Genomic DNA, 72,089 nt, shown 5'->3' with positions numbered 1-72,089 from the left:
GAGAAATTAATAGTGGCCCAGACTTAGCTGCTCAGAAGGGGATTCAGAATCAGTTGTATTCGGGGAAGATTGGTGGAATGCAGGGTGTTGGTTTCCAGAATGGAGGACAGATGGTCCAAGGTGGAATGGGTGCTTCTCAAGGTAAAGGTTGAGGTGTTCCGAATGACCCAAACTTAGGAATAGACATTGCAACTTTGAGGAAACTTTGAGGAAATTGACTACTTGTCACTATTGTAATGGGCTCAGGCATTGAAAGAGGGAGTGCAGACAGAATCCTAACAGAGTAAGTGGTAATGGACAATTGCAAAGCGTAAATCAAAAACAAATGCAAAATGTTCCAGTTTAGGTTCCAGTCCAATAAATATAGATTTCAACTCAGTTACAAGTCCCTATCATGCAAGTCTCACAAACTCCAATGACTTTACGCAATATAGGTAAATCCCAATTGAATATGATTCAAGTATCCAATGCAAATTTTAATATATTTCAAAATCAGAACCCGTTTCAACAGCCCCCCGTGCTGGAGAATGAGAACTTTGAGTCTGACAATTCCCAATGACGGTGCCTGAGACTGCATACTTGGTGCAGTCTTAGAGGTAGATCAAAGTGGACAATTTCTAGAAGGAGAGGTAAATGGCCACAAAGGTGTTACCTGTTACACTGTTAGAATAGCAGACGTCCCAGTCATTTATTTATTTATTGACATTTGTAGAGCGCGGCAAATACCCGTGGGCGTCTCGGCGCTAATTAAGGGATGGATCAGCAACTGGGGTAAAGAAGATATACAAGGCTATTGGTCAAATACCCCTCACAGGAAAGAAGATCCAAGTTGTAGGAGTCACAGATAAGTAAATACCTAACCGTGTTTCAAAGAAAGTACTTGTAAAAATAGGTTAATTTGAGGAAGATCTCTGATTGGTGTCCAAGTCCTGTAAACCTGTTAGAATAGGATCTTTTATGCAAGGTAAATTGCACCATTTACTGCACGCAGAAGGCTTTTGAATTCCAAACACATGATAAATATGTCGAATTTTAAATGGCCCAACAAGGAGCAGCTGTACGATCGTATCCTGAAAGAATGGTAGAGGATTTGCCTCCTGACTTGAGAGATACTGTAAAATCAGAAGTTTGGGATGTTTAATAATATAATGTGTAGAACAGATCTAAATCACAATAAAGCAGAACGCAGTCTGTCCGAGAACAAACCTCCATATAATCTTATGCTTGAAATTGTGGCTGGAATTCCTCCAGTGATGTAAAACATGATAAAATGAGGGATTTTAAAATAAATTGTTGAAAGTCCTTGCAATTTTACAATTATGGGTTTACAGAAGTCAAAAGGCAAATATCGAGTTGTACAGGACCTTCAAAAAAATAATGTAATTGCAGGTTTATGTTGTCCCGTGGACCCAAATCCAGCAACAAAACTATTTCAGATACTCTGGAATGTGGAGTGGCTCACTGCTGTGGATCTCTGACAGGACTTTTTGGCTATCTCATTGCACGAGCACAGTCAATTCTTGTTTTCAGTTGTATTCAGAGATAGAGTTTGGGCATGGTGTCACGTTCCACAAGGGCATTCAGAGAGCCCTTCAATCTTTAACCAAATCTTGAAAAAAAACTTGAGACTTTATAAATGCCTTGTAATTCAGTTCTTCTACAGTACATTAATGACTTCATTTTGGAAACAAGTACAAAAAAAGCTGTTAAACAAGACTTGATTGATCTTTTGAATAATTTGGCTAAGAACTGACACAAGTGGATGTTTTATGTACTAGGGTGCACTTTCCCTATTTGCTCCCGGAGCACCTTAAAACAGGCACGCCATGTGCAAACAGAGAAAGTACGCACTATTACATAGAATGCGCTGCCCTCAGGGGCAGCCGTAAACCTGTGCTGCCAATGGGGCAGCACATTCAAGTGAAATACGGAGCAGCTTTGAAGCAACTGCTCAGTGTTTCACTGTGCAAGCGGAAACCCACCAGCATTTTAAAGGGGATTAGAGATCCCCTTGCAGGTGGGTGCTGTCAGTGGCTGCACCCACCTGCAAGGGGATGTCTGGGGGTCCATAGGATCCCCTTTCCTCCCTGCAGAGGGCTGCTCTCAGGGGCGCACTGTCAGTGTGTCTTTGTAATACAATGTGGGTGTAGAGGCAAAGGTATTCCCTCATTTGAATGAGTCACTTCCGTATGCAAATGAGGGAATGCCTCCTGTAAATAGCATTGGTGCTTTATGTGTGCCATCGCTATCGGTAGTACAGAAGGGGCTGCACAAGCGTCTGTGGTCCCTTCTGTAATACCAAAGTGCCTTGGGCGCGGAAAGTGGGCACAAACGCCTGTTGCGCCCGAGGGGCACTCTCTGTAATATGGCCCAAGTGTCCCCAAGAAAGAGGTCCTTTATTTGGGATATCTGATTGAAAAAGGAATGAGAAAGGTGTCAAGAGAGAATCGCGACTATACAAACAATGAACCCACCCAGAATGCATAGAGAAGTCAGAATGTTCCTGGGAATGGTGGGCTACTGCAGACAGTGATTTCACAGCTTTTCCTTCATAACCAAGCTTTTTCTCAGACTGACATGCAAGAATGTGCCTGATTCCCTTTGATTGGGACAACAATTTCTTGAAAGCATTCCTAGAGCTGACAGAAAGTCTATGTTGTGACCCAGCACTGAGAATGCCTGATTACAGTAACATGTTCACATTGTTTTACATTGAGCGGGAGGGCTGCGCTTTCTCAATGCCTACTCAATTTCATGAAGACTCTCAAAGACCTTTGGCTTATTTTCTAACCCCTTTTCATCCTATTGCCACAGGACTGCCCAACTGCCTTTAATCAGTTGTGACAGTTGGTGTCAGTACTGAGAGAGGTTAGAGCATAGTGATGGGTCATCCTCTTACAGGGATGGTCTCTCATTTGGTGGAGATTTTGCTTGCTAATACTAAAACCCAATATTTGATGAATAACAGACTTGAAAAGTATGGACAGTTGATTCTGCTGCAGATAACATAATTCTAAAAAGATGTCAGACTCTCAAACCAGCTATATTGTCACCATTACCTGAAAATGAAGTAGATGGAAATGAGGTTGAACATAGCTGCTTTGATGCTACAGATTTATGCACCAAGCCAGGACCAGACTTTAAAGATGAACCTCTCAATGAGCCTGAATATGTAATTTTTGTGGATGGCTCAAGTTTAAGAAACAACGAGGGGACTTTGATAGCAGCTTATGCTGTCTGTAAAAGTCTGTAAATTGGAAGCCTCCTGGCTTTGAGGTGTTACCCTTGCACAAGTGGCAGAATTGATCACCCCTACACAAGCTTGCAATCTTTTAGCCAAATTGCAAGTTACTATATTTACAGATGATCAGTATGGCTTTGGTAGGGTACTTGACGTTGTGGTCAATGAGGGGAATCATTACATCATCTGGATCACTGATGCGACACAGACAATATGTGATGAAACTGTTGGAGGGTTTACAATTGCCATAAGAAATTGCTGTAGTTAAATGTGCAGCCCACACAAGGGGCAATGACTATTTCACAGTTGGAAATAAATATTCCAAAGAAGTTTCTGGGTATTGTGTGATTGTGGCATCCACACTTAACAGAACATACACAAATGAATCTGATAAGTACACACCTTTTCAATGCTGTTGTCAGTAGTAGATATGTGGGAGAAAAATTCAAAGATTGCAAGAGGATGTTTCAGAGGCAGAGCAGCAAGGATCAATCAGAGCTAGGATGTGTTAAAAATGCAAATGACATTTGGATTTCAGCAGATGGAAGGCAAGTGTTGCCAGATAGCCCTTTGTTTCCCATGACATGACATTTCCATGGTCCTGCATACATTGGGAGGGATGCAATGGTTTGATCAAAATGCATGTCTGTAACAAGTTGAGATATATCCTGGTTACAATGTCCATTTTCTCTGGATGGGTGGAAGTCTACCCATCATAAATAAAGGAAAGTCTCACTGTAGCCAAATTTCTGTTACTAGAACAGTTCAGATTTCCAATTTCTCTGGAGTCAGACTGAGGGACTCATTTTAACAATGAGAAGGCTGTGCGTGGCACTTCAAGTGGAATAGAGCTTGCACTGTAGCTTTCATCCAGAAGCTACAGGGATAGTTGAACAGCTAAATGAGAAGTTGAAATCATGTTTTGCCAAAGCCTGTGCATCTACCTCATTTAAATGGGCAGATGCTTAACTATTGGTATTGGTGGGTCTTTGAAGCACTCCTGACAGGAGGGCTGGATTATCACCTCATGAGCTACTCATGGAACATACTATGTGACTGCTTGCTGTGTCTGTGAATGCACTTGTTAGCATCACAGATTATATCATACTCGACTACGGCACTGGGTTGTCTGATTGGCTGATGTGGTGCACTCTGTTTCTCACCAGGTTGGAGCTGTCACTGCCATTCCAAACCAGGAGAAGTGCCACAATCTTAACCCTGGTGATTGGGTTTTGATAAAACAGCACAATCAAAAATACTGCATGGAGCCGAGGTGGAAAGGTCCCTACCAAGTGACCTTGATCGCCAAAACTGCTCTTAAAATGTGCTGGGATACCTAAATGTGTGCTTGATAGTTTCTGGTGTGAACGTGGGCTTCTATGGGAATTCACAAGGGCATATTATCAAGCCCCTTATTGCCACTTTAGCGACAGTTTACTGCAGCTAAAGTGATAATATGGCCCATCCATCAGCTAAGGATATGGAAGTTGCAATGTATTTCTCTAGGTTCCCTATAGTTATAGACACTGTTAAAGCATATGAATAAAACTTGATATGTCTACTGCGACCATTAGAAAATAAATTAATTTTAGCATTTGAAGAAAGAAGAGCTCACATGTTTCACAAGGCAGACAAGGAGGAGGATGTTTTAAAGTTTGTTTGGAAGAAGGAGGAAGATGAATTCAAGAAGAAAACGATATATCCAAAAATAAAACTAGATAGATGACAAGAAGGGAAACCATGTGTTTACAAAAGGAGAAATCAGTTTATAAAGAGACACATTGGGATAAGTAGCTGTGAACACACATTTGAAGTTCTTGGTGGGCATGTTCAAAAATTAATGGGAATGGAAGCAGTTATTCCTGGAATAAACTTTGTTTGTAGACAGGATGCATATTTATAGTTACCTGCTGGCTGGGAGGGTGTTTGCTATTTAGCTTTATTGTTTCCCAAGATGTATCATGTAACCAGCAAAGATGTTTTAACAATGACTCTATATCAAAGACACACACATTGCACAATTGATGGGACAACATTTCCTGGGAGTTATTCTTAGTGCAATCATTCCACCAGTGGGGGTAGTTTTAAATGATGATAACATTAGAAAGCTGACTACTAGCATATCTGATGCTTTGTTAGCAGTTAACATGGCATTAGTACCCATTAGATCAATGGTTTTGCAAGATCAGTTTGGTTTAGATATATGCATATGGCCTGCTGTATTATTACATTAATAACTGTTGTTCTTACCAACATTATATTATTCCTTATTTTGAAATATTGATTACTGGATTATATGTATTTATGATGCTGATGTTTAAAAGTTGAATAAATAATGGAATCTTAAGAACATAATAAATGAAATCCTTTAACTTACACAAAATCTATTTATAGACTGTACTAAAGTCTTAGCAATCTTATTGCCTATATGGTTTGGTGTAGATTATTGCTCCTCTTAACTTCCCCTTGTAGACAAACAAAGTTTAATACAACCAATGGCGGGGATTATTTAATGATTATATCCGAAGTTTAAGTTATATAATACTTCGCTCTATCAATACCTATTGCTGAAATATAAACAAACATGTCTTTTCAATGATAGTTATACAGTGGTATCACACACCACACATTATAACTTTCCTATATTCCAACACACTGTACAATACACCAAACCATAACACTATAGCACAACACGCCTTATATCACTACTATATGACACCAAATATTACATTCTACATAGCCAAGTACAATGGAATGCTTCAGGACCGACCACGACAGCAGCGACAAAACAACACCTAACAACATATCATGCTTCATACTACACCGCCCCTCAACTATGGATTTTATAGCAACTCACCAAAAATACCAAAAATATCACATCACTCAGTGAGCAATTGACACCCCAAATCATCATGGGGTGTACAGCACTACACTTCAGCGCATTATATATATGCAACTCGTTATCTCACTAGAAACCATATATCATCATACTGCCCGAACCAAACAACAATCTTCTCCAACAATATAAAAAAAAAACGCACCACTCACACCACGTCTCACTATGTAAAATGATGCCAAAAATGGTGTGCAAAACATGCTTCTCATGCAACTGAAAACACAAAACATCATCAACTCGTCTCTCTTTCTCTCTCTGGCTCTCTCTCTCTCTGTCTCACACACACATACACACATGCACAACCACACACACACATGCACAACCACACACAACGAACACACACACACGCGTATACACAAGTTGGGGCCAGAGACTGAATATCTATGTCATTAAACTCAGGGACCTAGAGATGCATGCTAGAGGATGGGTACAATAATAACATTCCCGGCCTAAGTGGAATACAATAGAAACAGAATATGTGATAGAGGGGGCCTAAGTCACGCCACTGCCTAAGATGGCTGCTCTCCTCTGAGCTCTGCAGCAACGAGAGAGAATACACGGCTGCTGCTGCGGACACCCCCACTGTGGCGATGAAAGGAAGATAGGGTTGGGGATACCACACACCCTAGCAACTACCGCCCTGCTTTGATGGTTTTTGCACTGCTTCTCCCTGCAATGGTGGCTCCTCTGACACTCCCCTGTGGTCACTCTTCTACGGCAGCGATCCTGATGACCCGGGCACAGCGCAACTCTCTTTGGTCATCTCCACAGCCCGACTTACCGCAGAGAATTGCTCTGATGTGAAAGCCATGCCACAGACATTGCTTCCTCACACCAGCAGCCTGTTACATTGCTGATCGAGCCAGTCATAGCACATAAACACCCAAACCCTACTGCACCCTGCAGGCTTCCTCCCCTCAACATCAGGAGATCAGGTTCGCTGAGCCCCTGCTTTGGTGAGTCCACAGGCCTCTGAGGAGAGCACAGTTCTGGCCATGGTCCCCCTCCTCTCGCCAGGTTCCCCCAGGACCACTGCCAGGATACCGATGGCTAGAGAGAGAGTCTGTGCCATAGAATGCTTATTTCCTCTTTGAGGACAGCTGCGCCCTCCAATCAGTGGAGCCTGTGCCAGGTGGGGAACATAGTCCTAGGCATTTGAGCCTCATTTCGCTTGGCCTGCGGCTCACACCACAGGTGCCAGACTCTTCCTTTTACCCCTGAAGAACCTTATCTCCTATGGTGGGTGTTCCTGTACAACTGCGGAATTGATGTTTTAGTAAACCCACTTCTGGCTGGCCTGCTGATGACTTTTAAACTACCCTCACACTGGAGGTCAACTGTAAGGATCCCCGGGCCCTAGGATCATGTCCAGCCTCTCATAACGGACGCTCTGCCTAGTGGAGGAATGCTCCTGGCCTGTTGACTCCCAGCTCTGGTTGGATTGTTCTTTGCCCCTCCGAGTCCCAACTATGGCGACTGGAAAGCACCCTCAACAGCTTCTTTTCACTGATGTAGTGGATAGTGGCAGGCATCCTACCACCCCTGCCCCAACAGGAACCTTTGCCACACCTGACACACATTTGGAAGTCATTCTTAGGGACGTTACTTCCATTGTAACCCATCTTTTCATTGTGGATTAGAAGATTACAGACTTTACCCAGGATATTTGTGAAAAGTATCAAAACGGACATGGGGCTCTCTCATTCTTGAGTGGACTTCCTGGATCGCCGTCTTACAGCTCTAAAGACAAGCTGACAGACCTGAAGAAGACCCAGCAGGATGTTTGGAGCATCAAACAAAAAAAACTAATTGATGTAGAGGACTGCTCTTGTTGTTATATTTTGGTAGATTTTATGGAATCCCCTAGCAACTGGAACTTTCTGACATGTGTGTATTCTCACTTGGTCTTATTCTTAAAATGAAGAGTTTGTCCTTCTCTTCTCCCCTCAAAATTCAGAGAGGTCACCTGATCCGGGCTCGCCACTTGACTGAGGCTGGGAACACCAAACCCCGCCCCATTACCATCACCTGCCTTCTAAGGCATGCGCATACTTGACAGAGTTTACAGGAGGCCCGCAAGCACAGCCCTTACAACCTGGATGGCCACCGAATCTACATCACTAAAGACGTTTCCCTGGTCATTAATGCCAAACAATGAGAATTCCTAGCCCTGTGCCCCAAGTTGTGGAAATGGAATACTAAGTTCCGATTACTAGAACCCACCATCATGTGAATCAATATGGATGGGCATTCCAAAGGCTTTATTGGCCCACAGGATCTAGCCCAATTCTTAAATTTCCTGAGTGACTCCAGCATGTATACTTCCTGTTCTCAAAATATGCATGCAGAGGCAGCAGTTACCCCACACCATGACCCAGGGGAGGCCGGAGGACCGGGCTTTTTGGAAACCGCAGGACAGGGGAAAACTAATTAAAATGTCATGCACTCTGGACAGCCAACTGAGGAGGTTAACTTTAGTTTTGTCCCTGCCTCCTTAAGGCTACTGTAATATCAGGCATCCTCTTGTCTGTCATGCTCCCTTGGGATCCCATTCACTTTTTATGTCCTGTACTATACTATATCCTGTCCAACGACAGCTCATTGTGGCCCTCCCTCCCCTCATGGCTAGCTAGACAACAAGCCCTGATGTCCCCAAGCTCTTCCATTCCTCAACTGTTGTGGATTCAAAGTTATGTGCCAGTATGTATTGTTCTTCCTTAAATGAGCCACCCGTGCTCCAGAACCCTGTACAGACTTCCCTCCATCCTAGCTGACAGGTCTGAGTGGCTGTTCCCATTACCCCTCTGGCATGAAATGAAATGAAATTTAATTTATAAAGCGCATGGCTGGCCGAAAGCGTCACCGCGCTAACAGAAAAGAACAAAGAGCAAACTGAAAAGGGTACCGTTACTTAGGGGTCACTGGGAAAAAGAAATGTTTTGAGCGACTTCCGGAATTTGAAGTGGCAGGGTTCCATTCGAATCCCGCCTGGGAGGGCATTCCAAAGCTTTGCCGCATTTACTGAGAAACGACGTCCCCCAGTGCGCACCTTCCTCACTCTGGAAGCCTTGGCCAGATTTCCAAGGTCAGACTGCAGAGCCCGAGAGGACTTATAAGGGCAGATCAAACTCCTGAGAATAGGGGATCCTCTACCCTGAAGAACCTTATGGGTAATACATAACGATTTGAATATAATTCTTTCGCGTATTGGCAGCCAGTGAAGTGCTTTCAAGACCGGTCTGGACGAAGATCTTCTAGAGGCGCCAGTGAGCAGCCTAGCTGCTGAGTTCTGAACCCGTTGGAGGGTATTGATGGTTGCTTCAGGAGCTGCTAAGAACAGGGCATTGCTACAATCCAGTCTAGATAGTATTAGCCCCTGGATTAGCAATTTCCTGGAATGAGGAGGCAGGAGAGGAAGAACTTTCCGCACCGACCGGAGCAGGCCAAAACATATGCCTGCAGTTTTCTGTGCTTGAGTCCTAAAGGTCAGGTCGGGCTCAAACCACACCCCTAAGCTTTTAATTTTATCTTTAGGCGCAGGTAACTCACCTAAACAGGGGGGCCAGATGGATTTGGGGAGAGATGTAAAACAGTGGCCCAGGAGCATAATCTCTGTTTTTGCTCCATTCAGTTTGAGCCACGAACTGGTCATCCAGGAATATATTCCGGCAAGGCAGGCAGAAAGATTGTCCCAACAGCCCTCTTGTTGGGTTATCGAGACGACTAGTTGGGTGTCGTCCGCGTAGGTGACTATTTTAATCCCAAAAGGAGCAACCACCTCCTCCAGTGGGGCCATATATACGTTGAAAAGAGTAGGGCTCAGAGAAGAGCCCCGAGGAACTCCACACTGGAGGGGGTAGATTTGGAGAGTGCACTGCGTTCCCAGATCTGAAAAGTTCGATTATTCAGAAAAGATGTAAGCCATTGCAAGGCCATGCCTGTTATGCCCAGTCTCGAAAGACGGTGTATTAAGATTTTGTGGTCCACCGTATCAAACGCTGCACTTAGATCAGGAGGATCACGACAGCAGATCCTCCTGCATTCCAACCCTAGTGAGTTACGTAGACCGACTACATGAGATCATTCCTCTGCAGTTCTTGTTCTGTATTTTCTCCTATGCTACTTGCCTTTCCCATCCTGTCTCCAATTTGCCCTGGACCCACACTTTATTATCAGTGATCCTACTATGTCATGCTGGTACTCGCCACTATCTCTCAATGGCATCTGACTCCCCGGAAAGCCTGGACTCATTGAAGGCAGTTTAGGAATCAGGACAAACCTTGTCCTCACCGTCAACCACAAAGCAACCTAACATGAGAGCCCAACACATCACTCTATGCCTATGACTCTAATTTCCTTTGGAACTCCCACAGTGCATGCTGCCCTCCACATTCTTTCCTATCACCTTAGCCATCCCCCCTCCCACCTCCAGATGCTGGCTTATACATCTGTCATATGGGTGACAGTGCACATTTCCCGTGACCACTGACCACTCAATTCCCACAAGTTCTCTATTTCTCTACCCATGTGCCTCTCTTCATGGTCTCACAATCCCTCACTCTTTTTGCATTAACGGACTGACCAACTATATAAAATACAAACAAGTACTGCCCTATCTGTCCTTGCAGCAGGTGGGCATTGCACTCATACAAGAAACACACCTCTCTCCTACAGAGACCGATAAACTTAGAAAAGACTGGGTGGCTAAGATAATCTATAGTTGAAAATCCCCAGATGTCCCTCCCATTGCATCATCTTCTTTATTGCCTCCAATCTACAGGAAAAATGGACAGGCTATCCTAATGAATAAAGCCCTACCCTGTACGGTCCTGAAAACCTGGACCAACAATGATGGCCGCTTTGCCCTGTGAAACTCAAGATAGGCTCTAAAACACTTAAGATTGGGTCACTATATGTCCCTGAGGGCCCTAAATCCACATTTGTCTCCATAGGCCGTTGATCGGCATGGTAACCCTTTACATTCTGCTGGGTGGGGATTGGAACCTGACACCAGGTCCAATATTTGATAGGACCGGTCCCACAGATAAAATTAATGAGGCAGACTGAGCCCTTCTTCGTGACCTGTGAAGATGACCATGACCTCTATGAAATCCGGCACCTGCTGCATTCAACAGATAGGGAGTACTCCCCTTCTCCAGCATCGCTCACAATCTCCAATAGACTACTTCCTTGTTTCCCACAAGACCATACCAATCGCACAAAATTTTGTGGCATTAGGGGGCTCCATATTGGACCATGCTCTGTACGGTTACAGGTGGACTTTAACATTCAGATTCCATTTGTTATACCCTGCCACTTTAATGTGGCACGTTACTTGTCTCCCGAAGAGAAAAAGCTATTGCAAGACCATATGGACTCCTATCTGTTCGACAACTAGGGGCTGTCCCCTCCCTCAGGCTTTATGGAGTACAGCCAAAGCTACCATTTGATGAGAGATGTGGCGTTAGACAATAAACAACGGGCTTAGTGCCAATTTACCCTAGAGAAAGATATTAAAACCTGCTCTAAATAATACACATTGAAACACTCAGCGGCAACCAGAGGCACTCTAGAGAAGGCCAAAATGGAGCGTAACTCACTCTACATAACTACGGCTGAATATGCCCTTTAGAAACTGAAAGCCTGACTCTACGAGCATGGTGAGAAGGCAGGTTGACTTCTAACAGTACAACCTGGCAAAGAGAAGCTGCGTTGACTATACCGGCCATTAAAGACAGCACTGGTCATATTGTCTGTGATATTGCTGACACTTTTGGTACTTTCCATACCCAGTTATATTGTTCTGAGCTCCAGGATGGTGCAGACTGGACAACAATGTTCCTAGACAGTTTATACCTCCACAGCCTTAATTAAAATGGTATTGGACTCCTCAAAGGAAGGATCACCAAAGAGGAGGTACCCCAGGCTATAACAAATCTACCTGATAAAAAGGCTCCTGGAGACAATGGTTTCCCAGTGGAATTCTACTGCTGGATCAAAGACAATGCAATAGACCTTCTCCATTCCGCTTTCCAGGACATGGAGCAGACCATCTCTCTCCCGATCAGGCAAATATTGTGGTCATTATGGCCCTTTCCAAATTGGGAAAATACCCTCTACTCTGCAGTATTTCCCTCCTCATCTCACTTCTGAATACTGACACATACATTCTGGAAAGCATCCAGGTGACCCGATTCAAACAAGTCATTCCAAGTTTGATCCATGACTCCCAAGAGGATTTTGTCCTGGGACGAACCTCATTCAACCATCTTTGCACCTTCACCCAACTACTCTGGCTCTCTAAAAACTCACCGGAAGCCATGATTGCCCTCTCACTGGGCCCTGAGAAGGGGTTTGGCTGGATTGAATGGGATTACATATTCAAAGGGCCCCTCCACTTGGGCCTTGTGGACAACTTTATTTTAAAAATGTGTTGGCTTTACACTAATCCAATGGCCCAGGTCTGTGGAGGCTTTCTGTTGTCTGCCTTTTCAGTTAGGAGGGGGAACAGTCAGGGTTGCCCCCTCTCTTCATTGCTGTTTCTACTGGCCGTGGAGCCATTGACAGCCGCCATCTGTCAATCAACCCAGATAAATGGTATATCCACTGCTGCAGGCACTACAAAAATACTCCTGTATGTGGAATATATCTTTCTTATGCTCTCAGACCGAAACAGATATTGACCAGCTCTAATGCTCCTTATTGCATCCTCCTCACTATTTTCAGACTTCAGGATCAACCGGGACATAGGTGAAGTCTTACCCATGTCTCATACACCACGAAAGCGGCTATAATGGTATTCCCATTTCAATGGAAACAGCGCTGGCGCAAGTACTTTGGTATCCTTATAATTACTGGCCTGGACAAAATAGTCTCCAAAAAGCTGGATCCGCTTATTGCTAAAATCAATATAGAATACCAGGAAGGGACATCTCCCTGTGGGGTAGAACATACGCTGTTAAAATGGTACTAGCCCTTGCTTTACTTACAAACTGGGAATGTTGCCCCTCCTTGTCCGTACTGCCATTCTAAGGGTGATAGATAAAGGCATCAAATCTTTCATATGGGGTGACTTGAGGCCCTGCTTGTCTTTCTCCAGACTATTTGCACAGAGGAGGTGTGTTGGGTTGGAGTGCCCAGTATAGAACATTACTATTAGGCCCTACATTTGGCACAAATAGTGCACATAGATTCACAGTCTCTGGACACTCCCTGTTGGGTCTGACTGGAATGTGCTATGAACCACAGCAACCCAGGTCTGGGTATCTTCTACTGGCATAAAACACCCACATCGCTGACCCCTAATCACATTGCGCAAACGATGATATGGATTTAGGACCATACCCACAAAATAATGCACAGCTCTACCTGATTACATCTCATGGCTGCCCCTCTGGAATAATGTGGATATCCAGGTGGATGGCCAAATGTTCTTGTGGAAAGCATGGGAAATTGCAGGATTCCTAACATTACAAAATATTATCCAAGAGGGTGAGCTGAAATCCTTTCATTCCTTACAGATGGAAATCTACTTGCAAACACAGCAGGCCTGGTGCTACACCCAATTACAACATTGTCTGAATTATACCCTAGAACCCCAACTATGGCATATGTCTGCTTCTCCCATACATTACTATGTGATCACCTGAGAAATATGCAGGGGGGGTGATTTTGGGACTCTATAGCTTGACATTCCAAAACTTCCACTCCCAACCTCTACTAGCACACCTCCACTTATACTGGCAAGACAATTTACACATACAATTCGTGGAAGACAACTGGAAGGAAGTGGTAGCAGACCGGGGCAAGTGTACACAGGAGGCATGAATGAAATTCTATCTTTTCAAAACAATACACAAATCGAACTGGACTTCCCAGAAATTGGAAGCCACTGGGCCTCCTCCACTCTACAATCTGCTGGAGATGCGAACAACCAGACTGTGACCGTACCCATATCCTATGTGATGGCCCAACCATCTCCTGCCTCTGGGATTTCATGGGTGACATGCTTCACCTGATATTTGATATTCCCTCCCCACTACCACCAACCCTGATTAAGCCACATGATATTACTGACCTCTCAATACATACCAGCTGACTATTATTGGTGGCCTAGACTATGGCAAAGCTCTGCATACTTTGCAAATGGTGTGCCATCCACTTACCCACACACAATGAAGGTTAACTGGGATTTATAAGGTAGCATGTTATGAGAGGATTATATACCGGCTCCTGGACAAGGAAGATATGTTTGATAAGAATTGGTCCCCCTTCCTAAACCTAGGGGGTATAACACAGAGATATTACTGTATATCACCATGACCATGTGACAATGAGCAGCTCCTATCCTGCCGCCTTCTAGTCTGTAAACATAGGATTGCTTGCAACAGGCTCCAGAACTCACTCACCTACCCCCAGCTTCCATCCTATTGGGGCTACTTTTCCCACCCCCTATCATTCCCCCCCTATTTGGACCTTGGACAAGTGGTGCAACTGCAGACCCCCTATTGTCAGTCTCACTTTTACCATACACACCGCTATAACTTGCCACTTGCAAGTATCACATTTACAAACACCAGGGGCCTCATTTATTTATGCGGCGCAAAACATTCCTCCAGTTGCGCACTATTTACAAAGTGAAGCATCTAAGCAGATGCGTCACTTTGTAAACCCCTGCGCTACATTATACCTGCATCAGGTACAATGTATACAGGGGGGGCGTTCCTCCGCAAAAAGCCTTGTAGAAGTGACTCAGTGAGATTTCACTGCGTCACTTCTAGGACGCCATTGCGTCAAAATCTTATGCCTACCTCACAGCAAGCGTAGGATTGACGCAGACCCTTTCACATGGGGCTTGCCTCATGTAAAAGGATGCATTGCTGGAGTTGCGTCATTTTTGTGACATACTCCAGCAATGCGTCACTTTTGCGCCACACAGATACGTCAGAAATACTGACGTATCTGTAACTCCTTGGGACATGATGCGTCATACAGTAAATATGAAGCATCAGGTATGTCGCAAGGAGTGCGCACTGAGAAGTGACGCATCGCTGCTTTCAGGCAGCGATGAGTCATTTCTCATAAATGAGGACCCAGGCATCTTGCTCCCAGTGGACTGTAGAAAAGATGTCATATTTATAACAGAAAAATACAGCAATTTGTTTAAATGGGAGGAACTCAAAGTAAAGAAACATGCTTCATGAAGCATTAAGACATACTTGGCTTAATTGAAAGTGGGCAAAAACAGTAAGACTTAATGTTGCATAGAAATATTTTTCCATTTAAAAAAGATGACTGTATTTTTCAGTCATAAATATGGCACAGTGTCTATGGTCACTTAGAGCAAGAGGCCTGCTATTTATGAAAGCAACACTTTGAAATGGAAGAAAATTAAAATGAAGAGTTAACTTAATCATTAAGGAAACTTTTCATTTTAATGTGCTACCACTTAAAAGCATTCGGAAACGTCATTATGTTCTCCAATATTGATTTGTCACAGACCTATTTAAGAGCAAAATACCTCAGTGCTTCACTTCTTCACCTCCGTGCCCCAGCCTGAGTCCTACATCTGACTGACCACTGCTCATTATCAGGCACTGCTATCTGCAGTCTGATGTTAATAATGTAAAATAAACAGAGCCTTTCCTTAACTCTGAAACGAAAATGCAACCCTGCGCCTTTAAAAAAATGAACTTAAGGCTGTGAGCTTCTCTGAAGGTGGCAGCAAGCTATTGGTAGCTCATGATCAACTGGTTGGAGATAACTGTTCTAGGCACTGGAAAAAGGACAGAGATGGTACCTTTTGGGAAGAATGAGAACTATAAATTTCAGGTTTATTATTCATCAGTGGCAATATCTAGTGGGAAGGCAAGAGCTGGGATTGTAATATGATACTTAGGAGCAAAAGCACAACAAGCTAAAACTCATTGGAAAAAGGAAGGCATGAGCAGATCAGTCACATATAAAATGAACAGATTGTCGAAAAGGCCACGTCCCTCTTCACTATATGGCATGAAGAAAGACACAGAAAGGCCTGTGCAGCCCATTGACTGAGCAATGACAACTCAATATGAACCCATAACATACATTATATGAAATGACTCTCCATCCTTATCAAGTTGTAAGAGGTTTTCCATAATCCAAAGTGACAAACAAATTCAATTAGTTGAATTGAGTTAGGTGGAGATCCCTAAGATCCAATGCCCCACTTAAGGAACAGCACTTCAGGTAAATGTATGACCTTCCAAACCACCTCAGCAATATTATTTGAACCGGGGATGGCCAAATGACAATCACACATTGAGATTCTGTGTTGGAGAACTTTAAAATCACCCATGTAAGTCTGTTGCAAAGCGCCATGGAACAGTTCAAATCTGAACCATCGGAAAATATGTAACATAGCTGTAGCAGTAATGCTGTTATTTAGGTATGAGCCCATGATCATACTTACTTTTCATGCCTTCATATATCTCTGCAATTGCAATAAATATTTGATGTTGTTGATAGTAGTAATGGTCACTAAGGTGATTCGTCAACAATAAATATTCATTCCATTGAACCATTGTGGGGTGAATTCAAGTGCAAGACTGACTGAGAGCATCATAGCTCTGTGAAACACTCTTCTTTCATCCATTGTGCGGAAAATAATAGATGAGAAATATCAACTGACTGTAGAGTGGCATGTGTTACTATTACTGTCACAACAAGTTATTTTCTCAGAGGAAGACCTTTGTATAGATGCCTTTCCTAATGCCACAATTTAAAGTAGAGTAAATTGTTTCTCAAAAAGCACTGAAATCAGACCACATCAATCTCCACAGCCCGATCCCATTGAACATCCAAGTACTCCTCTTGGAGTCTCAACCTAAGGTATGTCTGAGCTACCTGAATGGTGCAGCATGCCACAAGTCCTACAAGTGTTGATATTTCTGAGCAGTATATGAGCTTCAAGTTTACAGGCATCTTTCATAGATTCAGCATATGGTATGCCATCAGTTGCATAGAGACGCTTTCTCAATATTGAAGAGAATTCTCAGCAACAGATGGCCTGAGCTTAATTTATGAACAACCCAAAGGTACTGATAGAAGATAATAACTTGTGAAAAATAAGAATTGTGTGTTTCACTTTATAACCTGCTGGATTATCTCCCTTCAGGAAGATGTGATAAACCAGTCATAATGCATGGCCAATATTTAACTTTGTCACTGAGCAGGTGTGAAACTGATTATGTGCGACACTCAAAGACATATGAAGACGGTATAAGCCTGAAGCTATCCTTGCCAGTCTTATCAGACTCATGAGGTTGAAACGAAGGATACATAGTGGAGAAACTGAAGCATAATGGTGGCCATATTGTGAAACAATGTGAACTTCTCACTGAAGTCTCTAGTGAGTCACCAACTTTATGCCTGAGGGAATAATTCATGTGATTTTAGTGGAGTGATTAGACTGCTCCACCTTCCTGTTCTGTTGCTTGTTATACCATCACTTTCCTACCAAAGCAGCATCCGAGTGCACTGTATTGAATAACCTAGCAGCCTGATGCTTCAATCAGTTATCTATGGTGTCTTCTTTAAAATGAATAACGAGATCAACTGATCCGCACGTATCAGGGACTGTTAAACATGGTGCCCTGAAACAATGTATGTGCCCATATTGTGCTAAACAGAACTCGTAAATAAACGAATTAATACCTGTAATGATTAATTCAATAACTAATAAAGGAAAGGAAATTGGGAACCAAAGTAGGTTTAACAAATTCTTACATGGATTTTGTAAGCATGGTAGGCTTAGGGTATAGGGTCAGTTCCTTTAATGAAGTTCTTGAATTTCTCCCACTTCTTTTCCTTGGTGCCTCACCATCATATGAATTCCATGCAATAAAAGTGTTGGGAATGGTGTCTACATTTTGTTCTTGAGGTTTTAGAAAGATTTGGGTAGTAAAGCTTTGGGTAGTAAAGCTTTGGGTGTGTGTAGTGAGAGTGCTCTGGGCTGTTTCTTCCAATTTAACTGTGGTCAATAGACCTTTTTGTTAACCTAAAATGAAAAGGGGTTAGCGTCAATTTATATCTCACAGACAGAGTGATCAATAAGACCTCCCAAAAAAAGGTGTGAGTCAGTAACTTGGAGTTAAAGGTTTATTACAAACTCAAAGCCAGACTGATATATATCAATCTCAAGAACATGGTATACATGTAGGAGAGTAGGATCTGCTTCCTATGGTTACCTCCTCTTTTTGCTGTGTTTCACTAGTTTATCGACTTTAGTCTGGCTGTGGCCCTGCTAATCAGGACCACAGCCTAGCTGTTCTCTCTCTAAATTGGTTATCTGTACATTAGGTACACTCCAGATTGGGTACTGGGTTACCCTTGTGAGACCCTAGTATATGTTTCCTTAGGTACCAGGCATTGTAAGATTATTATGGGTCATAAATATCTGTATTGACCTCATACTGTGCATATATGTACAAATTTAATCTCAAAAATTGATATATATATATACATCTCGAACATATTAAAAACAACCAAATTAACCATAGACACGTATAGATGGAGGCAATGCGGTAGATGGGAACTATGGGCGTTTTGGTATGTGGGCCTTCATCAGGTTACCGCTTGTTGCACTGGAACTGAATGGAGATAAATTGAATTTGGGTAGTATGCTCTTGGAAATAATGAGGTCTGATCGAAATGAGGAGGATACACCAACCAGAACGTAAGGTGGAAATGAACCACCTAAAAAGGTAGCTAGTTAGAAATGTATCTGAGCATGGATATGTCCACGTGATACGAGATGGTCCCGGGGACAGAATAAGGGAAATGCTAGCGAAATGTGTAGCCCTCAAAGTAGATATGCAAGCGCGATGAAGGCGATTAGTTCTCAGTTGGCTAGGAGTAGTGGGCAGCAAACTTGTGGCTCTCCTTTACAGACAAAGGTAGAGATAAGCACATCACTGTAAAAGAAGAGGATGCTGATGCTTACAAGGTCCCGAAGAGTGCTCTGATAGATGGGTTTGGCTTAACCACTGAGCAGTATAGAATACAGTTCAGTGACACCCAGAAAGCACAAACTCAGGATCGGGTTGAATTTGTAGATTGTGCTACTAAGGCTCTGGAGGGCTGGTTACTGGGCAGTAAAGTGTGTGACTACACAGGATTGTATAATCTAATCATGAAAGAACAAATTCTTAATAACTGTCAGATCCAGCTGTTGCATCAGCACCTGGTTGTCTCTGATCTGACCTATCCCCAAGAATTGGGAAAGAAGGCAGACCAATGGGTCACAACCAGGGTGAAGCAGAAGGTACAGAACCAATGTGGTGACCAAAAGAAGCAAGATCAAAAGGGTGGGGAGAAAGGTAAAGACCAGAAGTCTTCACAAGGTCCCCAAAACGCTTCTAATGATGGGGGTCCCCAATCTTCCAAAAAGAAAGAAGGCCCAAAGAAACCATGGTGCAAAGTTTGTAAGAATAATAGTCACTGGACCAGTGACTGCACCAAAAAGGAGACAGCTCCAGCCACCATTGCCCCTAAGGCAACTGTTCCCCCTAGTTCAGCTACAAGTGGTGGTTCCCAGCAGAAGGGTGTAGTAGGGTTAACCCTGGGATCTGAGATGGACTCTGGCCTAGTCAGAGTTCCAACTCAAGCTGTGTTAGTCTGTGATGGAGGCATGGATATGACCTCCTCTGTGAGTCCCAGTAACTTGGGCAAGTACAGACAACAGCCTTTGATTAATGAGAAAAGGCTGAGGCCTACAGGGACACAGGGGAAGTGTCACAATGGTGACACCAGAATTTGTGAGCCCTGGACAAGTCATACTTGGTGAGACTTACCAAGTGATCAACTCCAGCAATGTCAGGACTACCCATGCCATGGCAGTTGTTGATTTCTCCCGGGGAGGGGTAACTGGCCTTAAGAAAGTTGTGATCATTTCAGACCTCCCTGTAGAATGCTTGCTTGGCAATGATTTAGAGACTTCTGCCTAGTCTGAAGTGGAGTTGAGGACCCATGCAACAATGCTGGGGATCCTTGCACATGTGTTTGCTGTGACTAGGTTACAGGTCAGAAAGTCTGACACTGGACAGGCCCTGGATTCTGGAATAATGAACCAGGTGCCTTCCAGGAAAAGGAGCAGTAGGGTTAAGGCAGTGCCTTCACCCCTGACTCAGAGTGAGGATCAGTCTTCTGAGGAAGCTGATTGTAAGCCTGAAGAAGGAACTGGCACAGAGGATCTTGAGCCTGATCAGGTTGAGGTATTAGGGGCAGGGGGCCCTTCCAGGGCAGATCTGAGCCAGGCGCAGTTGATCTGCGCTTCTTTTGAACCCCTCAGACAGCAAGCTGCTGCAGAGGCTGCTGGGAATGCTAGTGGCACCCACCAGTTAGCGACAGCTAGTAGGAGATAGCGACCATCTTGGGCCCTGCTTTGCATGTCAGTGATATTTATCACTATTGACATGCAAAGTGGGCTCCATCAGAATGTCAAGGTCTGACAAGACATATCTTGATATGCATGTTTATACAGATTACCCTTTGTTTAATATCACTAGGGTGTCTGCTTTTTTAAAGGAATTCCAGGCTGTAGTTCCACTTTTTAATTGTGAGTGTTGTGTTGTAGTGTAAGGAGTTCATGGGGATGGGCCAGATGGCTATCTTTAATTGACACCTATCTGTAGAGGACGGGATTTTGACAGGGGGCACAGAGTATTGAGTAAGTAAAGGGACTGACTATGTGCAGCTCTCTATTTCTCTATTCTACAGTCTCCTTTTTTGACTTTCCTTCAAAGATCGGGCCTCTATTTCCTGAGCATGGTCCAGGTTAGTGAGGTCTAGTCCCCGGTCAAGCTGGGTGAGCACATAGAATATCTCAGAATTAACATTTAATTGTATGAATTTAACAAGGAAGAGAACGTTCATGGTCAATTTGATAATTTTATTTCATTGATTCTTTTGTAGATGCCATCTGCATTCCTTGATGCGGAGGATTAGTACATAGCAGGTTGTATTTATTCCAACCTTTATTGCTTTATTTCATGACTTGGTGCATGAATGTTGATTAACCTTTTTTTGTTCGCACTTCATATTTTCACTGGGTATGAGTAACACTTTGTTTATGCAGTAGCAAAGTTTGAGGGCAGAGGCCCTGAAGAAAGCCTAGGGATTAACTGCCCGTTTGGCTGAAACATGTTGGCCCCCTTTTTTTGCAGTTATTTTGTTTAAACTGCCCCTTGAACTGTTCTGTTTTTAATTAGGGGATGAGTCTGCACTTTAATAAAATGCTTTCTAGTTTTGGCCAGATCATCCTATTTTAATCCACCACATATTCTTGTGTTTTGCACTGCACTTTATTTCTCTTGTGATCAACTATCTAGTTGCTAATTGTTTGTCTTAAGGGACTGTGGGTGCGATCCAGCCCATTATAGTTGGAATGGTAGTACGTTTCTATGATCAAGAGACACACCATCCCGCTAGTTGGATGACCAAATGATAAGACTGATCAAGATGATACCTTGATGGCAATCCAGTCACATGGGCTTGGACCTTACCACTTATCACTTTTTCATTCTCTCCCTTTTGTGAGTTCTGTTCCTTGGGCTTTTTTGTGACTTGGATACCAACGTACTTTTGAGGAGTTAAGGTTAGCCCGCCATAGTATTGGCCTTAAGACCCCCGTTTTTTTCTGTTGATCATGCCACTAGGTACCCAGAGGCAATTTCCCTCAGGACCACTACAGCACCTGTTGTGGCAAGAGCCCTCTTGGGAGTTTTCTCAAGAGGGGGATTTCCTAAGGAGGTAGTATGTGACAGAGGAGCAAAGTTTATGTCCAGCTACTTCACTGCAATGTGAAAGGAGTGTGGAGTGAACTACAAATTCACCACACTCTATCATCCACAATGCAATGGTTTAGTTGAAAGATTCAACAAAACCTAAAAGGGAATGATTAAGGGTCTCCCAGAAAAGCTCAGGCGGAGATGGGATATCCTGCTATCCTGCCTTTTGTTTGCATATAGAGAGGTTCCTCAGAAGGGGGTTGACTACAGCCCATTTGAACTTCCGTTCCGTCACCCTATCAGTGGACCACTTTGTCTGGTGAAGGAGGGATTGGAGTTACCTCTCAAACCCCCTATAGTGGGCTATGTACTTGGTCTCCGCTCCAGGATGGCTGAGTACATGAAAAAGGCAACCAAAAACCTTGAGGCTATCCAGGAATTACAAAAGCCTGGCATGACCAAAAGGCTGTGCTGACTGTTTATTAGCCAGGACAGAAAGTGTGGGTGTTGGAGCCTGTGGCCCCAGCAGCTCACCAAGACAAGTGAAGTGGACCTCACACTATTGTAGAACAGAAGGTAGAGGTCACCTATTTGGTAGATCTTGAAACTCCTCGCAGGAGACCCCATAGGGTGCTTCATATCAACAGATTGAAACCATATGTTGACAGGGAAGATATGGGCTTGCTCCTGATGAATGACAGGAGGAAGAGAGTGACCCTCTCCCAGACCTGCTCTCACAGAATCCTGATGATGGATCAGTTGATGGAGTAGCCTTGGCAGGCAGCCTCACTGATCAGCAGTAAACTGATTGCAGAGAAGTTCTCCAACAGTTCAGACATATGTTTTCTCTGACTCCAAGTTAGAATACCTGGTGCAATCATGAAGTGGACACTGGGGGCAGTCTGCATGTTAAAAATAAGATTTACAGGCAACCTGATCATGTCAGAGACTGTATCAGTTCAGAAGTCCCAGAAAATGTTGGATCTCGGAGTGATTGAACCTTCAGATAGCCCTTGGGCTAGTCCAGTAGTCCTTGTACCCACACCTCACACCTAGGGTGGTAAGAGAGAGATGAGGGTTTGTGTAGACTATAGAGATCTCAATGCAGTCACCAGGACTGATGCCCATCCAATTCCTAGAGCAGATGAGCTCATAGATATGTTGGCATCTGCCAAATTTCTGAGCACATTTGATCTAACAGCTGGCAACTGGCAGATCAGACTAGCTGATGATGCAAAGCCAAAACAGCATTTTCAACCCCTGGTGGACATTATCAATTTGAGGTAATGCACTTTGGTCTGAAAAATGCACCTGCCACATTTTATAGGTTGGTGAACAAAGTTTTAACAGACTTGAAAGACTATAGTGCAGCTTATCTAGATGATATTGCTGTCTTTATCTCCACCTGGGAAGATCACCTGATCCACCTGAAAAATGTTTTGGAGGCCCTGCAGAAGGCAGGCCTAACTATCAAGGATACTAAGTGCCAGATAGGGCAGAGTCAGGTTGTGTACCTGGGCCACCTTGTAGGTGGAGGCCAGGTTCAACCATTGTAGAGCGAAATCCAGTACATAATGGACTGGGTTGCTCCAACCACCCACACTCAGGTCAGAGCTTTCTTGGGCCTGACTGGGTACTATAGGAGATTTGTCAAGGGGTATGGTTCCATAGTGACACCCCTGAATGACTTAACTTCTAAAAGAATGCCTAAGAAAGTTCAGTGGACAGTCAGCTGTCAAAAGGCATTTGATAACCTGAAGCAGGCCATGTGCACTGCACCAATTCTGCAAAGTCCTAATTACTCCAAAGAATTAATTGTCCAAACAGATGCTTCTGAGTTGGGGGTAGGGGCTGTGCTGTCACAATTGAATAATGAAGGCCAGGACCAGCCAGTAGCTTCTATTAGCAGAAGGCTGACCCCTAGAGAGCAACGTTGGTTAGCTATTGAGAGCGAGGCCTTTGCTGTACTTTGGGGTCTGAAGAAGCTGAGGCCATACTTGTTTGGCACTCACTTCACAGTTCAGACAGACCATAAGCCCCTCTTATGGCTAAAAAAGATAAAGGGTGAAAACCCCGAACTTTGGAGGTGCTCCATTTCCCTACAGAGGATGGACTATACAGTGGAACATAGACCTGGGAGTAACCATGCCAATGCAGATGGACTCTCCAGATATTTTCACTTAGAACATGAAGACTCAACTGGTCAATGTTAGTTTAATGTCCCTGCATTTGGGGGTGGGGTTGTGTAGGAGAGTAGGATCTGCTTCCAATGGTTACCCCAACGTGTTGCTGTGTTTCACTGATTTATCGACTTTAGTCTGGCTGTGGCCCTGCTAATCAGGACCACACCCTAGCTGTTCTCTCTCTCTAAATTGGTTACCTGTACATTAGGTACACTCCAGATTGGTTACTGGGGTACCCTTGTGAGTCCCTAGTATATGGTACCTTAGGTACTCAGGGCCTAGGTACCCCAGAGGCCTACTAGGGGCTGAAGCATGTATTATGCCACCCCTGGGAAGCCTTCCAAAATGGCACCACAGGTCTGCATTTGCAGCCTGGGTAAGGTGGTGTAAGCACCCCTTACTTAGATATAGTATACCTATATCTACCTATATCTATAGACACATATAAACCTATAAGGCACTCCTATGGCAGGCCTTGACAATCCTGAAGGCAGAGTGCTTGGTTTTGTGTGAGAGGGTGCCCTAGCATCAGCTGAGACCCTCTTCAGCTATCGGAATCCCTTCCTTATAGCTGTTCTATGATATAGCATACCATATACTCTTCAGTGCATTATAATCCTCGCGGTTAATGCTAACTTTGGAATGGCTTTATCAAAACATGTTGAGTTTGGTGTCAAACGCTTTGGAATCCAACCCCCCTGCCAGTTCTGGCAGCGGGGGTAGAATTCCACCCTTCTAGAGAGAAAAGACATGGTCACACTTACTTACCCGGTAAATGTTTAAAAGAGCCTTTGCATCACAAAATGGATGCTGCTGCCACAGACATGAGTCTGACCTCCTGCTGCTGGATGAAACTCCTATAGGGGAGGCCTGGACAATAGGTGTCCTGTTAAGGGAGGTGCCAGCACCTCCCCAGACAGGCTTTAGTGTATTGGGGCAGGGTGGATTGCATTCAGTGAATGCTTTTCAGACACTGCCTGGGGCACACAAGGTGTCCCATGCATTTCCCAGTTCAAACTGGTTGCTGGGGCACTCAGCCTCAGCTCTGGTGCGATACTGGACAAAGGAGAAGGGGTGTTACCTCCCCCTCCCCAGGTCCGCCCATAGGTTTGACCCTAGAGTTAGTCCAACCCCTAAACTTAGTATAAGTATAGGAACCCAGTCCCTAGGACTTTAGATTACCCTGGACAAAACTCGTATACATAAATCTTGGACCTTTGACATTCCATATCGACTGGAAGATGGAAGAAATCTCCCTTGGGGTCAAGGAGTGACTCCCCTGTTCAAACAGACACCAAAGAAGCATCTTGCCAGTCTGCATTTCAAGGCTCCCGATGGATCCCAAAGAATCTGCGACACAGGACACAGACTTCCAAACATCTCCGAGGCTGACACGAGTCCCCTATACGAAGCTGAAACCTGTAGCTTATCACGAGAGACGTGGGACCGGAACTCCTGGACATCCTGCACATTTGCTTATGCATCACCTTCCCGAGCTTTCCCAAAGTTGTGCATTGGGATACTTGTAGTCCGAGCCCTGAGCACCTTTTGCATTCCATGGGCCCACTTTCAACATTTCAGCTTGAGACGCCTTGGCGATCCCTAGTCTGTCAACTGGTGGGTCCCCACAAAGGACAATCCTTTGTTTCTTGGGCTTTCCTGGGTGCCCTGACTCCCCTCCAATGGGTGAGTCCCTCAGATCTTGCTGGTCTGCACTGAAGCCAATCTTGTCATCTTGTGTGTGTTGCTATTGCCCAGGCTTGTTGGGTCCAATCTGGATACTGCCGCTGCAGCATTCGACATCCGACGTGGGACAGCTCGAATCCAGCTTCTGGTTGTTGGCAATGCCTCCTGGACCTCATGGCTGAAGAGTCAAGCTTCACCTCCTTCATTTGAAAGCACCCGACATCGGCTAGCATCCTCTTGTCACCATCCTGGTCACTGGCTAGTGACCCAGACTCTGTCCTCTCTACTTTCAGGGTCTTCAGATCTCTGATCCACCCTTGGATCCATCCGGAGACTTTTCTCCTGGTCGTCTGCAGCACTTCTTTGCAGCTCTCTATTGGAATCGACGACGAAACCCGACACGAAAAGACACCTATACACCCAGCTTCCCTGGGTGAGGTATCACGAGTACTTCAGCGCTCCCGTGGGTCTTGACTCTCGAAGTGTCCAGTACTGAAAGGGTTTTACCGTAGTCCACTCCTAAGTGTCCTTAATCCGTAACTTTGTAACTGTAACTTTCGCCATAGAAGTCAATGGTGATTCGCGGCTGTGTTTAGACACTGCACGTGTCCCCTATGGGTCTCCTGCGTCCCTACCTTGGGTGGTTCTTGTTTGCCTCAGCGGTTCTACAGGCCCTAGGCCTAACTTCTATCCCTCACGTGGTTCTTATGCCACTTTCTTAGTATATGGTTTGTGAGGCCCCTAGGGCAAAATGTATACTGTGCCTATTTACTGTTTGCTATTTAAGTTCTTGTATTGTACTTTTGCCTCTAATCTCATAAAGAGACTAGAGGGGTTGTGTTTAGAATAAATACATATATTTTATAGATATACCTGGTGTGGTGCTCTTTCATTTGATCATTCGAGAGATTATAGACTGGTAAAACAAGCTGCTTTATATTCCTTCAAGAATTAGCCTGAAGGCTGCTCTCCACAGCTATCACTAAGATGGCTTTCTATAAAGGTTGTCTAAACCTACCATCAATAAGGGTCGTTTGGACTGGTGCAAGGTGCCCACCAGAATGGTGGACATCATATGCCAGGCCAACTTCTCACAATAAAAGTACAAGATTACCAATTGAAGACCACAACACCGTACAATATTGGTCCTCAACAGCAAAGAGCATATAAGAATTTCTGTAGCTGCAGTGCAAGAAATAAGGAAAAGGATTTGCTGACTAGACAAATGGTTTAGATCCTTCTCCCCTTACATGGAAATGTTTTGCAGCATCTACTAAACCCTACTCTAAACTAAGGATAGGGAAACCCTATTAAATCAGGAAAGCAAGAAAGGTGTCAGCATCAGAACCTTTGTAGAAGTTCTATGGGCACAGGATCATGTATAGAGTAAAGCCACACAGTCAGAAATGTCAAACGAGGTCTGTACCTCTCCAAGTCTGAAGGCAACCTGACTAACCCCATGGTGGGCTAACCAACTAAAATGCACAAAGAACATTCAATAAATATGACCTCATACACATCACAGTACTTTCCCAGTTCCCAGAAATAAACTTGGCACCTTGAACACTAGTCTCATATTCCAGTCTCCACTTAGAGAGTTCCTTGGATTCTGCCCTTTGTTTGATAGTACAAACTGGCAACACTCCCTTTGTTCTTCATTAAAATAATTTGACCTTGACAGTTCTTCGTCATCTCCATATCTCAGAAATATAATGTGCTTTTCACTAACTAATGAATACCTTTGTTCTGCACCTGCAGAGGAGAAAATATGCATAAAATAACTGTCATGTTAATATGAAATGTCCTAACTGTGAGCTTATGGGCCACAATTGTGCTAACTTAATAGTTTTTTTTAATGTTAATGTTTGATAGTTTGTAAAGTGTGGGAATACCAATCAGCATCTTTTTGCTAGTGTCAGTTATGAAAGAAACAATAAATGCAAAGGCAACCGAGGTGGAACTGAAGCAGAGAAGCAGAAGAGTCAAGTTTTTAGTTCTTTCCTAAATGTTTGCAGATTAAGCTGTGCTCTGAGATGGTCCAACAAAGAGTTCCACCATTTGGATGTGGAATAAGAGTAACTCCTTCCTCCACAGTGTGCTTTTTTGATTCTGGGAATGATCGCCTTTCTAGCAGTCAGTGCTTGACCGAAGGGTACAAATAGGAGACATCCATTTAAAGATATTTTGAAGAAAGAGAGGGCCTACCTGATGCAAGGTTTTATGAGGCCAACACCAGGCCTTGACCTTAAATTGTGCCCTAATAGGCAGCCAATGCAGTTCTGTGATAGTTATAGACTAACAAGAATTTTGAAGGTTCCTCAGCACTTGGACTGCCGCAATTTGAAGGGTCTGCAATTTGTTAAGCAGTCACTTTTGAGATCCTAGGTAAAAAGTGTTGCAGGAATCTAATTTAGAAATAACTAAGGCTATGATTACTGTTTTCTTCAATTTAAACGGTAGGAAGGGGAGGATTTTCTTTAATATTCTTAGAGTAAGAAAGCAGGAAAATGTTACCTGTTTGATGTGGTCCATAAAAGCTAAGATTGGGTGACCACCAAGTGATGTTCCAGTATGAGTTGTCCTTGCCAAACTGTAGCACCTCATTTTTTTCCGAATGTATCTTTAGGCATTTCTTCTCCATCCAGTCATCGATGCGGCCCATACAAGCATTGAATTGTTTGGCCACTTTTCCAGTACAGAAGAGACAGACAACACAATTTGGGTGTTGTCAGCATTCAAGAAGACAACAAACCCACAAGATTGAATACGTTTGATCCATGGAGTTCGACAGGGTTGGACTTAACTAAGATACCTGAGGGACCCCACACAGAAGAGTAAAGGGGGCAGATGTGAAATCCTCTAAGGCCACCACTTGCTCTCCATTAGTCAAAAATACCTAATCAATTTCATGGTCAAACCTTTAATACCAACCCCTTCAAGCCATTTGACCAAAAGAAGGTGGTCAACCGTATCAAATGCATAATTAAATAAATTAAACTGATAGTTTTACAACCAACATAAAACCCAGTAAATGAAATCTTTAATAAAAGAATCAAGCTATATCATTCTGTACTCTTACATGTGGCTCAATATACTAATACATGTATTGTTAAACAAAAACAGCAACTGGTCACAATTTATAAAGAAAGTCTTGAACACACAAATGTATTCATTCTCACTAATCCCTGGCAAATGCACTGCAGTAAATGCATTTTATCACACCACCTTACAACCTAAACCTATAGAAGTTTAATATCAGCAATCCAGATATTTCTGAAAAGAAAAAAATGTTAAAATGCACACACACCCATATATATAAAAAAACAACCACAATAAATGTACTTTCTATACCATTGGTAAATATTTCTCATTGGTATTATTACATCACATGAGTACATAAGGCCAAAAGTAAATATATGTGTAGCCTAACCAAACGTAAAAGGATAGAGCCGACATTATGCTACTCCAGCAGCATTTTCTTTCTTATCAAAACGGCAAGTCAATAGATCAAAGAGCCAATGATTTTATTCAGCATGTTTAGACATGAACCCAGCCATTTAAATATGTAACTCTCAATGTAGTAGGGTCAAATCAATGATCCTTTCAGTGATCGATAAGAAAGATAGATTGACAGCTGTTGATTGTAGCAATAAGTACTGCCACCACCAGCCTGAGTCAAAGCACTGCAGGCTGTTTATGCTTCTCTCTGCTTCCCTCAGCAAAAAGGCTGCTTTGTGTGATTAATTGTATGTTGCAAAATAAAATACTGCAGAAGTCAAGTATCTCCATTGATATGATTCCAAGTGAGGAAATGATTCATCGGGAGCAGATTTCACAGACGCCACAACAAAATAGAAACATCTTGGACCTACTTCCAGGGAGTCGAGGGACAATTAATTATCTTAACAATATTCATGTCTGAAGACTACATGCAACTGTCTTGAGTGAAATTCATTGGGCAGGCAGTGTTGCTCTTGTGTTTTTTTGTAATTGCACAGATAGGTCCCCAGAAAGCCGTGGGTGTTTTTGGAGTACAGGACAGTGATGCCATAATGGGCAACAGATTTTTGTCTTTCATTCTAATTAAAAATCCTATAGACGCAGCTCACAAAAAGAAAACAAAGCTGTTCTGGGTGGAACAAATGCATATTTGTGACTCAAAAATGCAATTACGTTGGAAAATTAAATAAATGAAATAAGTAGTTTTGTCCTTAGAACCATGTTGAGCATAGTAACAAATGCTTTTGGTTTTCTATCTGACAGCGAGAGCTGTTGTGGCAAGTTAAGAGAAATGTCAAAAATGGGTTTATTGGTGAAGTGAACAGGTCTAATGGTGCTTGGATCTAAAAAGAAGCAGAAACGATTTTGATCATAAATATGCATCTATGGATGAAAATCACTGCATTTACACCTGCCAGATATCCCTCAAAAGAATATCTAGCAGGCATAGGTGCATTTACAATTCCACAACTGTACGCATGACTGCATACAAGTATATGGTAAGTACAAGAAACACAATGTGTGGGAAGTGGAGGAAGTGGAGGAACAAGGCATGGTTTAGTTGTGATTTTGTGAAAGGCTCCAAACTCCTGAGTATGTGGGTGTTCACAAACCCATATTTGACTCTTTTCCACCGAGGCAATGGTAATAGTTTTGCTCTAGCAAAGGGCTGGCATAAATCTCCACCCAGTGTGGTAAGGGGGCCAGAAGCGCCCAATTTTTGTGTTAAGCTGAGGATATTTCTCCACTGGGAATATTATTTTCCCCAGGATAAAGAAAAATGTTGCAGTGTGCAGTTGCACAGCAGAACTGTATTTTCTTAAAATAATATCTTGTATATAGCATTCACCACTAAGGAAACCTGCCGGGTTCAGACTTAGGCCTAGATGTATCAAGCCTTTTGCGATTCGTTAAGGCCGAAATTCGCAGAATTTCGGCCTTAAGAAATCGCAAACGGACATTTAGCATCTTTTGAGATGTATCAGAAAATAGCAAAATTGCGATTCCTTATTTTGCTTATGCATTAAAGGAATCGCAATTTTGCGATTCCTTAAATGGCATGTATGAAACTTTTTAAAATTGCGAATTTGGGTTAAGGAATCGCAAATTAACACCAATTTGAGGTTCGTGTTAATTTGCGAAATCCTTTTAAAAAACAAAATTTGACTATTTTGAAGGTGGCATGTGACACACATACATGCCCATAGGGCATGTATGTGTGCCATATGCACACACATGTAAGTTTCAGGGGTGCAGCAGGGTGTCCATGAGACACCCCTGCACCCTTGAAATAATTCTCAAATTGCGATTAGCAAATTGCGAATTCGCAATTTGAGAATTACTGCACAATCATTCCTATGGGCCTCCTGTCCCATAGGAATGCATGGGGAATTATTCCTTATTTGCGAATTCGCAAAATGCGAATTCGCAAATAAAGATAAGTAAGGAATCGCAAAAAAAATGCAATTTTTTACATACATTCCATTTTGCGAATTCTAAATAGCGATTCGCAAAAAAACGCTATTTAAGATTCGCAAAAAGGAATCTTGATACATCTAGGCCCTACTATGTTCTAAAAAATATACAACCTAATAATAAAGAAATGTGCTTTAATGTTAAGATATAGGACTCACTATGCTTTGATTCTTCTCTATCCTTTGAAGAATACAAACGTTTTTAGGAAAAGATGATTTAACTTACACTAAACTGTAGAACCTGACCTCTTTGAGAAATGTGCTGCTTTCTGAAAATTGTATTTCTCTATTCCTCAAACAATATGACGTCCCTGTATTTAGATTGTTTCCTCTGCCACATATTCATAATGAACACGCGTAATAATGGAAGAATATGCTTGCTGCGGCTTAGATTTTGTGATCTAACCAGGACATACCGGATTTTAAATGTTTCACATCATAGAACAGTTCATTGTTACATGATGGGACATTAAGCACCTAGTAGAGTAGGTTTGCAAAAAGGTTTCCATGAGAACATTTGTAGATGTATATTTTTGTAATAAGCTGTAGCCACATATGAGTTACTTCATGTCAACATGGACGTTTACCATGGGAATTGAGGACGAAGACAATGGACCTTCGGAAGATCTTCCTCCATTGGATGTGGATTACATATTCAACTATTTTTGCAACATATCTAGTGGCATTTCTTTATAGTATGTGTTCCTAGCTAGCGAGTCAAGGCATTCTATACACTCCTACCCAGCCATGCCCCTTACACTTTATGGTGCTAGCTCGAATTGCCATGCTAATGGTGATTTCCTTTGATTTACCTTTGCTTTAAGTGAGGAGACTTTCTATCTCCAGGTCAATTATAGCTTCTGCTGTGGTTCTCTCCTTCTACCTGTCTTAACTGTTGCTACTGCAGCTGCTTGAAGAACTCAGCTGAGTCTCCAGAACTACCCTTTATGGGAAGTTCTACCTTTTCTTAGTTATCTGACTTTGCTCTAAAATTAACTTACTATTTTCCAAAAGGAACTTTTTATGGTTTCTCATTAGGTTAGGATAGATCCTTTAAATCAGAATAGAGACAAAATTCTGAATGGATCACGCTCCATAGTTCCCGGTTCGCTGCTGCTCAGCCAGTGTTTGCATGTGTGAGGTCAGAGAATGTTGATGAGTGCCTGGTTGGTGTGAATGTCATTAGGTGAGAGTGGGATGAGCAGCAAGGATGCAGCTCTTGGTAGAGCAATACCCTAAACCTGTAACCCGTGACTAAGTGGTATCTCCTTAAATAAACCAACATCAGAAAACCTACAAGGATCTGTCTTTAATTACAACACTGGTGGTGATTCATAAATGTAACCACACATGAGGAATGAAGTGAAAGGAGATAATTACTGAAGAAACTAAGAGGAAAAGAAATTGAAGCACAAAGGAAAGAGAAATGCCCTGGAAACCCCACTAATGCCTTTTGCATCGGACAGCCTATAGGCTACAGAAGTGCTGAGCGTTATATCTGTGTAATTTGAGTGAACTTGGTAAAATTGTTGTGAGTAATTTAAGTGAGAAAGCTTATATGGCCAACAATTCCCGGAAAGCCATTTCACAAGGAAAGAGTTTGGTATCCTTGTATAAGGCTACAGGTAGAAGGCATTTTTCTATACTACTGGATGTATTTAGAGCAAAAGTTCCTGCCCCCCTACTCTACGGAATAGAGTTAATCGATCTAAAAAATGGGAGCTTTTTAAATTCCTCGGAAGGAAAATTGTTACGTAGTCTATTATCCGTCAGCTCAGCTAATTCAACTGCTGCCCTAAGACAGGAACTCGGCTTAAGTAGTAGCTGGGTCCAAGGCCTTGCAGGAATCGTAGGCTGGGTTGTTAGCCTTGCAAGGAGTGAGCCCAATACCCTAAGACATCTTATAAAAAATGAGTTGTTGGGAAACTTTAATGACTATTCATTGATCGTAAAAAATTTCAGATATGCTGTGGGTCAATTACAACTGGATAAAGATGTTTTATTTTCCTTATCATCTTATCAATTAAAAACCCTTTTGAAGTCCTCCACGTGGGAATTAGGGTTCAGACTGGATAGAGATTTCCGGATGTTGAAAAAAGGTTGCACTCCTGTTATTGATTCCTGCTTATTGAGGAAAGCTCAACCATATACTCAATGGAACATTCCTCATGGCGTTAGACGCCTATTGTTTTTGGTAAGACAGGATTTGCTCCCGTTGAAATCTCTTTATTCCAGATGGTATGGCCATTCAGCGGTCTGTGATTTCTGTCAGATGTACAAGCAAGATTTGTCTCATGTCATTTTCGTTTGTCCAGCCCTGATGTCTCTCAGGCGAAGATGGTTAAGACCAATCTGCCTTCAACTGAACATTTTGTCTGCCACTGCTTTCAGTGCGGCTATGATTAACCCTCCAAATGAAATGTTTTGTTTTAAACTGTACAAATTTTTCAAATGTTTTTGGGATCTGTATTAAGTTGGTAATTTTTAGATTGTTGTGTATTTTGCTGCTATGTACCTGTTTGACATTTTATGTTTAATGCTTCCTCTGTATGTATATATTATGTCTTTTATGTGGACCTCGTAATGAGTTCCGATATCATAATAAACTAAACTTGAAACTTGAAACTTGAAACTTGAGTGAACTAGCACCGTTGAATGTAGGCAAACTGGCAGCGTTTAATTGGAGTAAATTTGGAGTGAACTGGAAATGTTTGATTTGAATACACCAGCAATGTGTAAAGAGATCCTGGTGGATGAAATTGAACCTCGTGGAGATTAGACCCTATGATGATGTTTGGCTGAAGGGTGCATCGAGGGGTGAATTGCCCTCAATTTTGCAGTGATAGTGAGCACAAGATTGGTGAGTTGCATGATGCTGGTGAGCCAAAGGCAATGGTCATTGAGAACTGCAGGCATGGGGGGGTTGCTGAGCTTTGTGTGTGTATCTATAGGTTAAGAGGATCAACAACAAAGAGAACCTGGTAGTAGCAGTGCGCTATGCAGCAAGTGGTCAGAGTCTTTAGAGACCATATGTGGACTTTTACTTACTTTTAAGGGTCAATCCAGAGGTGAGCGCAGCCATGATTGACATTAATTTGCTATATTTAGCTCTTACCCCATGTTGAGGAATCAGACACCGAGTGTTTTTGATTGCAGGTCCAACACCTTTACACTTCTGTTGAAGACCACAGGCTGACTGTTCATCTCTGTGTATTTAGGTAGACCACCCTCTCAGTCCGCAGGTTGTCTGATGGATTAAGACACTGGTTGGGCTCAAGGCATCAACCTTTCCTCTTCATTCGTCTCTTATTTCTTCTTAAGGCTTGCATCCCTTTTTTCTGCGTAGGTTTGTTTCCAGTCATCACCAGTGTTGGGAACGAAGCTACCTTCTTGTAAGTCGGAAGTCAAGTAGTCAGTCTTGTAGACTATAAAAAGTAGATTTATTGTAGAATTTATGTCTTAGATTACAGATTATAAGTAAAATAGTAAATGCCCCACCAGGAACTAGCAGCCTTTGCTGCGCAGCCAACTCTCTCCAACTGGCATTCATGCCCACTAGGCACTCATCAACATTCCAAAACATAGCACTCACACTGCATGAGCAGCAGGGAACTGGGAACTATGGAGAGAATGTATAGCAACAACACAGGTTACAATAAGCACAACAGAAAACCTGTGACAAAGGGAGAAAGCAAAGATGAAAAAGTACCTACAAGAGTGAGATGAAGGAGCAGGGAGTGTCTGATGGTGGATGAGAGAGCCTTTAGGTAAAAACAAGACTATGTAGCCTTGGCATTTGGTTCCCCCAATATTCATAGCACGGGGGAGGGTCTGAGCAAAACTTTGAGCACCATCACCCCTTGTTTTACAAATTAAGCACTAAATATACGTATTTAATACATGAATCCGTGAGTTAATCAAATGTGAGAGAATGAAAGATGGGTACACACTTTACTATTGTGGTTAAAACATAACATTAGCCAGAGCAATGACAACTACTGCTCCAGCTTTGTGCCCTGCACTTTGAAACAAAAAGATTATATTTCTGTTCCTGATATCTGTCAGAGATTTAAGCAGTGACAAAGGATGACCAAAGGTTAAACTTTGTTTTTGAATTTGGGAAAAAGTCCCTTCACAATGTCGGTCAAAGTTTGACTAATTCGCCTCTCTTCCAGAGACAAGCCTTTGCTTCTCAGTCACTGAGATTCCATACAGCCAGATGTCCTGACATGTAGTGATGTCAGGTTGCATAGAACTGGTTTTAGAGTTTCCCTACAACCACTTAAAGCTACCCCAAATGGAAAATGTGAAATTGCAGAAAAGTCATGAACATCCGTTCCCCTCACCTGAAGTCCTAGCTCTTACGCCCTGATTACGAGACAGGTTGAAGACTAAATCTTGGATGGAATTCCATTACACATGATCACTATTTGAATTGATCTAGTGATACTACACCTAGTTTTCCAGGCTGTGGAAAACACCTAATCGGATTTTACCAGCCAGTAATTCCCACCGGTAAAGTCACATTTGGCTTTAAAATAAACAGATGTCAGGCTTCATTTGGACCCCTGACAAAGTTTTACTTTTGGAGCCGGAGAATGCAATGCTCTAACCTTGCCAAAACTATTCTGCCATTTCCGTCTCCTGCCCTCCCAGACCCCCTCTGTCAACCTCCACCCTGCAGGTAAGCTGCTGCGTTCATTTACCACTTCCTCAGAGCAGGTTGTAAACGGGAGAATTAAATCCTTCAGAACAGGGAATTCCATCTGGACTTCTGCACATTTACATCCAATTCCAAAGGGTTTAACTCACAGTATGTGAAGTTCCACCTAAATCGCAATCAGGGTCACAGTGTGAGACTTCTGATGGGCGGGAAATGGGTGGGATGTACACATTTAGTTTTAGTTTAGTTTAAAGGGGTTTATAAAGCGCCTGGTGACGCCTCCCGGTGTGTCCCCGCGCTGTGGAGAGAGCATGTTATGAGGAGAAAGAGGAATACCATTATGCAGTAAATAAAAAGGTTTTCAGCATCTTTCTAAAATAGGCCTCATTGGTCTCTAGCCTAGTGTCCGTGGGCAGGAGATTCCAGTGCTTGGCCGCTAGTGAGCGGAAGGACCTGCCTCCCATTCTGGCTTTTTTGGGGCGAGAAGTTCTGAGCAAGCCCATTCCTTTAGATCTGAGGGATCTGTTAGGTTCATACAGGGATGCCAGATCCGACATATAAGCCGGCGCTCTTTGGTGGATTATCCTATGGCACCATAGTAGAGCTTTGAAAACAATCCTCTTGCTAATAGGTAGCCAATGAAGGGATACCAGAGATGGTCTCGAGGGGGCTCTACGGGGAAGCTCAACACTAGGCGTGCTGCAGAATTTTGTAGAACCTGTAGTCTTTTGATGTTTTTAGCAGATGTGCCCAGTAGCAGCACATTCCCATAATCAATACGGGAAGTGATTAGTGCCTGCGTCATGGAGCGTCTGGAATTCAGAGGCAACAAGTCAAGGGTGCGATTGAGCGTGTTCATTATTCCAAAACATTTGCCTACTGTTTTCTTTATGTGGCCATCAAAAGACAGCTTATTGTCTATCCAGACACCTAAATTTTTTGCTTCCCGGTTGGGAGGGGGCAACGTACCCAAGCAATTGGGCCACCATTCTTTTGTCCATTTTGCCTCATTGCCTCCAATTATAAGAACCTCCGTTTTAGTGCCATTTAGTTTTAGACAGTGCTCTGTCATCCAAGTGGCAAGCTTACTCATGCAAGCATTGAAGTTGTCTGCTTCCAGAGAAGGGGCTTGAGATAGTGATATTAGAAGTTGCGTGTCGTCGGCGTAAGAGACAAGCTCTACGCCAAACGATTGCACCACTTCTGCCAGGGGAGCCATGTATAAATTGAACAGGGTGGGACTCAGGGCAGAGCCCTGAGGCACCCCCTGTTCAAGCATCACGCTGTCTGAGAGAAAAGTCCCTCTTTGGACTTGAAAGCTCCTGTTGATCAGAAAGGCTTTCAGCCATCCCAGTGCCTTATTGGTGACTCCCGCTCTGTTTAGACACTGTAGCAGGATGGAATGCGCTACAGTGTCAAACGCGGCACTGAGATCCAGCATGATGAGAGCCATGGTCTTGCCCTCATCCGCTCCTTCTCGTAGGGATTCAGTAGCCCTCAAGAGAGCTGTCTCTGTGGGAAAATTAGACCTGAACCCCGAACATTATGGGCTTCTAGGTGTCCCATAAGTTGGATATTAGCAATTTTTTCAGCTAGCTTTGCAAGGTAAGGTAGCAAAGATATTGGGCGAAGGTTTTCCAAAATGTCTTGACTTATGTTCGGCTTTTTTTTTAATCGGTAACACTACTGCCTGTTTCCATTCCACAGGCAAACACGCCGTGGAGAAGGAGACTTGAAGCAGATGTCTGAAGTGAGGCTCTAGTGCAGGGAAAGCTTCAGCTAGAATTTTAGGAGGCGCAGGGTCTCGAGGAGATCCTGATTTGATGTTCTTACACATTTTAGCCAAAGCTTCAAAGGGGGGAACGTCGAAAGAGCCTAGACACTCTGGAGTGTTTATGAGATTGTCATTTTCAATAAATTCAGTAGCCGACTTTATATTATTGGAAAAGCTGGCATAGATTTTAGTGATCTTTCCTGAAAAATACTGGGCAATTTTGTTACAGGTTTCCACAGAGTCGCTTTGGGAGGAAGGATTCGTGTCCACTATGGAGATTTCTTTGTATATTTGATACAGCTCCTTAGAGGAGTTTTCTGCTTCCATAATGCGGGTATGGTAGTGGGCTGCCTTAGACAGGCGTATAGTTTTGTTATATACCCTTTGCGCTATTTTGTACTGGGTTTTGATTTCTGGACAAAATTTTGGGCGCCATGCTCTTTCAAGCTTTTTACATGCCGTCTTCATTGTTTGCAGTTCTTGACTGAACCAGGGAGCAGCTTTTTTAGTTCTCCTGGCATTGGTCGTGGTGCGAATAGGGGCAGTGATATCAAGGGCCTTGGTGACCAAGTTGTGTATGTGCTTATTAGCTGTCTCGCAATCATCCCCTTTAGGAGGGCCTTCATCCTGGACAATTTTAGTGAAAGATTCTATTGAGAAGTTCTTCCATTTTCTGCGTTTATAACGTAGCAATTGATGCCGATAATGCTCGGTTCTATCTAGTTGAATTGTTATGGGGATGATGTAATGATCCGACCAAGGTATGGGTTGAGGAGCTGAGGTATGAGCTCCCTTCCAGTTGCCAAAAACGGGGTCTAATAAGTGTCCTAGTTGATGTGACGGTTCCTTGTTCTTTAAATCAAATTGTACCGAGAGTAGCTCTGCTTGAATATCAGACGCGTCAGTATCTAAGGGGTCTTCAAAATGGGCATTGAGATCTCCTAGCACTAATAAACGAGATTTCCTTAGTGCTAAGTGGGTTATGGCTTCCATCAGGGTGGAAGTGAAGTCAAATAGCCTACCAGGTGGGGGATATATCAGAATGCCCGATATAGAATGATTGGGACCGGTGTTAATCGTGAAAGAGCCAGCTTCACTATGATCAACCTGTATGGGAGATAAGGTACATACTAGAGGGGCTTTCGTAGCGATGGCGATGCCACCCCCTCTGCCGTCTTTCCTATCCAGTCTGGAAAGGGAGTATCCAGGGGGGAGGGCCTGAATAATGTCAGGGTCTGAATAGTCATCCAGCCAAGTTTCCGTCAGGAATAAGATGTTAAGATTCTGGTCCTCAAGTAAATGGAAGATTTCTATGCTGTGTTTGCGTAAGGATCTACAGTTAAGTAAGGCTGCTTTGATGGTATGACCCGTGCTGGTTGCTGGGATATGACTGATGGGAGCAAAAGTACATAAAGTGCATTTATTTAACGACAGGGCATGCAAGGAGTGTTTGCAGGCTGCTAGCGTGTCAGGTTGGAGGGCGAGCAATTCCTGTCTGCCGTACCTTATAGTGGTTGTAGTAGGGGAGCCAGGGTTTGTGGCCCCGCGCCCCGTCTGGCCGCGGACGGGCGCAGACTGGCTTGACTTTGGCTCGACTTCGGCGCGCTTCCGGCGCGCCCGCTGCACGCGGTCGCTGCCCAAAGCACATTTATAGTGATGAGAGGGGTCGCTAGAGCGCTGACCTGTGCTCCCTGAGCCCGGAAGTGCAAGGCTCCTCCTCGCCCTCCGCATCAAACGCCCGTGATTGGACGCGGCGGACCGGGGCGGGAGTGGGAGAAAAACTGAGCAGCTGAGGTGAATACCAGTGATTCTCAGTAGGTTTACCCGCTAACCCACACTGAACGTTTAAAAATAGCCTCTAATCGCTACATAAAAACATTCGCTCTTACAACAGCGCGAGCAGTGCAGAGAAAATACGTTTTTTTTAAAAGCGCTAAGTGAATGGAGGCTGCCTCTGCCACCGGCAACACTCTTCTCCACAGCGCGTTGCAGTCCCAGCTGACCTTAAATAAACTTTAGCCTTCAGCGTCGCTAGAGCGCTGACCTGTGCTCCCTGAGCCCGGAAGTGCAAGGCTCCTCCTCGCCCTCCGCATCAAACGCCCATGATTGGACGCGGCGGACCGGGGCGGGAGTGGGAGAAAAACTGAGCAGCTGAGGTGAATACCAGTGATTCTCAGTAAGTTTACCCGCTAACCCACACTGAACGTTTAAAAATAGCCTCTAATCGCTACATAAAAACATTCGCTATTACAACAGCGCGAGCAGTGCAGAGAAAATACGGTTTTTTTAAAAGCGCTAAGTGAATGGAGGCTGCCTCTGCCACCGGCAACACTCTTCTCCACCCATTACCCATTTCCTGCATAATAGACACATAATCCTAAAATCGGACTGCAAAGTAATGGATGTGTGAGTGTCCATGCATGGCAGAGGGCTGCCGAGATGGCCTTCTCACATCTATGTGCATTCTCTCACCCATTAATTAATCAGACCACTATCCCATTGATCTATTCACTAGCCTATGCCTATCCATTCATTCACACATTCATGCATCAATTCACACATGAATGCACCAAGTCGCCCGCCCATCCAAATCTTTGGGAGCCGAGGAAAGGGCTAAGCACAGCCTAGACTAGAGCCAGGGATGAAGAAGGGTGAGGTAATGCACCAACAGGTCTCAAATTGACTGTAGAGTTGCAAACAGAAAGGAGAGCATTCTTTATAAGGTGCAGGCAGTTCAAGTTCAAGTGCAGAAATTTGTATAGCGCACTACTCACCCAGAGGGTCTCAAGGCGCTTGGGAGGCGGGTGAAATTACTTATCGAATATCCAGGTTTTTAGTTGCTTTCTGAAGGAGAGGTGGTTCTGAGTAAGGCGGAGGTGTGTGGGGAGGGAATTCCAGGTCTTGGCCGCTAAGTAGGAGAAGGATCTACCCCTCATGGTGGATCTGTGGATGCGCGGAATTGCGGCGAGGGCTTGATTGGATGATCGTAGTTGGCGGGTGGGGGTGTAGAAGGACAGTCTCGTGTTGAGGCATTCGGGTCCTAGGTCATAGAGGGCTTTGTGTGCGTGGGTGAGGAGACGGCCGTTATTCTCTTGTTGACGGGGAGCCAGTGGAGATCTTTTAGATGACCGGAATTGTGAGCTTGACGAGGGATGTCCAGTATGAGTCTGGCTGATGCGTTTTGGATGCATTGAAGTTTTTTCTGTAGTTTGACTGGTTCCGGCGTAAAGGGTGTTTCCGTAATCCAGCCGGCTGGTGACCAGTGCGTGGGTGACCGTCTTTCTTGTTTCAGTGGGGATCCAACGGAAGACTTTTTTGAGCATGCGTAGGATGTTGAAGCAGGATGATGAGACGGCATTGGCTTGTCTGGTCATTGAGAGGGAGGAGTCCAGGATGAAGCCCAGGTTACGTGCGTGATCCGTTGGTGTGGGTGCAGTTCCCAGGGCTTGTGGCCACCAAGAGTCATCCCAGGCCGAGGGGGATGAGCCTAAGATGAGGACTTCCGTTTTGTCCGAGTTCAGTTTTAAACGGCTGTTCTTCATCCACTCGGCTACTTCTTTCATTCCTTCGAGTAGGTTGGTTTTGGCAGTGTTCGGGTCTTTGGTGAGGGAGAGAATCAGCTGGGTGTCGTCTGCGTAGGAGATGATGTTGAGGTTGTGTTGACGTGCGATGGAAGTGAGGGGACTCATGTATACGTTGAAGAGGGTGGGACTGAGTGATGATCCATGTTGTACGCCGCAAATGACTTTGGTGGCCTCTGATTTGAAGGGGGCAGGCGGACTCTCTGGGTTCTTCCGGCAAGGAACGATATGATCCATTCCAATGCTTTTCCTTGTATTCCGATGTTGCTGAGTCGTTGTATGAGGGTGCTATGACAGGCTGTGTCAAAGGCTGCGGAGAGGTCAAGTAAGATGAGGGCAACTGTTTCTCCGTTGTCCAGTAGTGTTCGAATGTCGTCTGTTGCTGCGATGAGGGCGGTTTCGGTGCTGTGTTTGGCTCGAAAGCCGTTCTGTGAGGGGTCGAGGGATTTGTTGGATTCGAGGAAGCCGGCGAGTTGACTGTTGACTGCTTTCTCAATGACTTTGGCTGGGAATGGAAGGAGCGAGATGGGGCGGTAGTTCTTAAGTTTGCAGGGGTCTGCTGTGGGTTTCTTCAGAAAGGCGCTGAGTTCGGCATGTTTCCAGATTTCCGGGAAGGTAGCGGAGTTGAAGGAACAGTTGATGACATCGCGGAGATAAGGTGCGATGATGGAGCCTGCTTTGTTGAAAATGTGGTGGGGACAAGGGTCGGTTGGCGATCCTGAGTGGATGGGGTTCATCAGTCGGATGGTGTCTTCGGTGGTGATTGGGTTCGAGGCGCAAAGGTTGTTAGCGGGTGGTGTTGGTTCGGGAATGGGTGGAGTGGCCATGTCTTCGGACTGGTTTTCAAAGCTGTTATGTATTTCGGCGATTTTGTTATGGAAGAATGAGGATAGAGAGTCGCAAAGGTCTTGGGAGGGAGAAATGTTGTTGGTGCCGGCGGTGGGGTTAGTAAATTCTTTGACGATGTTGAATAGTTCTTTGCTGTTTTGTGCATTGTTGTCAAGTCGATCCTTGAATGCTGATTTCTTGGTGGATAGGATTAGTTGGTGGTGTTTGCGGGTGGCGTTCTGGAAGGTGGTTAGGTTATCAGTGGTTGGATTTTTTCTCCAGGTTTTCTCGAGAGTACGACAGAGCTTCTTGGATTTCTTAAGGTCATCGTTGAACCAGGGGGCTTTTTTGCTACCTTGCTTGATAAGATGGTTTTTCAAGGGTGCAAGTTTGTCGGCGCTATGGGTGAGCCATTGGGTGTGGTTAGTGGCTGCTTGGTTTGGGTCCGATGATTTGGTGGGGGGGTTTTGGTGAAGCGATGTGAAGAGTTGTTCGGTGGTGATTTTGTTCCAATATCTTCGAGGGATGGGTTGTGGGGGGTTGTGGCTCGTGGACTTTTTGTAGTTGACTGCAAAACACTGCAAAAAATGCAATCAGAGATGGCTCAAAAAATAGGTAAGTTAAGGTGCAAATGCAGGTCTCTGACAGCTGTGTTGATATCCTTTCTTAGAGGTTTGTTAATGATGGCCAGAAATGCTTTAAAGAAAGTGTGCGACACACCATGCACACCATAAGCATCCTCTATCATGAACATTGCCATCTTCACCAAACACGGTGTTTGTGAAAAAAAACTGATATATTAGTAGTGCAGAGGCAAAATACTTGACAAGTAAGAGGAATGGGAATCACACGTGGCACTGTAAAAATTCTTGATACCTCCATACAAGTCAAGTCTGGGGACTTCCGCAGCAAAGGTTCGCACTTTGCAGCATGTCTTTGAAATTTTTTTTTATATGGAGCAAACCTGGCCCACGGGCATTTGAGAGCTTTACTTGAACACCAAATTATATTACTATTTTTTTTTTAAGGCACGGGGAGATTCAGGGATTTGCGTAGCCTCATAAGAAGTTGTGGTGAGGCCGGGACTGGAACCGGGTTGCCCAGTCAGCAGCTTTGACTGTTGGACCACCAGGGGAGTAACACAGGCCCCCGCAGCCCCTGTGGTGTGGGGGGCCTCAAGCTCCAGGGGCCCCCCTCCGGACAGCACTCTGGCTGTAGAGCTCCGGATTGAGCCCGGAGGGGGGCCCTCCAATATCCTTGCAGGGAGGCCCCCTCAAGTTTCGTTACGCCAGTGTGGACCACATGTCCTGTGCAGTAGCGGCCGGTGTTGTGGGGAATTGGAGATGCGGTTGGGGACTGAGTCACGGAACAAAATTTAAAAAATAAATATTTTTTTAAAAAATATACCTGCAGCCGGCCGCGTCACACTCTTCTACTCCTCTCCTCCAGGCACAGGCTCCAAGACTCCATTGTGGCCAATCCTGATGCTGCTTTCATGCTGCTGTTGGCAGCATGAAATCAGCATCAGGATTGACCTGAGCACCACAAATGTGCACTCCCAGTGAGTCTGGGAGCCTGTGCCTATCACTCCTCCCGTGCCTTTCATCGCCCCTGGCCCCACACCCAAGACTCGGCAGGAAAGGAAAAGTAAAACCATAATAAAACATGTATATTATTATTTTATTTTTCATTTCCAACCAGTTTGAGACAGGGGCGATGCTCCTCAGAAGAGTCGCCAGTTAACCTATTGTATAACTTATGGGCAAATAGATTTTATTTGGCATCCTTGTGTGTCAGTCCATTTTGCCAGCATATTCTTGTGGGCAGCGTGGTAGCTTGAAAGTGCAAGGCAAAAATCTTTCTTGGGGTCTTAAAACTAAGAAAAGCATTGTAGCATAAGGCATGCAGTTTGCCTTATGTAGGCCAGCCAGATAGATCTGCTTCAACCCTTGATCTGTGTGCTTGCCCCCTACAGTGCTCCTGAGGCGCCAGTTAGTTTTCATTTGTGTACATTATGTTTTTATTGAACTTTCTCTCTAGCTCATGCAGATGGAACATGTATCATGCAAGCTGGTGTTGTTTCCATAACTTATGGAAGCATGGGAGTACATTATTTGCATAGGACAGCCCTTTTCATTATTATGCTGCAGTTGCCTTGTAGCATTACTAGAGGGCAGCAGTATGAGCATAGGAACTGCATTGCTCGAGTGTGACACATGGCACAGTCTCTGGTGCTGCACTGCTCCAGTCTGACAAGTGACACCATCTCTGTTTCCGTCATTGACTGCCCCCACCTGCAAAGGGATGTCTGGGGGGTACATGGGACCCCCTTTACCCCTTGCCCAGAACTGCTCTCAGGAGGGGCACTGACAGTACACCACCTTTTAAATGGAGCAATGTCAATGAGCCTCCGGAGGGCCATATATATGTTGCCTTTCCTTATTTCTCGTAGTGGATTGTTCTATAGTTTGGGAGCCAAAAGATGGAAAGAACACAGAAGTGTTCAAAAAATTGATACCAACAAGTGCAGGAATGGCCTGGCACTTAACTCTTAACATAGACTGTCAAGTCTCTGCTCTGCACTCTTTCTAGTGTATCGTGGCCCAAACCTTTTCCTTGATATCACCCTGTTTCGGGGCTGCAGAATATAACCAAAGCTGCATACTAAACAGCCTATTCACTTTCATCCATGCCTTATGGCTCGACTCAGGAACTGTTTGGTCTGTTCCTTTTTTTCAGTCACCGTAAATACAGGAAAGATGTAGGTGGTGTCACCCACCACTCACTGAAGTTGAGGTGATAAAGAGAGTATCTTGAATTTGCTGAATACAAATAGTCACACTGGATTACCATGGTGACATGTTGGGCATCTTCACCATGCCTGACATTTTCACCGTAATTGGCTCCTCCATTTTGAGCTTCATCCTGAAGTCAGCACAGCCAAATCGCTTGATCCATACCGAAATATTTCCTAGCAGACTCTGTCCGACTAACAGGCTTATCATGCAGAATGTATGGAGATTTCTAGCCAGTCGCTTGTACAACTTTAACATTTCCATTTTACTTGTGTTTCATGATGCATCAGTGTTGACATTCAGTACATTAATAAGGAATTGATTCAAGCTTATGCTCAAGTATTTTAAAAGTTAATTAAACCACTGAATCTGCTCAGAAGCAGCATCTGTATTTCCTTTGTTGCTTGCGGGCTGCAGGAGGACAGGCAGGTCCAGTTCCTCACATACCCAAACACAAAGGAAGTTAGGGGAATACTGTGGAGAGAGTTCAACATCTTGAATTTGCTCGAATGGAAACTCACCAAGTTTATTCAAGTCCTCAAGAGCTCTGTATCCGATTCTATATAGGAAAGTCACCAACCTCAGCCAATACGGCAAAGGCCAAATCCACAAGGAGAACGCAGCAACATTACTATGATGCTGCAGTGATCAATGATTTTTAATGTAGTGGAGACGCAGGTGTGGCTACTGAGTGCCAGGTGCAAATAGTTCACACCTCTTTGTGCATCTGTTATGGATGTTTCTGGCTGGAGACTATCCTGCTTTGAGGAGCACCACACCCCACAAAGGCTATATCTACAAAACTGCATAGAGAGGTACTTGAAATGGAAGCCAACCCAAACCAGTTCTCCTGCCTGCAGTTTTCTGCTTAGATTTGTGTCATTTCATACCTCTAGCTAGGAGCTTTGTTGTGTAAAACCATAGTAAAAAGGCCCACTTGTAGTCTTTGACCAACCTGTTTTTCCATCTACATCATTAAGTCAAATGCAAATTGAGACCGTGTGTTTGACCTAAAGAACTGTTGCGTCATTAGACATAATAGTGCATTAAGAAGGTTAACATGAATCAGTATGCTTTTTGAACATACATATCAGACTGCTGCATGCATGCCAAAAAGTTTGCAAAACTATGGGCCATATTTATGACCTGGTTTGTGTTGCTTTTGCACCACGCAACATGGTGGAAGAGTGACACAACCCTAATTCAGAGTTCTGAAGCCATTTAAAGCCACTTTGCATCGCTTTGAGCGGCTCCAAAAATCTAGAGTAAAGTAACAGAGCACAAATCACTGCGTTTTGTTACTCTGCTCCGGGTAGGTGTTCCATAAGCATTGCGTGGGTGCTCCCATGATTTTTGACACATTCTCAGATTTACAAGGCCTTGTAAACCTGGGAATGTACCAAAAAGATATGCCTCCCCAGGAGATGCCTAACAAGGAGAAATATCTTTCTTTCTCCTCGTTACTTCCTCCATTCTGCAGCACACATAGAATGGGGAACATGCCTTGCAGGATGGTTTTTGACGAGAAAGGTGTTTCTTCCTCCACAAAAACAATCCTATATGCGAAGCAGGCACCCTGGTGCAAGGGTGTGTGTGTTGGCGCTAAGCAGTCCATTGTACACCAAAGCAGGGGGGAAAGTCAGGAATGCACCTATGCCTTAAATATGGCACATTCCCGCCCTTTCCCAGTGAGGAAGTGCAGTGCAGCAAGTTCACTTGCTTTGCTGTTCTGCACCACTATTTCATAAATATGTCTCTATATATTCTTAGATTGGCCCAGCATATAGAACGTTAAGAAACATTCATTGTAACAATTAGCCAAATATTTAGAGCTTTGTTAGTAAGATATTCGGAGTTGAACTCCGAATAAACATTTTACCTTCTCTGTTCCTACTCATATTGCCTTTTTAGGCCTCGGGTAGCGCTGCAGCGCATGCGCGGCTCGCTTTACAAGGCATGCAGTATACACTATAGTGGGGAAGGTTTGTGGATGCTCCACCCACTCTTCGCCCATATTTCTTATTGGCTTATTTCCTTAATGCAGCCTTCGATAGGTTTTATGCTTGTCGGTCCCGCCTCATGACGAGCATGTCATCATTTGTATCCTACCACGGCTACTGGCCCCTTTACTTAAGGCACTATTTTGTTCCCCTACGTCACCCCCCCTCCCGCAGTCCGTCCTTCTCAGCCCCTCCCACCCGCACTCCCGTTTGTGCTCTTTCTTCGCATGCGCACAGCCCCCCTGCCAAGTGCAGTCTGTTTATCCTGGGATAGCATTCACAGCGGCCAATGCCCCGCATTAGTGTCACCCCTGGGACTTTGACGAGGATAGTTTGCCGTTTGACTTGGCCTTAATAGTGAGTAAGAAAGCAGGGATAACGCTGTTGATCCGGACGCGTGTACAGGCCGTAAAACAGCAACTGTGCTCCTCAGCTGCAAGAGGAACATGAATTGGGAACAGTAGCAGCATGGGCATGGTGTCGGGCTGGGGGCATGCACGAGGGGCTGCAGAGTAAGAAGGGTGCCCCAGCCCCCCCGCTATAGCGAGAGAGGTGTGCTGCGCTGGGAACGGAGGGTGTGTATGTGCGAGTGAGTTGGTCTGAGTCAGGATGTGTCTGTCTGTGTTTTGTATGTATGTGTGTGTGTGTGTGTGTGTGTGTGCAGGTATATTTGTTTATGTATGTGTGTGGGTGTGTGTGTGTGTCTGAGTCAATATGTAATTGTGTGTGTGTTTTTGCAGAAAACGGGGTCAGCCCTGGTTCAAGCTCCCGGCTGCTCCATCTTCTGCTCCGCCTCCAGCTCCGAGCCCCGCCTCCTCCCTGCATTCGACTGCTTGGCACAGTACCTTCTTGTGACCATGCCATGTGCTCACTCAGGCCCTATGTGACTCTTCGACATTTGCAAAGTGCCTCCCTATTACACCCAGTTTCTAGTTGCGAACCCCATAACCAAAGTGAAGTACCTTGTCACAAAAGCTATGTGTGCGCCATTTCTAGAGAGGCAGATATTTGTAGCATGCCTTTCCAGGTACATGGCACTCAACGTTCATATGTGGGGCCTGTAGCAAAAACATGCTGTGGGAAATGCCACCACAATGAACGTTTTGGTCTTTCTCAGTTCACATTAGACCCCGGGCTTCTTCAAGTCTGAACACTGGACAACTGTCATCCGTAGGTGAGCAGGCTTCTGTGTCCCGGGATGTTATAAGAGGATGTGGCATAACAGCCAGAGCTCGACTGTGGAGCTGGGGAAGCAGGTCCGAGCAGTGGCGTAGCGGTAGCAAGGAGGGGGAGGGGCGGCGCACCCCGCCTTTACGGCCGCAGCGGTCGACAAAGCCTTGAACAGCCACGGGCGGCAGAAGGCCTGGCTACGCCACTAGGTTTGATTCTCTACGTCGGCTAATCATCCTGTGATTTTGGGAAAATCACTTAATCCCCCGTTCCTACCAAAAATGAATGTGTGCTTATGTAATGTATCTGGTGCTCATGTAAAGCACTGGGTCGAGTTTACGTTATGCACAACTGCAAAAAAAAGAATTTACGGACAACAGTTTGGGATAATGAAGGAATTGCACTCTGGGCCTTGTCTGCGGTGTCCCCCAGCGCTCTATGGGGTCCCTTTGGCCGGGGACATCTCCTTGGCGTGCAGGCACCCCTCACTTTATATAAGGGTGCATTATGGATCGTAAAGCAGAGCCCCCTCTAACCCCTTTGCTCCACAATTCTCAAAAATGCCAGGACAGCACAGATCCGGGCTTGGAACCAACATTATCGCCATGGGAGGCACACGGCCAAGATAAGCTTATCTCTCCCGGACAAAGGGGCAGATTTACAAGCCCCCTGTGCCACTGGTGAATTGGGAACATTAGCGGCACAGGCATGGCATGGGGCCGGGGGCGCGCATGGAGGAGTAGGAGGGGCTGCCCAGTAAGAAGGGTACCCCAGACCTCCGCTATAGTGAGAGAGGTGTGCTGCGCTGGGTTCGGAGGGCGTGTGTGTGCGAGTGCATTTGACTGAGTCAGGATGTGTCTCTGTGTGTTTTGTATGTGTGTGCCTCTGAGTCGGTGTGTGTACGGGTATGTTTGTGTGTGTATGTGTCAGAGTCAATTTGCATTCATGGGTGTGTTTTTGCAGAAAACGAGCTCTGCCCTGGTTCAAGCTCCCGGCCGTTCCATCTTCTGCTCAGCCGCCAGCTCCCAGCCCCGGCTCCTCCCTCCATTCAGCTGCTTGGCACAGTGCCTAATTTTGCCCATGCCATGTCCTCACTCACGCCCTATGTGAAACATGGCACAGGGTTGTGCATATGTCCATCTACTGCACTCTATGCACACAAAGTATTATTACCTGGAGGTATTCCGCACAATGCCCACTGCTGGGGATTCCCATGCAGTCATTACATACAGACTGCGGCTCTACTCACATTGCACAGGGCATTGGACTCGCCCTGCAGCTTTGAACTATGCCTGGTGCACTCTGACTATATAATGAGCTTGTGAGTCCTGTTCTCAGGGCGCAGTAGTGGCCATTTATTGTCCTGCCTACAGCATACTCAGGGCATGGCCATCGCCCATGCCAGTGCATGGCATATTAATTCACGCTTGGAGTGTGCCCATCCAAACTAACTGGCAAAGTCTATTCAGTTTCCGTAGATCACCCCACGTGGTCCTATTGGCCCACTAAATCAGAAAACCGCCACTCTAATTGTCCCAGGACTCTTCGACATTTGCATAGTGCCTCCTTATTAGATCCAGCTTCGAGTTGGTGTCTACCACAGATTTTGGAAAGGTCACCTCACCCACAGGTTATTGTGACATGCTTCATAATTGGTGACATAACCACACCGAGGTAAATAAATGCTACAATGGTGAACTCAAGCGCTAGTTGCAAGTTCCTAATATATGTTCTCCGATATAAGCAGTGACGCAGAACAGTGTTTAAAACTATCTTAGTGTATATTTCCTATGTGGATGTCTGAAAAAACCCTATCCTCTATACAATCAAATTTGATAACATGTCTCCGCCTTATATGTTCTATTCCCTGCCTATTGTACATCCCAACAACATTAGTAGTTACCAAAGTACAATGCAGTGTCATCTTCCGCGTGCCCTGCGATCTGAAGCGCTGGGAGCGGTGGGCTGAAATCATTCCCGTCGAGGCAGCCGAAGGCTGTCAGGGGAGGCTCTGAACTGGACATCAGGGTTTAGAAAAGGCAGGGCTCATTGCGACTCTTTTTGATTCCCAACAGAGGTATAACTAGGCTGTCATCAGGAACAATATTTATTTGTTGAAACAAAGCCTGCACTAGCAGCAGGATTTGGGCCACTGACTCTAAAACTGGCTAAAACATTTGTTACGTAAGGTCCCAAAGGCGAGACCGAATTAGCTGCAAACAGCAGAATCAACATACAACAATGGTTAAAAACAACGTGAATAGACTGACAATGAGTTCTGTATCGCTTAACAAGTATGTCCATAACATCTCCAGAGATAAACCTAGCAATAACCTTAATAGAATATATAGTAAAAAATGCCAAAGTCTGCTCCTCTGCCCAAGATGCTTATGATGATGAGATATAAGGAAACACAGAGAAGTGCATCTCTCATTGCTCCTAAATTCTATCTATCTAAGCCTATCTCATTAGCTGATACATGCACTTTCTCCCTCTTTTGGAGCTTCTGTTTGGTTGGGACCCCAGTGTGTAGTCTCATCTGCCCCGTTCGTACTTCAGTCTTTTCTTTAAGCACTATGCTGTATTATTTGTAGACCGGATGTCAGACCTGATGTAGACCTGTGCCATCTTCAATCAATCAATCAATCACAGCATTTGTAAAGCGCGCAACTCACCCGGGAGGGTCTCAAGGCGCTGACCCAATTGCTACTCTTCGAAGTCTTGCTCCATTAGCATAACAGTGACCCCTCCCCCCTTGCACATCCCTCATATACTACCACAACTGTGCTATATGTCCACTTTTACCCTTGCTCTCTGTCTTGCCTTAGCAACATTAGCGCCCCAGACAACTCTGCTTCAATTTAGTGGCATCTGAAAATTGGTCCCCGTATTCAAAACTTCTCTTCCTTTGACAACTGGTTGGAAAGAACACAACCACATTCTATACAGGGCTTTAAGTGGGCCTGGTCTTGCAGGTGATGAACTTTTAACAAGCATTTGCAATGCAATAGGTCTCACATTTATGTGAGTTTAAGCTATTGGCATTGTAATTGACAATGCCTTTTATTTATGTTTTAAAAAACAAAAATAATACCTGGCATGTCACGCAGTTTGGTGCTTACTTTCCCTCCATCTTTAACAAAAGTAGATGTTTCAGCACCCAGGCTAATGTGCTGAATAGCTAAATACATATAAGGTGCCAAAGACGAGGCTGATTGCATTGCAAATGCTTGTTTCATTTATGGAAGAGTTTTCAATACATATTTCGAAAAAGGACAGATGAAAACAGCTAAATATTTGTTTTTGCATGAAAATACTACAGCAAAAGCTTTTTATCAGGAGACTTTTCTGGAAATATTTTGCAGGCAAAGGTGTACAAGCACACAAATGTCACCACTTTGTCTAGTGAAAAGCTGTGCAATGCTCTTAATTTTACTGGTGAAAATATAATTTTGCACATCAAGGTTTAAATGATGATGAGCTTGAGTTATTGCAACACATATTTTCTAATCGTGGGCACTCGTTTACCAAGTCACTTTCTTCTGAGATTCGTAGTCTTAGCTCAGTTCATTTGAACCAATTTGAGAAAGAACTGGCACCATCGACTTCCAAACAGATTGTCCAGAATAGGAAAAGTTGTATCTAAGTGACATTAAATCATCTGACATATCCGTTTTCACCATTAATTCTTGCATGAACCCCCTGCCGTTCTTGTGATGTTTGGTTATGTGACTTATCCAGACTTTCTGTTGTGGTACAAACTCTTGGGTTCTGTTGTAGGGGCATGTGTGTTGCACCCTGATGTTGAGAAATGTCCTTGCTAAGGGGTTAAGGACGTGTTGTAGTTAGTGTCCTTCCTACGAGATTACAGGTATGTTTGTAGGGGCATGTGTGTTGCACCCTGATAAGGTTAAGGATGATGTGTTGTACCGGGATGTGTATTGTAAGGGTCAAAGGCGCACTGTGTACGGTTAGGGGTAAACTGAATGTACTTGTTGATGTTTTATGTGTCTAATATTCATAGGACTTATTGATGGTTTCTGCCATCTTTTGTCCTTTAATTTGATGCCTGGCTACATGACTTCCTACCTACATGAAGGTATCTTCATTTACAACACTACTCCTTCTGTTTCCTTTCCCCGTTTATTTTTTTCCCCTCTTGTTTTTCGGCGAAAGTCTGGTGAGGAAAAATAAGTGCCAGTCCCCAAAGATAAGTGATGGTGGTCCCCACCTGCAACCTCCAGCTCAAATAAAGCACTGCCTATATTCGGAAATGCTGTTTGTTTTTGTTGAAATTTCTTAAACTTTTCAGTTTGTTAGACATATTCCCAAAATATCATAGCGCTTTCAATATGAAACATATTACTTAAAGTTTTCCTGATCCAATCTTATTTGCATATTATTAATTTATATTATGTTATCAAGTCTTGTTTCAAATTTGTAGCGGGAGGCTGCAACTCTTTCAGTTCCTCTCTGCACCTCCATGTATAATCGCCTCTCTGTCGCTCCATACCGCCTGTTTGCACCTCTGCATCTCCATGTATAATCCTCCATGGCATGCTTGTGTAGATGGACCACCGTGAGCTCCATCAGCCTTAAAATGGTTGCCTTTATGACTCTGCTTTGTCCATATTCTGAAAGACTTTAAAAAGTAAAGAGACAACTGTATGTTTCAAGGCTGACGACATGCTCTGACTGTGCTTGGAAAGATGCTTGGACCTTTAATATACCCCCTACAAACGGGCTAAAATGTGTCATAGGGTGTGTGCACATTACCGTACACCGACACCACAATTAGATTTTCTTCTACATTTTAGTCGTTTTAGAAGTTGTAAAACGTGCTGTTATTTAGTTATTATTATTTTCTTTTGTTTTTTTGATCATCCATTCACTTTGGTTTAGGGCAATGCTAAGTATTTGCACCTCTGCGAAAGAACACAGTGTGAAGAAACAAGGATGCACAACCAGTACAGATCCAAAAACACAGCAGAGACCATAACATGCTACTCATCTAACCCACAACAGCTGCAGAGGAAATTGGTCATGAGCTGCGAGCTATTTGAGGAAGTCACAAAGGCACTGATGCAACTCATTACAGGAATTATACAGGAAGAAAGCATTGATATTTGCTGGAAAAAGACACAGAAGTCCTGAACAGTTACATTATTCATGGTCATTGATCCAGAGTAAACCGTTAAGTAGGGTGAAGTGCGGGTGAATTGCTCAGGAATAGCACAGCGGAAGTCATACGTTGTACGGTGGCATTCATCAGCAGCCCTCTCTTAACCAGAACTATAGAGTTCACGCTAGCTAGACTTGTGAAACAAATCACATACATACCAGCACTCTTGTTTCAGCTTTGCAGTAATGATTGACCATTACTGCATAAGAAGAGGACTATGGTACTTCCATCTTAAAAAAATATTGTCATATTTTGCCACCAATTAAAGAATAGTCGTAAAAGTGGGCTTCCATATGAAGCACAATTTTGCAGTAGCTCGATCACAGAAGGTTATTCCTTACTTTCAGTGCAAAAAATTTTCTTATAGAGCCATATTTATCTTATTGTTGTGTCACCTTGACTTCTTGCAACAGGGTGCAAGCGACGCAACTACTAAATGCGATTTATAAAGCCAAGTAAGGCCATCTTTCGTGGCCCTGAGTGGCTCGATAAATTCAGAGTAGCGCAGCGCAAATCACTGTGTTGTGTTATTCCGCCCCAGGGAGGCATTCCATGGTTAGTTTGTGGGTGCTCCCACGCACTCATGGATTTTGGCGCATTCTCAGACGCATACCATAAGAGGTAGACCTGAGAATACTCAAAAACTGCTATGCCTCGCAAGGTGAGACTTAGCGAGGAGCCATATGTTTATTTCTCCTCATGTGTTTCTCTTTCTATATGTGCTTCACACACATAGAAAAGGGAAAATACCTCAGGGAATTGTTTTTGTGAAGGAATGTGCCCCGTCCTGCACAAAAACAATCATGTTTACAATGCAGCCCCTCTTGCACCATGGTGCAAGAGTGTCTGCTTTGGCTCTAGGCAACTCATTATGCACCAGCATTGGGAAAAGGCAGGAATGCACCATATTATGCTAAATACAGTGTGTATATACTTCCTGTTCTCTGTCACGCAGAGCAGGGCTATGCTGTGTGACGTTTTGATGAACAGGCTCCTTAGTGTTTTAAATTTATCTCCACACCAATGTATTATCTTGGATTGAGCACACAGCTCTAAATGAGTGCCTTTTAGGTGAGAAAATTGCACACTTTTCACATGTCACCAAATGTCAGTTTACATTTCCCAGGATTCTTCAAAAGCCTCTGGTCATAAATCACTATTATCAAGATAGCTTATATTGATATTTATTTACAACTGAATCACTATACAATGGCAGCACTACAGCATGCCCTTTTACACTCGATGAATTGCTGGCAGAGATAATGCCGACTGCAAATTAGACAAGTTTCCAAGTACCAGGGGAGGAATCGGGAAATAGGCCTAAAAAAGTTAGTGTGAGAATTAGTAGGGTGTGAGAACCCTGTCTGTCATTCTCCCGTGCTCCTCACTTCTCTACGTGTGTTGGTCAGCACTGACGCCTGCTGTACTCCCTATTACACATCATTCTGACCGCTTGAGGGCTGAGGGTTCACAAAAGCACAGGCTGCAACAATTTCACTGCAGGAACTCATGAATGATGATGATTTTCTGCTGCATGATGCCCCGCCCACCTGTTGCAGGAAAATGTTGAGCAGACAATTTCCTGCTGTAACTGGGGAGACCTTCCTTCATCTCTGCAAATCAGGTGAGCTTGAGATATTTCACCCATTTCTGCCAAATGTTTCTCGACCTCACCCACCTGAGCTTTCCCCATCCCTTCAGTATAGACTCTTGGAGAAAGTAAATGACCATAAATTACAAGCAATTTCTACCTTTGCATAAAAACGTAAGGAAGATAGTCTGCTGATTTCATGGTAAATAATAAATGTAAAATATACATTGTTAACAATATTATCAACAAGCATTGATTACTCCGCTTTATTTGCTGTTTATAAGGGCTAGTTAAATATTACAAGCACTCTGGGGCCAGATTCCATGAGCGTTGCAAATGATTGTGTACTGTTATGGTGGAGTAGGACCATCCTAACTGTGGATATTGCCCTGGGGTGTTTGGCAGTTAGAACTTGTTCTGATCAGCAATGTAATGTAAAGTATGTGTCTTGTAAAGCACACTGCTGCCCTGAGGCGCCGTGGCACTGTAGACCGCTGGGGAACGCGTCCTGGCTATCCCTGTGAGATGGTCCCTACTGGGTATCTCCAAGGTGAAACCAGGCATCCCCAGCGAATGTGGGGGTCCGTTGTAGAGATGAGGCAAGCTAATGCCGAGAGTTGCCGAGTGTGATCCCTGGTTAGAAAAGGCACCGAGGCGAGAATTATCGAGTCTGCTGACCCTGGTCCACGACCCTGCCGCGTCAGGAACTGAACCCTGGTCCCGGGCTGTTCTCTGCTTCTGGGTCTGCCGCCTCTAACCAGTGAGCCACACCACTCCACATCAGCAGCGATGGCAGCTGCATTAAGATCACAGGGGTGTAAATAAAAGGGCCCTCGTGGTCATTAGAGTTACCAACTCAACCAGTGCTGTCTGCTTAATTATTAATGCTTAGCCCATTGCTGTTGTGGCCTGGAGTGCTGGAACACAACAAACTGATGACAAGTGGGTATGCGAACACTTACCATTGTGCTGCACACCACGATCGAGGGAGCCTGGCGATCATGTCTGCCAGCAATGAAGCATGTCTTGCTGCTCTGCTGCCCTGATCCCCGGGCTCTACTCATGGCACTCCTGGTGGTTCCTGCTCTGTTGCTCTAGACTGCCTGCATGCAGGGGAACATGCTCATATCATTGAGGCAGGAGGGGAGTGTTTTCCCTGCTCCCAGCCTCCTGCATGTGGCAGTGCCAGCGAGAAGTCTTATTTTGATGGTGAGGCTGCCACTCCTGGCCACATCAACCCTCCCACCTTCTTTGCTCATGAGGCACGGAAGTGCCCTCCTGCCTGTCTTCCAGCCTGCCCTCCATCTGGCAGGTGAGTTTGCTTGCAGTATTTTGCTACCATCAGCGCATGATTTTGAGGAGATAAAGCCTTTTTCCCACGTGCACCTACCTGACCTTTTTTCTGACCAGAGCGCGCGCCACACATGGATAACTGGCCCTGCATATTGCTCATAAGTGCGACAGCCACTAATCCTGAACATTTGGGACAAGCTAGCTTTACCTACTGGTCAACACACTAAGCGATCCCACTGGTGCTACAGCTGATCTGCTTCTTGTCTCAACATCTGGGGAGATAACAACGCCACACTGCCTGGTGCCAATGGTGAGACTTCCCATAATCGGATGAGACAGATTTTTGTTTGACCTATCATGTCATCAATTCCAAGATGGAAGGACTGGGTTGAACAGCTGGAAAACTATTCTGGAGCTGTAGCACTAGGTAATGATAGGTGACGTCTCATGTTATTACACTTGGGAGGTGCGGCCATTCATAATCTGGGGAAGTCAGTCATGGAAGGTGGCCCACCTTTCACATACACAACGCAAAAAAAGGCTTTGACTGCACACTTTGAACCCTCACAAACCCTGACTATAAGAGGTTCCTGCTGTGCCAAGCTCGTCAAGTCCCTGAGGAGTCGGTGGATACCTTCTATTCTCACCCAAAAGACTTGGCCAGCACCAGCATGCTACCAGATGCTGATGATGAGATTCAAGCTCAATTCATTATGGGTTGCTCCTTGATCAAGCTAAGGGAAAACATCCTTCAGGTCCCAGAGATGTCAATGGCCGTTATGCTGTAGATGGGTCAGGCTAAAGGATTGTCCAAAGTGAGAGCAGTGCACATCCAAGCAGCTCTACAATGTCAGGTGAAGACTGAGCCTGTGAACACATTGGCTTCCCAAGTACTGAAAAAAAAATCAAGCCCTAAATCAAACCCGGTTCCCAAGACGTGTTACAGGTGTAGAGGGTCCTGTCCTCACCAGGGACCCTGCCGTGCTCAGGAAAAAAGGTATTCGGCCTGAAACAAGCCCAATTATTTCCCCAAGGTGTGCCGATCATCCACACATCTGAAAGTGCAGAACCTCAAGGTAGTAAGTGCGGGCAGACTCCTACAATACCCGATATTGAAGAAGATATCGACGACGATGACACAGAAGGAGCTGTTCACATCATCTATGCCCTGAAACCCAGTGGACATCTATGGAGACGCATTTCCAAATGTAATATCCTCTTGGCAAGCCATCAGGTGCCAGCATTGATCAATACAGGGGCCAGGGTGGATTTTGCAGACTTCTGATGCGTGGAACTCCACAAAGTGCCAAAACAACTTGCCCACGCTCCACAGAGTTCAGCAAGAGGTAGAGTGAAGTAAGTCATGCTGCTTGTGCTGATTTCTAGTGCTGGGAGTTTGTCCTGCACTGAAAAATCAGCATGAATGGCACCATGTGCAGTGCAAGAGGGTGCTGCTTCTTTCTGCCACTTGAGTAGATGTCTTATTCGAGCTACAGCTTCATCAAAGTGAGCGGCAGGTTTCTCAACGTGAGGTGTATGGAGCAGCCTACAGTGACAGCCGGCATTGAGAAATCTTGCTGGAAGGTGGTCTAGAGTATGATTGTCCTTGCTCAGGCTCACCAACTTATTGTTGCCGAGCCACACTAGAGGAAAAACTCCACTTTGCACCAGTTCACTGAGGTTTTTTTTAAGTCCATAGTCCCAGCGCAGAGTGGGCAAAACTGCTCAAACTCCACCAGTGAGGTGGAAATCATTGCTCACCCCTACTTACGGATCGTCCATGCTGCTGCCACCTAGCAGACGTGTTCATGACAGAGATCAAGCATGAGTCTCACTGTATTTGTGCCAAGGGGTATGTCACTAGAGGTGCTTTCGGAATGTTATGAAGCTGCTGAACAGCAGAGCATCTGCAACTCCTCGCTTTCGGGTTCTGCGTCCACTTGGGAAGTACAGACCAATTGGTGGATGAGTTTGCACACCTATTCAAAGGAATACAATGTCTTAAAGATGGTCAAACACACCAGCACATTGATGACTTCATCCAGCCTGTTGCGATGAAGCTTTGGAGTGTGGCCTTCCATTTGCACCCCAAGGATGAAGCCGAGCTGCAGAAGCTAAAACAAGAAGATACTATTGAGAAGGTTGATGGCCTGACACCTTGGGTGTCTCCAATCATGGTGGAGCAGAAACCCAAGCAGCCAGGAGAAGCCAGAATCTGTGTTGATATACATATACCCATTCTGGCCATTCGTCGTAAGTGAAATCTGACTCCCACTGTTGATGGCATTGTTGAAGAGATCAGTGCCTCAAGATGGTTCTCCAAGATTGATCTCTGTGCAGGGTATCACCAGTTAATGCCTGCCCTGGGATCTAGAGCTTGAACTCTGTAATGCATGACTGCTATCACAAATCTGAGGTTTTTGCAATGAGCCGGATAAATTGGAACATGAAAAAATGCATCTTTTAAATGTAGAGTAGACATAAAATCTGCTCTTTGTAAAGTGGGACAAATATGAGGTTTTTACGATGAGCCGGATGAATTGGAACATGAAAAAATGTATCTTTTAAATCTAGAGTAGACATAAAATCTGCTCTTTGTAAAGTGGGAGTACCTGTTGAAACGTCACCATGTGTTCTGACAGTATATAATCGCACCTTCTCAGGGCTGGCTCCAAGAATCTGGAATGCCCTACCGACGGAGATCAGAGCCAACCCCCTCAACTGCTTCATTCAAGAAACAGGTCAAATGGCTTCTTTTGGAAGAACTTCTACTATGTCATGTGATAGTCACTTCCCTCTAGTGCTTGACAATCATTTTTACATTATGTGTTGAAATGTATGCCTGACAATGTGTTTCTCTTTATGTTTTGAAATATGTACTTGACAATCACTTTTACTTTGAATCTGAAATGTATTTTGTCATTGTTTGGACATAGTGCGCTGCTTAAACTGCACAGCCTCGACTAGTAGGGCTTTTACCAGTTTGTCCACCTGCTACCACGTCCTCCCCTAGCACCCACATTTTCTTTTGTGTCTCAGCTTCCTCCTATGCTGCCTTTTTGTATTGTACGGTTACTGTTTCTTCATGTCAATGTTAATTTGTCTCTTTGTACAGAGCTCTGATACCCGGATGGGTCTTGTTCGCGCTTTATAAAACTTTTCAAATAAATAAATAAGAGCAATCTCCACATTCTCCACCCACATGGGTTTGTAGAGGTATTAATGCCTCCATTTTCGAGTGTCAAGTGCGGCAGAAGATTTTTAGGACATGATCAGAGGGGTTGTGTCTGGCCTTATAGGTGTCATTATTCATTCCAGACCGAGGCATCCACATCGATGCGCCCAGTACTTTTTCACTGTTGATCGTATTGTAATTATTGGCAATCCCAACCCGTTGCCTATTCTATGGCCGGTGTACATTTACAGGTGATTTTGAACCCGTGGCCTGTCACCACAGGTCTATTCCTACGGCTCATCAAACCGCTACACTCAGCGTACGATTCTTACACAGTTTCCCAATTGGACATGCGGTCCTTCAAGTGGCAATTATTATCGTGGTAATTTACCGCGTCCCAGCGGTCGTTTTCTAAGGTATCCCTTAGAGACAATTTGCCCCCACTAGGCTTCAGTGCTGTGGTCCATTTCCAGGAATCTATAGTGAGAGGCCCAGAACCTCTCATCAGCAATTTTCTTAGGCATGTAATGTAATATCCCACAATTGGTTTCATGGGATTGAAACATCATCGAATCTCTGTACACCGTAAACGCAATTTAATTTGTCATTGCTCATGTGTAACGGTGTCTCCTTACATCTATGCTTGTTTTATTTAATGTACTACGTACAAGCATTTGTTCTGCCTGAGCCTTTGTTTTGTTTTATGTATACCTTGACGGATGCAGGATTGTGTCCCCACTTTATTTTTTGTAAATATTCAAAATATTAAATTGATCCTGTCTGGCTGGACAGCACAAATATAGTACTGTTTATTAGTCTATATTAATTTTCCTTTGTTATTATTGTCCTTGTCCGTAACCACTGTGTTCATAAATTATTAATGTCATTAATGACATTCTGGTGCATGACCCCACCTTGGAAGAGCACCTCGACCGCCTGTTAGTGGCATTCCAACATTTAATGGACATTGGCCTTGCTCTCTACAAATAGGAATGTGCTTTGGTTCAGAAGGATATTGCATTCTTTGGATGCCAATTTCCAGAAGATGGTGTCAGGCCAGATCCCGAAAAGGTCCTCAATATCCAGTCAGCACCGGCACCCACAAGTGTCACAGGTGTGCACAGTTTTCTAAGGATGGGTACCTATTCTGTGCATTTCATCCAGAATCTAACCCCCTCACCACCCCACTTAGAAACTAACCAAAGCAAATGCTGCATGTATCTGGGGACTTGCCCAAGAAGAAGCCTTCCAAGCGACCAAAATGACTCTGTCTGCAGACACTACTTTGACTTATTTTGACCCCAGACATGAGTCAGAACTCCGTTGAATTGAGCCCTGCAGGCTTAGGAGCTGTATTGTCACAAAAGAAGACAAGTGGGCTCAGGTTGCATATGCCAGTCTTGCTTTGGCTGGGACTGAACAATGTTTCTCCCACATAGAAAAGGAAGCCATTGCAGAGCACTGGGGCTGCCGCCATATCCATATATACCGCTATGGTCAACCGTTTACAGTTCATACGGACCACAAACCACTGCTTCTCCTTTTTACCAGCTCATCCTCTAAGCCGCCCCCAAGGATTGAGAAATGAATCCTCCAACTGCAGCCCTACCATTTTGCTAAAGTGTATCGAACCGGTGCACAAAATCCTGCTGACTATTTGTCAAGACATGGCAGGCTGGTCACCGTAGAGGAGGAGTCAGATGCTGAAGAAGCGGAGGAATATGGTAGTAGAGTGGTCTCAACCACTGCCCATTTCACTAACAGAAATTGTTCAGGCCGCTGCCAGGGACAAATGCCTCCAGCTAGCCATCTTTGAAGTTGCCTTCAGAAACTGGAACACCATCACTCAAAAGGTCTTCCATCACACGTAGGAAGCAAAGTTGATACTGCCTTCATTACATAATGTTTGACTAGAGCTAACTGTACCTTCTGGGAGGTGTTTGATGAGAGGGCCTCTCTTAGTGATTCTAAGAACTCTGAAACAACAGGTGGTTGGCCTTGCGGACACTGCTCATCAAGAGATTGGTAAGACCAAATCTCAACTTAGGTGCAAGATGTGGTTCCCTAGTCTGGATGACCTTGTGGAAACAAGCAGTGAGACTATGCCTGTTTTGTCAAGCTGCTGGTCTGGCCGTGTCGCCAGCACCCATCTTTAAGGAGGACATTCCCCCTGTTCCTTGGTACAGAGCCAATGCTGATTTTGAAACCCTGCCTGATGACAGACACATGCTGGTCAACATTGATGATTTCTCAAAGCATTCAGAAGTCAAGGTCATTAAATCAGTTACAGCCAGCCAGACAATACCACAACTGAATAAAGGTCATGGCCACCCATGGTTTGTTGAATGAATTTCACACCGACAATGGTCCTCCTTTTTCCAGCCAGTAATTTACTGAGTATCTGCAGTCCTGTGGAATTCATCACTGGGAGGTCACACCCCACTGGCCCCGAACCAATGGTGAGGCCGAAAGGTTAATGCGAACATGACATAAGGTTCTCCGCATTGCCTTAACCAATGGCCAGAACATGGAGGGACCCATTGCACGTTTCTAAGAGAATACCATCTCACACCACATGCCATGACCAAGGTGAGCCCCAGTGCTCTGTGCATGAACTGGGCAGTGAGTGATCCTATTTCCCATGTAGAAGGATCATCGCGATTTGGAAGAAAGATAACTGAAGTCATGCGCCAGTGTCAGGCACAAAATGACCAAATGTTCTGAGCCAGACGTGCCCGATGCAGGCTCCTCAGGGTTGGGGATTTGGTGCTAGTCCGGACTCTGAATCCACAGGATAAATTCCAGCTGCCTTTTAAGGTTGGCCCTTGGTATGTGACCTCTGTAAAAGGAACCATGATAACTGCCAAGAAAGACAACGAGACTGTCATTAGAAATATATAATACTTCAAGTTATACAGGCAACTAGTCAACACTCCTTTGAATCCCTCAATAATACTTACAGGGGACACCTTTGAAAACAGTGAGGAGTGTTTATTGTCCAGTTTTCTGAGAAGTCCATCATCGGTTCCAGTGATGGCACTCTCTCAAGAGGCCGATGGACATCAGTGGCCTGTCAACTCTTCTGTGTCCAGTGAAAACACAACAAGGGCAGTGTGAAGCTATCATCAGTTCCTGGTGGGTGTTTGCAGCAAGAAGACCCAGGAGTCACAGATGGAACTCTCAGGCAGCAATGGACCTAGAGATAGAACCTCAGGCTGTGTCCCATGAAGGCTTTCCCTTGGAAAGATTGTGTATTAAACTGATCTGCTTGTGAAACGGGATACCAGTGTATATATGTTTATTGTCACATGTCGATATTTCTCTCTTTCTCTATCCTTTTTTCTCTTTACCCAAGTTTATAAAGTTCCTACATTATGATCCCATGTATGGCATTTTCATCATGTAATCACATTTTTCATAGCTATTTTTGTTTCTTTGGGTTTTAATGTTGGGTAAAGGAGTAATGTCATGCTGGGCATGGACCAACCCAATTGTGGATATTGCCCAGGGGTGTTTGATAGTTGGACCCTGTTCTGATCACCAGCAATGGTCGCTGCGATTAAGTCACAGGGGGGGGGAATAAATGGGTCCTGGAATTGTATCTTGTGGTCATTAAAGTTACCAATTCAACCAGTGTCTATGTGCTTAATTATTCTTGCTCTGCCCATTGCTGTTGAGGCTGAGAGTGCAGAAACACAACATGCACATCTGAATTAATTTACTTGCCCTTTATGCTCTGCAAATCATACTGTGGAAAATGTGCCTAGGCTGAGAGGCACAAGACACTTTGCACGCCTAGAAAATGTTTTCTTTTGTTATTTAAGGCTGACCTTAGAGGTTTTCATGTCCATTTTATAAAACAGTGGCGCAAATAATATTTTCTTGCCAGAATACGATTTTTTTTTTACATAACAGTCTCACTCGTTTGCATAGGTGATCTGAAGAGCACTGGCTTGCAATAACTTTGGAGTACTCAGATGCACATAGAGGAAACCCAACCAGAAAACCTGAATGCTCAAGGTTTGTAAATGTAGAGTTACAAATAGCTATATAAACTTACTTTAATAGCATTTTCGTATGCATTATTCTGGCTATGGTATGTGTGGTTTGTGGAGTATAATATTTATTGTTAGTAGCATTATAATTATTAGTATGCCCTTAAGATACTTTGGTAGTCGAATTTCTGGCTATGATATTTGTGTGCTCAGCATTCTTACAAACAACCAAACGTATACCAACAAAAGTGAAAATGAAAAAAAAAACACTTAAAAAGAAAGGGTTAAAGAGAAATTAACAAAAAGAACCAGACATAGAAAAAGGCACACATGAACGACAAAGCATCCACACAAAAAAGAGAAATGACAAAAAGTTTCTCAAACATACAGATCAAACAAAAAGCCATAGAAAATTAAATGGTATAAGAAAGATTGGCGGAATAGGAAAGGATAAAAGATACCCACGGTAAGAGAAATGGTAATTCAGAGAATCAAAGAGAAAAGAGTCAAAGAAAAAAGGAGAGACTTAAAGCACAGGAAATGACATATCAGGAACTGGGAAAGAGAAACTTTTCAAGGTGAGCCCAGAGAAAAGGTAAAAGAAACCCAGATAAAAGGTAAAAGAAACCCAGTGAAAGATAAATGATACAATATTTCCACAATACAGAGAAATTCATAGTAAGAATAAAAGAGACCCAAAAGAGAAAGTATGAAAGTGAGACCCACTTTAAGGGAAAAAGAGAGGCCTATCAAAAGGGAAAGCAGAAAGGTCAGATCCAGAGAAAGTGTAAAAGAGAGATGTATTGAAAGAGAAAGGATAAATGACAGAACCAGAGAAACGGTAAAAGAGCGTCCGTGGAAAGGCTGAATGAGGGAAAAAATGCAAAGGCTAACAGAGGCTCTTTGAAAGAGAATGATTGAACGAGAGAACTAAGAAAATAATGGTTAAAAGAGACTCATTAAAAGAAAAAGAGAACAAAAGAGAACCAATAGAGCGTAAAAGAGACTTATTGAGAAAGAGAGAGAGGGATGACAATAGAAAGAACAAAAGGAGTGAAAAAGAGACCAACATAATGAGATAGGATAAAATATGGACCGACAAAAAGGGAAAATACACTAATGAAAGGATGTAGGATAAAAGAGAGACACTCATTAAGGTTGAAAGAGATGCACTGGAAAAAAATGATTAAAAGAAGGGGCAAAGGGGCAATCAACGAAAAGATGGAGACCCACTGAAAGCGAAAGAATAACAGATAGTCTGAAAGGCTGCTGAAATGAAAGACCTAGAAAAAGAGAAAAAGAGAGGAAACAGTAGAGGGACAGCCTAACTTAACCCTGAGAGGCTTACAATGGTTTCTAAAAATTATATTTATTTCATATTTGAAGTTAGAGGAAATATAGTTTTGTAGGAAATGAATCTTGTGACTGAAAAAAGATATGTATTGAATTACAAATACTGCTTGTGTGATGACTGAAATGTCCCATTTGGGGGGTTTGTTTTTGATTTCGCAAGCTTTGGTCACCGGAAAACAGTCATGCAAGAAAACTTGTGAATCACAAAAGGTCGCTCAGAATTTGTACATTTCTTGTGATTCAGTTTTTCTGTGTCATTGTAGTGGAAACACTTGACATATCCAATTATTGTCTAACAAGACAGACTTCCACACAAATGGACAGTAAAATACCATGTAACACCACGTTTAAACTCCGAAAAATTATTTTATAGTTGATACACAAAGCTTTTCCTTTACATGAGTCTCACTTACTCTAGGGAATATTTGAAGTTTGTGCAAGGATACATAATGGACAATGTATACATCTATTTTGTAATGGGCAAGTGCTAGTATGGACATTCAAGTGTCTGGTGTATGTAACGCTTGCCTATATTAGGCACACATGGACATTTAGTGAAAAGTCGGTATCTGAAGGAGAGTGTGGCGAAACTGATAGAGGAATTGCTAAATAAATATGTTACTGTTATGGGCAGGCAATATGTACCCTTTGCAAGTGAAGTAAAGAAACTTCAACCTTCTCGTAAATGGGCAGAAGATGCCCAGGTAGGATGAGCTGAGCGTAGCTGACAGTGCCTAGAGCCCTGAGCAAAGAGTGTGAGGCAGGAACAGAGTGCAGACAGGAAGGCTGCGGCACAAGGTCAGACATGGTGCGGGGAGAGCAGAACAGTGTTCCAGACAGTATGCAGGGTCACAAGTAATACATTAGCTAAATTTGGAAGTTTGGTCACCCCCATTAGCATTCACAAAGATTAACTTTATTTGTATTAATATTAATTTCAGATTACACCTACAATGTTCTGTTCACATGGTAAACTTATAAATGGAGAAGCCATAAGTGATTGATTGATTGATTATGATTGACTATTTCATTTCTAAAATATAATGCTACCCAAGGTTGTTTTGGCACTGGGGATAGTTAGGTGCAGATGGGTAGTTGTGATACATAGAGATTGGGTACGTTTTTAACTTTTTCCAGAAAGACAGTGTCAGTGGCAAAATGAAGCAGGGCAGGGTCAGAATTACATATAATTGCTATCCTCCAGGAAAAACACTGTCCACTTATACAAGTGCAGAGAAAACGAGAAAACAAGGACCTGTCAAAAGTGCAAATAAAGTAGATCTCAAAGCATGGGAAATACATAGGGTGCAAATCTGTTATGCAGGTAGCAAAGCCATCAAGAGTTGTTTGCCCTCAGAACCATAGAAAGCACTTAAATTGATAATAGCCGTTGGTTTGTGCAAACTGGCTCAGGGATCCAGGAGTACACACAGGTTACTTTCTATAAAAAGTTGTATACAGAGCGAATTTGGACCAAGGGCATTAAAGGGCTTAATATAGGCATCAAATTACATTACACAAAGTCAGTTTCAATTTTTTGGGCACGGGGAGATTAAGGAGGCTGTTCGCAAAAGTAACTTTACACATGAGTAAATCTACACCTATAACTTTACTCTTACACTTGTAGTTACTGTAACCTTACATATCCCCACCCCCTGAGACAGGGGATAGAGTTGAAAAAAAACATCAAATACGGCTGTAAAGTCATGCTAGTGGAAATGTTGTTACTGTATTTTACGTGCTAGGTTCTTTAAAAAATGAACAAAGATTTGTAACTTAAATGTCAATGTAAATTAATTTTATATATGTATTATGAATACATAACAAATTCAAATAATGCTTCAGTACTTTTAACTACTGTTTATTTAAATTTATTATTAATTTAAGTATATTAAATTATAACATTTTTGGGAGAATTATTGGGAAACGTCCCACTTACAGTAAAATGGTTATACACATTATGTATTAAAAGTTATGTATAAAATAAAATTAAATTGATTTCATTATTTGGAAAAAATAAAAGTAACATTTATTTTTAAATCATAAAAGTTATTCACATATTATATAATAAAATACAAATCATTTGTTATTTATATTTAATAAATAAATGTTGGGGGGCCCGGTAAATGGAGCCTCTCTAAAACATTTTATGGAGGGGGCATGACCTGCTCAACGGACGTGCCAGCCAAAGGACTGCCATGGCTATATGGTAAGCGTAAATGAGAAAGGGAGATGAGAGAGGTGATATGCTCTCTCTGGCAACTTCGCATTTTAAGCAATTATTTCAACGCTGCAGCAGAAACATGCACTTGGCAACAAGTATTGGAACAGTATGCACCTTTGATTTGAGAATGTATTTTCGGGACACTTGCAGGGAGAAACGCTATTAAGCAAAAGGAAATACTGCATTGTACCACACTATGAAATATGTATTGAGGTGCACCCTGGGGCCTGTAGTTTGGCACTGAGGACCATGTGACCACTGGGAGTATCAAACACCACCCACCTGTGATTAAAGGTCATGCTTAAAAGGAAGACGGAGTTGGGCTCTGTGCTTTTTCCTGGTAAAACCCAAACACAGAATTCTTCATTTCCTGACTGCAGAGCCCGCCCTGCAGGGCTGGGAGCCCCCGTAAATGGAGCCTCTTAAAACACATTATATATATATATATATATATATATATATATATATATATGTATATATATATATATATATATATATATATATATATATATATATATATATATATATATATATATATATATATATATATATATATATATACACACACAAGGATGGCGTGCTTAAGCCACTTCGATGGCGGGCTCACGACGGGGTTCGCCAGCCCCTCAATGTGCACACACTCCTGGTCACAATCCTTCCCACGGAAAAAAACAGAGTCGGAGCCCAATTGTAGTACGGTGCTTGTCAGTGTTTAATCAGCAGAAGAAAAACACCCAACGATTTTCGAGATCAGCCGATCTCTTGCTCACGGGTGGAGCTTACCAGTACCATCATTCATTTAAAGTAACATACTTTGTTTTGGAATGCACCACGTGATCATAAACATAAAGAAAATATTCAAGTTAATGCCGTGTCACCAGTTAAAGATAGATGTTTCATGTCAACATTCGTATCACATTCCCGTACAGAAACGGAAAACAAACGAGAGTCACATTGCATTTAGCAATCAGAATTGAAATACGGCAGTGAATTCAATCAAAGTTTTTAAGCAATGTTCCGTAAGCTAAGTGACCATGCGGAACTCCACATTAATATAGTGATCGAGCCAATTGACACTCGGCAACAATTGCTTTGTTTGTGTTAAAGTCACACAAACACTGAACAAAATAATAGTTCATAGTTCGTGATACTGCCCCAGTGGGCATATGCCGCATAGTTCCAGTTCGCCATTGTAGTGACTTCCCCAATTCAGCCCAAGTGGCATGTCTGTATCTGGGCTGGTGGGAGGAGCTGGTGGTGAATAAGATCTCCCACTTTGCTACCCACGCCATCCTCTGGAAGAGATATATCGACGACATTTTCTGTATTTGGAGTGGCACCCTCGACCAAATACATGAATTTGAGTCCATTCTGAACCAGAATTCCCTTCCCCTAAGATTTTCCAGTGTTATCAGCAAAAAACTGTTGGAATTCCTGGACATAAAGCTTGAAGTTATTGAAGGAACTTTAAAAAGTTCCTTATTTCGCAAGTCTCCAGCAGGAAATAGCCTTCTCCATGCAGGTAGTAGTCATCCCTTAAGCCTGATACGCAGTATACCAGTAGGCGAGCTAATCAGAGCCAAAAGAAATTGTAGCTCGGCCGAAAGCTTTTCCAGAGAGAGTCAGCTAATGGTGAAACATTTATCTGAGAGGGGCTATAGTCAGAAAGTGATCCAGCAGGCCCTCACTAGGGTCAATACTATGGATAGAAATGAGCTGTTAGTTCCCAAACAACGCATCACAGACGACAAGGTACGTTTTATAACTACCTATAACAGCCAATCTTGGAAACTGCGTAAATGTCTAGGCAAGTATTGGGATACACTTAGGCTTGATAAAGATGTAAAAGAAGCCATTCATGACATTGCCTCTTTGACATTTAGGAAGGCTAAATCCCTTAAGGATACACTGAGCACCACATTGGTGAAAGAAAGTAAGACAACCAATGCAATACAAGGATTGTATCCTTGTCGCAGGTGTAAAGCCTGCAAATACAGCAATAACTGCAAAACAATACAACTGTCTAAGGAACGCTGTGCTCACAAGATTACTAAACATCTCAGTTGCACAACTGAATATGTTATCTACGAACTGGAATGTCCCTGTAACAAATTTTATATAGGGTGCACTACTAAGCAGGCGAAACTTAGAATTTTGGAACATCAGAGAGCAATCAGGAATGTGAATCAGCAATACCCTGTAGCCAGGCACTTTGCTGAGGAACACAATAAAAATCTGAATCTCATGAAATTCTATGTCTTGGACAGTGTTGAGAGCAATGACAGGGGAGGAAACAGGTGGCTGGAGTTGAGGAAACTAGAATCAAAGTACATTATAATGTACAACACTAAGCAACCTGTAGGACACAATTTGGGGGAGGAGTTAGCGATTCACCTCCAGATTTGATATGAAGTTCAATTGATGTAAAGATAAGCTGCTGTTTTCTTAGGTAACTGAATTCTACAGTTTTAATCTTGTTTTTAACAGTACACGGATCTGTAAAGTAAGAATTGTCACATATAGCTATGTCCTTTCTTCTTTCCTTGCAGGAACAGGAATACTCATGTGATTTTGCCCACTTGGGCTGAATTGGGCAAGTCACTACAATGGCGAACTGGAACTATGTGGCATATGCCCACTGGGGCAGTATCACGAACTATGAACTATTATTTTGTTCGGTGTTTGTGTGACTTTAACACAAACAAAGCAATTGTTGCCGAGTGTCAATTGGCTCGATCACTATATTAATGTGGAGTTCCGCATGGTCACTTAGCTTACGGAACATTGCTTAAAAAATTTGATTGAATTCACTGCCGTATTTCAATTCTGATTGCTAAATGCAATGTGACTCGTTTGTTTTCCGTTTCTGTACAGGAATGTGATACGAATGTTTACATGAAACGTCTATCTTTAACTGGTGACACAGCATTAACTTGAATATTTCCTTTATGTTTATGATCACGTGGTGCATTCCAAAACAAAGTATGCTACTTTAAATGAATGATGGTACTGGTAAGCTCCACCCATGAGCAAGAGATCGGCTGATCTCGAAATGCGTTGGGTGTTTTTCTTCTGCTGATTAAACACTGACAAGCACCGTACTACAATTGGGCTCCGACTCTGTTTTTTTCCGTGGGAAGGATTGTGACCAGGAGTGTGTGCACATATATATTTATATATATATAATATTTTTTTTTAAGTCAAACTAGTAATTTATTTCAACATTAAGTCCTATTGGGTTTCACTTTACTGTCTCGGGGATGGTGTTGCAGTGCCAATGCTTGGCCATGTGTGGCGCTGGGATTTATCTAGTTCTAAGCTGGAGTGCATTTACTACTTCTTTGGGTCCTTTTTGGCTGTAGTAACTACAGAAGTGAAGTTTGCACATGGGAATGGGCTTACTCTTTTTTAGGTGGGTGCTGTCCCTTCCGAACAACCTGTCTAGCCATCTCTTAATCCTGGTTACTGCTTCCTAAACCACTACTATTTAATAGAAAGTATGACTCATATGCCAGCCACTTCTTGTTGGCCATCCTCCGTTAACTACTACATGTGTGGAGATTTCTGTAGTCAGGACAGAGATCTGTGCAGAGCAAAGTTAGGAGAGGCGGAGCCACAGACCTTCACACATAGGTTTATGAATAGCATTTTGTAGTACGTAAGTAGCAGCACTATTAAATGTAATGACAAATGTAGTTTGTGAATAGGCACCTAAGTAATTTGCATTGAATCCTAAGCTGCTAAACTGACTCCAAGAGTCAACCCTTGTTCCCAGTTCCAATGGTGGCAGCTAGGGCTGTTAGGCCACATCTCCTGAATTGTTGCATTTGTGATCATTTACCTCTAATACCCTAGGCCTGATGTACTGTTGGACCCAACACTGGAGACCAGGTACATCCTTTTAGCAGTTGACCCTTGGGCTGGCTAGGCAGAGCAGCCGAGGGCATCATCGGGGAGGATGTGAGGGTTTAGAGACTCAGCACAAGAAATATAGATCTCAATAAATCATAGCCAACTAATACTTTGTCTTTTAAAAAGGAAAAATAATTGATTCTACTAATCGCTCAGCACCATGCATTTACGGATAAGTCACTGATAAGTCATCCGCAAACTTTATTCTGAGAAATTATGGTGCTGTTAATAGCATAAGCCCCAGGCAGAGAAAATAGCTTTCATATATGTGGAAACTCAGCTAAAGTATTCTACATTTTCCAGGAAATATTTTGTATTCCATTGACATTCCAACGTTTTACACTCCCCTAGTCATGCTTACCTTGAGAACGCTTTAGCCAACTACTAGTCAATGACTTTCAGTTTGTATTGCTGCAGTTCAATATATTTTGTATTCTGTATTTTAAAATACAACTGAATCATAATGCTTGGCAGAAAGATTATTGGTCAAGAGTTTGGATCAACCCCTAAGCGGAGAGAGGAATGCAGACCAATTTCAGGGAGTAGGCAAGACTCAACGCGAGAAACAGCAGAATTGTCTGCTTGATGTAGTTGAGTGATCGTATGTAGGCACATGATAAGATCCACTGCATACACAGCAATATTTATGGGGGTTGTGGAGCATGAACTGAGAATACAAATGAACAAGAAATGTGTCTGACATTGTGCCTCAGATTGATCAGTCCGAATGTTAAAGTCATCAAGTGGGGGGTTTTGCCATAAAAATAATAAAGCAGAAGACATGAACTAGTATAGTGAGGAAAGGAATGTATGTAAATGGCAATGACCTTTGCAAACGAAAATTGAGGTAGTTGAAGGTATGACACTTTATGGTTGTGATGAATAAAACAGGTAATACAATCTCTCACACTTAAGATGCTATCAGTATGATACAATTTGTAACCCGGGGGTGTGGGGGTGCATTGCCAAAATAAATACAGCCACATGGGTGAATCTCTTAAAAGAGTTTAAAAATAATAATTTTATGTCAAGACAATGTAATAAAATATCGGGTGCGCTTTGGAAGGAAGCTGCATTTATTAACATCACTATGAGCGACAAAGAGGATACAATTTCTGATTCTAGGGTACAAGAATGTTGGGCCGGAACGCATCCAGGAGTGCCAGCAGACAAGGAGTAGATATCAAGGCAGGAATTCTGAGCCCAAAACAATTCTCTGGCACCCAACAGGTATGCAGAATGAGTTGATGCTCAGGGCAGTAAAGGTTGGCAGTTCATGTAAACCACATAAACCTGGCACAGATGG

General features: G+C 43.6%; 1 protein-coding gene across 1 annotated transcript; it reads right to left on the bottom strand.

The window, feature by feature from the left end:
- Positions 1 to 37,498: 37,498 nt before the first annotated feature.
- LOC147750692 (uncharacterized) lies at positions 37,499 to 45,005 on the bottom strand. The gene is made up of 2 exons (XM_086930401.1): positions 44,944 to 45,005; positions 37,499 to 39,188 (listed from the first exon to the last, which is right to left on the bottom strand). Exons 1-2 carry the CDS (start codon positions 45,003 to 45,005, stop codon positions 37,499 to 37,501), a joined length of 1,752 nt encoding a protein of 583 aa, XP_086786527.1.
- Between the last annotated feature and the right edge of the window lie 27,084 nt (positions 45,006 to 72,089).

The sequence above is a fragment of the Lissotriton vulgaris genome, chromosome 1_1 (genome assembly GCF_964263255.1).
Source record: "Lissotriton vulgaris chromosome 1_1, aLisVul1.2, whole genome shotgun sequence".
Classification (NCBI taxonomy): domain Eukaryota; kingdom Metazoa; phylum Chordata; class Amphibia; order Caudata; family Salamandridae; genus Lissotriton; species Lissotriton vulgaris.
Note: the sequence above shows the minus strand (reverse complement) of the source record. Positions and strands in the feature narration are given on the sequence as shown.

Coding starts and splice junctions, on each gene's coding strand:
- LOC147750692 (XM_086930401.1), bottom strand. CDS start 45,005: ATGGAGGAGCCAATTACGGTGAAAATGTCAGGCATGGTGAAGATGCCC. Junction 39,189..44,943: donor ATGCCCAACATGTCACCATG/GTAATCCAGTGT, acceptor AACCACTATAAG/GTACGGCAGACAGGAATTGC.